At 47.2% G+C, this 72089-nt stretch overlaps 2 protein-coding genes and 1 pseudogene across 2 annotated transcripts; all 3 read right to left on the bottom strand.

Annotated features, from left to right (window-relative positions):
- Positions 1-13533: 13533 nt before the first annotated feature.
- On the bottom strand, positions 13534-40326 carry LOC120674467 (annotated as a pseudogene).
- An 87-nt stretch (positions 40327-40413) lies between these two features.
- Positions 40414-44565, bottom strand: LOC120676435 (tryptophan aminotransferase-related protein 2-like). Its single transcript, XM_039957698.1, has 5 exons — positions 43450-44565; positions 42701-43001; positions 41428-41705; positions 41016-41320; positions 40414-40898 (listed from the first exon to the last, which is right to left on the bottom strand). The coding sequence occupies exons 1-5, from the start codon at positions 43983-43985 to the stop codon at positions 40714-40716; spliced, it is 1605 nt and encodes a 534-aa protein (XP_039813632.1). The 5' UTR covers positions 43986-44565; the 3' UTR covers positions 40414-40713.
- A 1610-nt stretch (positions 44566-46175) lies between these two features.
- On the bottom strand, positions 46176-71681 carry LOC120674466 (polyprenol reductase 1-like). Its single transcript, XM_039955646.1, has 5 exons — positions 71550-71681; positions 49758-49826; positions 48763-48992; positions 46652-46655; positions 46176-46283 (listed from the first exon to the last, which is right to left on the bottom strand). The coding sequence occupies exons 1-5, from the start codon at positions 71679-71681 to the stop codon at positions 46176-46178; spliced, it is 543 nt and encodes a 180-aa protein (XP_039811580.1).
- Between the last annotated feature and the right edge of the window lie 408 nt (positions 71682-72089).

Genomic DNA, 72089 nt, shown 5'->3' with positions numbered 1-72089 from the left:
CCTAAGCCGCAGCACAATCATAAAGAGGCCGACGATGTAGACCGGCACACCGTGTGGCGATCGATGGCGCGCGCGCACAGCACAGGGTGCCTGGGTAACGTGGTTTAAGAACTAATTAATCCGGCCTCTTGTCCACGGGTTCTGTCTCATAATTAAAGCGCCGTGGTATAATTAGCAATCATTAGCGACGAGCTGATATCTATCAGTGCAAGTTATTATCGGCATGCACTGTCACGCCCGTTGTTTATAACAACCTAGCTAGCTAGCTAGGGGATTAAGTAGATTCTTGATTAGGGTTAGCCAACAGATGTTCTCTGCTTATATGATTAGTTTTGGAGTCGCACTACAGTAGCTCAATATCACTTTTCATACTCCATCCGTTTCAAAATGTAAAAAAAATTAGTTTGAGTCAGTACATACGGTAAGTAGAATTTTTGTAGTGTTTTTACCGAAAGCACGTATTTCATTAAGAGGAAGAGAATTTTTGTAGTGTAACATTACAACACTAAGCTAGTACTTTTTAAAATATGTATCAAACTATAACACTTTTTATAAAGAGATTTACATTTATTGGTTAAACATTATGAGGTTTGGATATAAAAAATCTGTGGATGACTTATAAAATAAAAGGAAAGAGTACATGATAACTGGCTCCACTTTTTTTTTTTAAAAAAAATGCATGAGAATATTTTATACTGCACATTCTTTTCAAACCTTCACCACTAAAACATATTTACTATTTATATCGTTCGTGTGAAATGACGTTTTTAGATTTTTAATGACTTCTCCACAATACCATGATGGCGACAATTTTAATATTCAGATCATGCATATTAGTGTTAAAACAACATGATAGATAGACTGTCCAACCAATATAAACAACATTCGAGTTTTCCACGTCGTATGTACAATATCAAACTTAAAAGGGTATTTCTTGAATATGCAGCCTTTCAGCAATCAGAATTATTTTTTAAAAAAATCATGTCAACTGATCTAGGCAAGAATCGGCCCTTCATACAGTTAGCTGATGAAGATGTATAGTAGGAAGTTTTATGCTCATGGGTAATTAACAACTCGCAAAATTATTACTGTCGATCTGATGCTTTTCAGGCCGACGAGGCCACGGGGAGGCGGCGCCGGTCAGGGAGGAGGCCGCCGCAGGGAAGGGCGGTGCGGGTCAAGGACGGGACCGCCGGGGGGAGGGGCGGCGCTGGTCGGGGAGGGGGGTCGTGGAGGGAGAAGCAAGATGCGTGGGAGGGCGGCGGTCGGCGCGCGAGAGCAGACGCAGAGAGGATGGCGGGCGGCGCGCGGGGATCGACATGTGGGCCCGGGGGCAAAATGGTCTTTTGAATCTTCACTCAGCTAAAAATGATTATTATACTCAGCGTGGTGTGTTGTAGATAAAATTGCAAACTCAGGATGTGCTGGGAACAAAATCAGCTTTCATGGTGTGCTATGCACAAAATCACTCTTTCAGAGTGTGCTGTACACAAATTTCCCTAAAATAATTCAAAGTACATGTGGCCCTCAATGATGGCTACTGTTTACAGCATGATAACTTTGGGTTAGATTTTTTTTATCTTTGTCATTTATAGGTACGTAGCTGAAGCTTATACATAATTAGTATCATCATGATCTACATACCATGCATCTCAACACAGTGTAATTACTAGTTGACCCAAAGTTTTCAAAACTAAAAAAGATGCAAAAGGCATGCACAGTCCAGTCTGGCCAACAATTTTTTTTGAAAGTACCCAGGAGCACTGGGGAGTCAGGTAAGATTTCGGGCGCCCATATTGACTGGACTCAACGTAGACGAGACTGCCCGAGTAGTCTCGCAACGCGCCATACTACAGCACTCACTAATGCACACACACCCCACGCATGCTACAGTACCCGGGTGGAAATCGTGAGCCGAGCGACCTGGAGTGCCCACCGCCCGAGCTAACGCTCGGTTCCCTGGCCAACAATCATGCAGATCACTGAAACCAACCAAGTGACAGTACAGTGTTCACACCCCAGGCAGCTCTTTATTTCAAAACAGAAAACATAGAAAAAGGTGCCATCTTTCAGATGAAAAGAAACAAATATACCAAACAAGTGACAGTACAGTGTTCACACCCCAGGCAGCTCTTTATTTCAAACAGAAAACATAGAAAAAGGTGCCATCTTTCAGATGAAAAGAAACAAAAAATAAAGGAATTATTATATATGGTGTATAATCGATGGTTAACAATTAAAACCTTCCTATTTGAAATATGTACAGCTTATACAAGAACAGTAATAACGACCACTGTAACAATAGTGTTTCTGACCCCAGAACTACATAGCTATGGGTCAATTTAGCTTTCCTAAAGGAAAAGCCAAGTCAATTCGAGTAGTCAACAGAGCAAACATGTAAAAGCTCCTCAAGAAAGAGTGCGAGCTCACGGTCTCCAAGAAGGCAAGAACAGACAAGTATAGGTTCACACAATAAACCCTTGTTGGGTTACCTTCAAAATTCCAAAACTTTACAAGATTTCTTATCACATCGAATCTTTGAACACATCGAATCTTTGAACACATGCATGAAGTATTAAATATAGCTAAACAAAATAACTAATTATACAATTTGTCTGTAATTTACGAGACGAATCTTTTGAGTCTAGTTAATCCATAATCAGATAATAATTATCAAATATAAACGAAAGTACTACAGTACTTTACAGCTTACCTTTTACGCAGCTAACCTCTCCTTTACAGTCGTAGTAACAGAAGAACCCTAAGATCACGAGGCAGGACCCACGATTAGCTAGCTATAGCTAGGCCGCCATTAGTTTTATTGAATGAACATGTACAATGATGCCGCATGACATATACATATGCATGGAATGCAAAAGGGCTCAGCTATGGTACTGTGTAACCAAACAAGCAAGATTTGCCATCATCTCATCTCAGGAAGCCATGCATAAAGGCTGTCATGTGGTGTTATTATATGATGCGTGTGCTTTGCTACGAGTAAAAAATTGTTCTAGAACTCTAGCAGTTTGGTTCTGGTGCCATTGCAGGCAGCTCGGACTGGGTTAAGCCTTCAGCTTGCCCCAGCCAGCCTGCCCAAGCTCAGCCTCGGCCATACCTGCACTACTATACCTCCACTACTATGCCTAAGGAAGGAATCGGATCGAATACGCGTGGAATCAGATCCGGACAGCACTTTTTACCACATTTTAATTCGGATACGGATTCGGATTCGAATGTCGTCGGATACGATGCAAAACGGATGTCTCGAATTCGGATACGGATTCAGATATTTACTTGATTTGGAACATAGTTATATTCATTTGTTTTATTCATTATAAACATATTTCGAAGGTATCACTAAGTCATTATACAATAAGGATTAAAGTATGTAACCGTTGTAGTTAAAGAAAAAGACATCTCATCAAAACATATTTATCCATAAATATTTAAATAGTTAATAATATAAAGATACAAAATGCAAATGAATAAATATTTTAATGGAAATATCAATAGTTATAAAGAATAAATGGAATAAAGTATATTTATAATTTTATCAATAAGTGGATAAACCAAAGTAAATTAAAATCAATATGATTATCCATATCAAAATATAGTTAATTAAATTGAAATTAATTAAACTTAATCTTTATATATCATTAGTAATATTAAACCTAGTAGCACATGTCATTTATTCATGATCACTCTTAAATAGTTCCACTAAATACATTATTATTAATACTAAAACTAATATATCACTAATTATTAGTTATATATATAATTTTTAATAGTTTTCTATGTGCTCATTCTTATTCGAATACGGATGTTGCGGATATTGTCGAATATGGATGTGGAATCAGATAGAGAAAAATGAGGAAAAACGAATTCGGATATATCCACTTTGGTGCCATATTATAATCGGATACGGATATCCATATTAGATACGGATGCAAAAAAATTCGGATAACCATTTCCACATTCCCACCCTTAACTATGCCCGGCCTACATCGTGGGTTGGCCACTGCTGCACCTGGCTTGCCCCGGACCCTTGGTCCTGCCGGCACGCCAGTCTTGCATCAAAATCAGGGGGCATCACTTGACGGCAGTGGCGAATCTAGAATTTTAGGTTAGAGTGGTCCAACTTGACATAAAATTTTTATTGCGGTAAATATATCATACTATACTATTATAAAACTAATCAAAGACACTTGATAATATAGTAATAAGGTATCTTGCAATTTCAAACATTAGTAAAATCAATTATTAAATCTCAAATTTGCATATATGTTATTTGTCAGATGAATAACTTTCATATGTATACCTTTTTTTAGGGGTCTTTTATATGTACTAGCAAGGTGGCCCGCGCGGCACGCGCGTGCGATAGGTTGATATGACAACAATTAAAATTTTAATATGATTAGTTGCAGTGATATTTTCATATGAATCTGTTAAAAAAACATCACTTGTAATAGGTTGATATGACAACAATTAAAATTTTAATATGATTAGTTGCAGTGATATTTTCATATGAATCTGTTAAAAAAACATCACTTGTAACAATAAAGTATTTTTGTTTATTCAAACATATAGACGGACAAAAGTAACAACTCATATGAAAATAGAAAATCCGTCTATTAGGATTCCGTGATTGTATTAGGATTCCGTCTATATGTTTGAATATTAGGATTCCGTGATTGTAATATTAGGAAATACATTTAGGATTCGTGATTGTATTTTGTTTACATTAAACTAATTGCTAGTATTTTTTGAAAAAAGCTAATCGTGAGCAATCTATCATTATCAAAATCGTAATATTATTTTTAGGGAGATATTTGTCGAGGACTGTGTATATATTGAAGTCCTTATCTTTTTTTTTTAATGATGAGTCCTGATCGATGGAAGCAGCGTGGATGCCTTCTCCGGGACTCGAAAGAACTCTATATGGAATTGATCGGATAAGACATCTACAAAGTCTAGAGGGCCGGATGCCCTGTGTCGTAGTTAACATGGGCTGTTAGATTAAAAAAATTACATGTGAAGGTACCACGGGTATAGCTGATGGGTACAACCACATATGGTGAGAAAAAAATAATTTTTGGAGATCCTGGCTGGCACTAACGTACCATCCCCCAACGGTCAGCAGTCCAGGGAGAACGGTCGGAAGCCATCGTAGTGCTGGTTGGAGATCCTGGCTGGCACTAACTTGGCACGGGCAAGTTAGTGCTGGCTGGTGGTTCTAGCCGGCACTAAACATCGACACTTAGTGCCGGCTAAATCCACCAGCCGGCACTAACTTGCCCCTATATACCATCCCCCTCTTCTTCCTCAGCCCGACCAATTCATTTTGGCTGAGCTCCTCCTCTCTCCCATGGCGTGTTAGAGGGGATGTGCTGCCCATTTTCCCTAAAATTTGTGAGGATTTCACCCATCCAAGTGCACCAAAGGGTTTCTTTCACTCTTCTTTCACGGTGTTTATTCTTTGTTTTATGCTTTCTAGATAAAGAAAATAGTGATTTTAAGATTGAAGAAAAATGAGTATAATTTTTCGATTTGTTCATTAATTTGAGCAAAGTAGAATTGATTTGTTACTTTTTAGAGAAGATTTACTAGATAGTTTGACTTGTGTATATGTTACACATATAGAGTATTTTTTTTGATTTATTTGACGGGGACATGTGTATATGTTATTATGCAAAATTTTAAGGATTTTAAGAATGAAGAAAAATGAGCATGATTTATCAATTTATTCATTAATTTGACCAAGGAATTGAGTTGTTGCTTTTTAGAGAAGGTTTACTATATAGTTTGACTATCACACATTTAGACTAATTTTTCCGAATTATTTCATGGTGATATGTGTATATGTTATTGTGCCAATTTATTTTGCTATTTAGTTTAGGTTTACTAGATATGTGGCCTATGACACATTTACAATTTTTTTTGAATTACTTCATAGTAACTTGTTTTTAGGGATAATGAGCATGATTTTTTAATTTGTACATATATAAGTTCCACAAGAAATAAGTTTCGCCGATAGTTTGCATATTCTAGTTTCTTTGAATAATTTGTGTTGGATGTTGAGACATTTATTTGTGTACGTTCTTTTAGCGATAATTATGCCAATTATACGGTAATTAATTACAGATGGACCGGCAATGGATGCACGGAAGCCGGAGCACCTCGGCGTGGATTCAGGGTTTAGATTCTTTTCTCAAGGCGGCAATGGCAAATAGGTCGCCAAAGGGTTTAATGTGTTGTCCATGCAGTGTTTGCGAAAATAAAAAGAAATTCCGGAAAAGAGATACTCTATGGAATCACCTGGCCTTGAATGGTTTCATGAGTAACTATAGCCTTTGGACCAAGCACGGCGAAGTTGGAGTTATGATGGAAGATAATGAAGAAGATGACGTTGGTGATAACAATCTTCCAGATTGGGCATGGGTTCATGAAGCAGGTGGCTTTCAAGATGAACCAATGGACGAGGGTGAAGCAAATGTTGCACAAGAGGAGCCACCTGACGAGCTAGGTCAGGCGTTGCTTGATACACAGAAAGACAGTGAGACTGTGAAGGAGGCATTAAAGTTCGAGAAGATGTTGGAGGATCACAAAAGGCTGTTGTTCCCTAGTTGCAAACCGGAGCAGAAGAAGTTGGGTACCACGCTGGAGATGCTGAAATGGAAGGCAACTAGTGGTGTCACTGATAAGGGATTTGGTGAGCTATTAAAGATTGTAAAGAACATACTTCCTAAGGGTAATGAACTACCGTCAACAACATACGAAGCTAAAAAGATGGTTTGCCCTCTTGGATTGGACGTGCAGAAGATTCACGCATGTCCTAACGACTGCATCCTGTATCGCGGCGAATATGAGAACTTGGAAGCTTGTCCTGTTTGCAGCTTATTGCGGTATAAGATCAGGCGAGATGATCCAGGTGATGTTGATGGGCAGCCGGTAAAGAAGAGAGTTCCCACAAAATTGGTATGGTACTTCCCTATAATACCACGTCTGAAGCGTTTTAAAAAAAACAAGGATAATGCTAAGTTGATGCGGTGGCACAAAGAAGACCGTAAGGAGGATCACATGATCAAACACCCAGCAGATGGGTCCCAGTGGAGAAACCTTAACCGAGAGTATCCTCAATTTGACAATGACCCAATGAATATAAGATTTGCTCTAAGAGCGGATGGAATGAATCCGTACGGTGAGTTTGGCAGCGCTCATAGTACATGGCCCGTGACCCTATGTATGTTCAACCTTCCTCCTTGGTTGTGCCTGAAGCGTAAGTTCATCATGATGCCGGTGCTTATAGAAGGGCCAAAAGAACCTGGCAACGACATTGATGTGTTCCTGCAACCCTTGATGGATGATCTTTTACTACTCTGGAAAGAAGAAGGTGTACGTGTGTGGGATGAGTATAAACAGGAGTCCTTCAACCTCCGAGCTTTGCTTTTTGTATGCATCAATGATTGGCCTGCACTTGCAAAACTTTCGGAACAATCAAACATGGGATACATGGCCTGCACCCACTATTATGATGAGACTGATAGCATTTATTTAAAACATTGTAAGAAGTGCGTATACATGGGGCCATCGCCGATTCCTTCCTACCGATCACCCCCTAAGAACCGAAGGGAAGCATTTCAAAGGAGACCCCGAAACTCGTCCTAAGCCTCTGTTCCGTAATGGAAAGCGTGTGTTCTCGATGATCAAGGATGTGAAGGTAGTATTTGGAAAGGGTCCCGATAGCCAACCTATTCCCAAGGATGACCAGAGACATGTTCCAATGTGGAAGAAGAAGTCTATATTGTGGAACCTACCTTATTGGCAAGTCTTACAGGTTCGCAACACAATTGATGTGATGCATCTGTCGAAGAATCTTTGCGTGAACCTACTAGGCTTTCTGAGAGTGTATGGTAAGTCAAAAGACACATTGGAAGCAAGGCGCGACATGTAGCAGCTAGCTGGACGACAAGGTTTGCAACCCGAGAAGAGAGACAAAGGATGCCACTATTTAAAACCTGCCAGCTATAATCTGAGCAAAGAGGAGAAGGAAAGTATGTTCGATTGCTTGAACAGTATCAAGGTCCCGTCCGGGTACTCCTCAAATATACATGGCATAATAAATGTGAAAGAGAAGAAAATCCAAAACTTGAAGTCTCATGACTGCCACGTCCTAATGACACAATTACTTCCAGTTATACTTGCGGCACTAACCTTGCTGCCAGGCGCCGGGCGGGGTCGGGCACGTTAGTGCCGGCTGGTATTTCGGACCGGCCCTAACCTGCGCACATTAGTGCCGGTCAAAGTAGCCGGCACTAACGTTTGTCATGTTAGTGCCAGTCATTTAGTGCCGGCCACAGGGACCGGCACTAAGCCGTCTTGTGACCGGCACTGATGTGGCTTTCTCCAACAGTGGCTGCATCCCCTCGCAATCTTTCAGTGGCCGTGTTTGGTTTGCTGTCAAATCAAAATTACACAACAAGACCAATGTCCGCATGGAGTACTAAATGAAGTCTATTTGCAAAACATTTTCAGGGATGGGTGTAACTTTTCACGATGAATTTAATGACGGTAATTAATTGATGATTTGCTACAGTGGTACTACAGTAATCATTCTCTAATCACGCGGTCAAAGGGTTTATTAGATTCGTCTCGCGATTTACACATGGGGTTGTGGATGTGGTTTTGTAATTAGACTTTATTTAAAAAAATTTCGCGAAATTTTTTTCAGACAAAACCAAACACTGCCTAGTAGTTGTCTGTAGCTTGCCAGTTACCACAGACCGTAGCCCATGCCATAGCCCATAGGCATGTTTGGGTGGCTCAGCTTTTCCACGAGTCAGTTCCTTTGAAAAGAATTAGGGCACAGAAAAAAAAATACTCATTATTTTTTTAAAAAAAGGTATCCATACTTCGTTTAACGGTTAAAGACTCAAAATTGTATATATGAACCTTAAGGTCTGAAGCTTAAGTTGGAACAAATACCCCTTCGGTCTACATGTACCTTTTTTCAGATAGAGAGAGACAGAGAGAGGTGATGCATTCATGGAAAAAAGTACCAGCTGGCGTGTGTGCACAAATGAAAGATGATGCATAGCTACCTACGGCTGCGTGGGAAATATAAGGAGCTGAGGCTGATGGGTCCGTGTGGTACAGATTCAAGGTTGCACTTGCACTGTGGCAGGGAACAGTCCCTTTGAATTCTGGTCACAAGGGGCGTGCAGTGTGGGGGTGGGGTGGAGTGGTTGTGCACGGGCGTGCATGGAACCGTACCTTTCGCTAGAGAATCCTGTCTGTCTGGTCAGGCCATGCATGGGGCTACCTGGCTCTTGTTCAGGGCCATGCACGCATGCTTTCAAACCATCCTCGATCACAAGACATGTTGCAGGTGGTTTTGTTCTGTTAGTGTGGTGCATTATGCAGATAATAGTTACCAAATATAGCATCGTCACTGACCTTCGCCTGCAGAGCTGCACGTTGATTGTCGAAGCATAGTGGGGATGGTTGATTGGGGCAGGCTGCTGATCCTCCCATGACATGATCATCTGATGCCATCTTGACAAACAGCTTTGGCTGCATCCCGCTTGTGTGGAGCCGGGGCTATTTACGTCAGTGGAGTTTAAGTGACCTACAAGAATTCAGAAGTCAGTTTAAGCTAGGGTCCAGTAAAACATCAATAGCAAAGTTTGAGGGCCCACTGTGTAAATTGTGCACTGAAAAGAAAAGGAATAATGTAGTTTTTCTGCTTATGTGGAGCCCAACGCATCTTCATGTGCATAAGCAAAAGTGGTTCATGTGATCGTGTAAGATATGTCTTTATCCTTAATTATATTGACCACACATTACCATCATATAAAGGATGACAATCAATCCCAACTGTCATCCATATATTTCATTTTAGCAAACCAAGATGGTATATGTCATGTCGGTGTAGATGAACTATCAAGGAAAATTAGCTTCTGTAGCTCATTGATCACCATTAGCACAGTGCATACTACTACTACTACAGAAACATGCTTTTGTCCCGGTTCCAAACCCCCCTTTCATCCCGGTTTTGGAACCGGGACAATGAAGCCGGGACAAAAGACCCGAACCCTTTAGTCCCGGGTGAAATAACCGGAACTAAAGGCCATGCGTAACGTAAAAAAATATTCTGTGCAACTCAGAACTCGAACCCGAGATGTCTTTCCTCGCGTGTAGTTCTTCACCACCCCACCTACACACCACATGTGACTTTAAAATGAATGCATTCCTGTTAAACTAACATGTGAAGAACCATTTTATCCCGATTGGAGCCACCAACCGGGACAAAAGACCTCTTTTGTCCGGGTTGGAGCCACCAATCGAACAAAAGAGGGTCCTTTTGTCCCGGTTGGTGTTACCACCCGGGACTAAATGTCCAGAGCCTTTTGTCTTGGTTGGAGCTACCAACAGGGACAAAAGGGGGTCCTTTTATTTCGGTTGGTGCCTCCAACCGGGACAAAAGGCCCCTGTCCCCTGCTAGCCCGGCTAGCCGTTGGACTCGGGACAAAAGCCATCTATTGTCTCGGGTCCAAAGGCAGCCGAGACAAATGGTCTGAAACAAAGTGATGTTGTATGTTGTAGTAGTGCACCCGCCAAACATTGACGGCCACACAAGGATAAATTATTGACCTTTCAGTGATCTGGCAAGCGGGTTCGTAGCCATGTGATTGGTTGCACTTTGGGGCCAGGAGCTATGATTGCCCCGTGTAATACATAGGGGATAAAATAAAGTGAAAGTGAAAGGACATGTCTTTGAGAATTAGAATGTTTGGTGGAATCAGTTAAGCAGTACGTACATCCATATAGATATCATACTCGAAAAGCGTAACCAGGCAAGGTTTCTGGACGCATCCAATTGGTTCTCTCATGGAAACATCCCAGAGAAAGATAGTTGCAGGTAGCCGCGCGGCTGCAGTTGCCAGCATATCTTATCGCAATATATTAAGGGAGATTGATCACGATAGGAGAATCAAGAAGAAAGCATATAAGGTTTAGCACTGCTAATTTGCTAAGAGCAAGTATTATGGCCAATTTTAAGCCGGCGGAATCTCTGCTGGAGGAGAGAAAAGGAGAGAGAATGTGGAGCGAGCGTGTGGCCAGACGCCGGCTTGAAGCTGGCGGAATGCACACCATTCGCTGCATGTGCTGCTGCGCTCTTTCCGATTGGCTGCATGCACTGCTGCCCAGCTATGTGACGCTGCGGCCGAGCTCGGGTGGAATCTATTTTGCCTGACAGCCGGCTGAATCATTGCTCTTGCTCTAAGGTCTCTTGGGTGACTTGGAAGGGCACACTGCTAGATATTAATTCCTTTATCTTTCCATCTATATTAAATAAGTCCGTACATGGGTTGTGGGCTAAGATGGAAGCTACTTATGTCCAAAAGTGACATCCGGCCACCCCTACTCCTTAGATTTGACATTGTCTATTCGATTTACTTTTACTTTCCAGGTCTAGTTTAAAATTTTCTGATTATCATTTTAGTTATGTCACGAAGTAATGCAGAACAGAGTGCTACCTTTCTTCATACAGTCTTTTTAGTTGTGTATAGGCAGAACAGGGCTAGCTTCCCCCATGCAATTTTTAAACGAGACACCACAAGGAAAAGCTAATAGATACTCTCTTCGTCCCAAAAAAATATAAATCTCGTTTTTCGAGAAGTCAAACAATTCAACTTTGACCAAATTTATACAAAATAATACTAATATATACATTACAATATAAGTATCTTTAAATTAATCACGTAATACATTTCTATACTACATCAATTCGGAGACATAAATGTTAGTAATTCTTTGTATAAATTTGGTCAAAATTTAAAGTGTTTGACTTCTCGAGAAGCGAGATTTATATTTTTTTTGGGACGGAGGGAGTATATATTTAAAGTCTACTGGACATTCTGCATTTAGTTTCTTTTCTATTTCTGGAAATACTGATAAGTTCTTAGGTAAAGGACCCACCCAGAAAAAAGTCAACGAAAGAAACTTGAAAAGGAAACAGTATGCGGGAATTGAAGCATCAAATACGATGCTTATGGACTTATTTCTGAAAGAATGAGAATCGTTATTAGTGATTGCTTTTCGTGTGGAACATTTCTATAATATTCTGAGCTTTATCATACTGATTACTGATTGTGACTCGAGCAAGAATTGGTAAATAAGAGTACAGATGTTGTGCCAAATTTAACCCACAATGACCTTAAAAACAGGAGTTTTTCATTCGAACTCGAACTACACTAGATTAACTTGATTACTTACGAGCTGGAGTACCAACAACTGGCAATGTACAAATGCAATTTATTACCTTAAAAATAGAAGGTTGAAATGTAATTCTGACCCCAAATGCCAAGACTTCCTGTATCATAATAAATGAACACAATTAGCAAAACATAGTTCTGAATGATCTAGAAACAGGAACTCTAAGCAAGACAAATGGAATATTGCAATTAGAGTATTAGATTCACCATTACTGTGATCTGGATAAACTTGCTCAGGAGCCTTTACATTCCAGCAGTAGTCTGAGACAACTCTTTTTCCCCCTCAAAATTTTGCTCGCAAATTGTTACAACAACAAAACAACAACAACATAGTCTTTTTTCCAAGTAAGTTGGGGTAAGCTAGAGATGAAACCCAAAAGAAATAAAGGTCATGGTTCAGGCACATTAATAACTAGTCTCCAAGCGATCCTATCCAAAGCTATCTCTTTAGATATATTCCAATCTTTAAGGTCTCTCTTAACCGACTCATTACAAGTCAGTTTAGGTCTATCTCTACCCCTCTTTACATTATCGATCCGCTCAAGAACCCAACTACGCACCGGCGCCTCAGGAGGCCTCCGTTGGACATGTACAAACCATCTCAGCCGATGTTGGATAAGTTTCTCCTCAATTTGTGCCACCCCGACCCTATCCCGAATAGTTTCGTTTCGGACTCTATCCCTCTTTGTGTGCCCACAAAACCACCGCAACATCCGCATCTCTGCTACACTCAGTTGCTGGACATGTCGTCTTTTTGTAGGCCAACATTCAGCACCATATAACATCGCCGGGCGAATTGCTGTTCTATAGAACTTGACTTTTAGCTTTTGTGGCACCCTTTTGTCACAAAGGATGTCAGAAGCTTGACGCCATTTCAACCAGCCAGCTGAAATTCTATGCTTAACAACTTCATCAATGTCGCCATCCTTTTGTAGCACCGATCCTAAATACCTAAAAATATCCTTCTGAGCCACCACTTGCCCATCTAGACCAACGTCTCCCCCCTCATGTCTAGTCGCACTGAAATCACACATCATATACTCGGTCTTGATCCTACTAAATTTAAACCCTTTCGACTCTAACGTGCATCTCCACAGTTCTAACTTCCTATTAACCCCTACCCTACTCTCGTCAACTAGCACCACATCATCAGCAAAGAGCATGCACCAAAAAAATCTCACCTTGTATTAAACTGCTCGCAAATTGTTAGGCGCTAAAAAATTAAACTGCTCTCAAATTTCTCAGTGGCAGTATGTCATAGTACTCACAAATTAATGCAATATTATTTCAAAAGTCACTATGAACATTAGAAATTCTTTAGTGCACAAGATGAGTTAGTTCAACTAAATTATGTACAGGAAAATAAGTTGCTGAATCATCGGTAGGGGCATCAAATGTCGAAACATGAATTTGGGACAGATACTGTACACAAGCACACATATTTCCAATAATAAAATGAAAACACATCTCCCTACAATCAGAGTAACTCAAGGTTTGCAAGCTTCAGCTGCTTATCAACAGTCAAGTAGTCCTCAACTGCAATGCATGTAGAACGCAGAATATTGGCCAGAAAGTAGCCATCTCAGCTTCACTTCTATGAATATGAGCATGCCCAGTGAGGTCGTTTCCATAAGCCAATTGTTCTGCCCAAGTGTAGATGTGAGTGGTCAACAACCATAGCTTGTCTGCAACAATGTCCCTGAAATCATCCCAAATGCTGCTGGAGAGAAAGGAAGGAAGGGTGACAGGCAAGTCACTAAGTACATTTCTTGAATTAACGATGAGAAGCGGCATATAGATGCAGCAGCTATCACATAGCAGGCCAACAAAGCGCAGCACCTGAAATATTAGAACGAGAAAACCTAAGCATGTTTGTGTCAAGGAAGCAACATATGAGAGTAAACATCCATCCACAGCTCCAACAGAACATCATGAATAGTTACCGTCGAGGGATGAGCTGTAACACAACCAATCTCTAATGCATCCAGAAGCCACTGCCTTTTGATACCATTTTCGTCAGAGTTAATAGCTGCAGCGATCTCAACAAGGACACTCCACCAGACACCTGAAATAGCATATTCATTACTTTTTCAAAATAATATACAAAATGTCACAGGGTGTGTAAGAAATGATTATATAATTGAATAGAAGATTGAGGAGCACTAAATAACAGTAAATGGATGCAGTTACCATCTGCTTTTGCACACAATATCATCATCTTTATATTACCCAAATCATGTACTGAACCACAACCAGTTGCACACAATCTTGCTCTGATGATAATTTTTTTTGCCACATCAATACGTTCTTCTTCAGTAACTAAAGCAGCATTCCGAACCTGAAATGAGAGGTGAAAGCAGCACCATGAAACAACTTCAAGAGCCATAAAAGCTACTAAAACAAGCAACTTGCAGAGAAACATTCATCAAGACAAATTTGTTCTGTCGCGAACCTGCAGCATATCACCCAGCCAACTTTTCTGGGCATTGGTAAGACACATGATAGCAGCAGACCACTCATTCATGTACTCAGGTTGACCATCGTTTTGGAGAGTCAAAAGAGGCAACAAGCATTCAATGCATTTTTTAGTAAATGAGAAACCACCAGATTCTTCAGAAACAACCTCCACCAGGCACTTGCAAATGCCTTCCCAGAACGACATTCTTATCATGCTTTTCTGTTCACATGAGTAATTCAAGTATGAAGAGGTGGAGGAATACAGGTATTCAGTTAAATCCTCATACAGTTTATCTAATCTTGAATCTGAGAAGAGCTTCATTAGTTGTGACAAATGTTGGAGCAATATAGATTGCACATTCATTTCTAATCTCCGGAATCTGAGTATGTCAGTCAGATCATCCAAAAACTGCAAAAGGGGACTTAAGTGAGTAGCATGAGCTAGAGTAAAATGTACGCATGCTTCCCTTAGTAACTTTAGATCTTGCTGATTGGTTGGCTTATAAGGAATCTGCGCTTCAACTTTCATGCACCGCGGTACAATAACCCCCCAGTCTGTAGTTGGTAATCGAGGAGCTTTAGAAAGACATTTTAAAACTGTTCCAACTGTACTTACTGGCACCATATCAAAAGGCTGTAGATGGTAAAGTAACATAAATCAGGAAAAAAATAATGATACTCTAACTCAACAAAATGAAAAGTAAAATGATATGACCATAACACAAAATGTAAAGAGTTCGCTAAATTGATGCGCAATAAATCATCATAATTTTCATATAACTACAAACTAAAAACATTGTCTGCATATTAATTTACTCAGGTTCACATGGTTATCAGCACATTAGATCTTTGCATTAAATCGACTGGAATAACATATAGACAAATGAGCATGCATTAGAAGATTATATTGCATCGGTAAAATACAATCCACTTCGCCCCCTGCAGCATCAGTGGCATGCAACCACAATCGAGTATCAGGAAGGGAATTCGAAGATTGTTCAGGTGCTTTAAATCACACATCCTAATGTACTTCAATATTTCAAGTTTTGAATTTACGCCTATGTAACAAAATTATGATAGACATTCAAATTCACCTCGTGTTCTCAAATATACATTTTACCATTTTAGCATATAAAAAAAATGCACATCTCCCCTTATGTATGTTGAATGACTGGAATCTTTGTTTTCAAAGGTTCCCATAAACGGAGATGTACAATGTATTTGACATAAATAAGCTACACTGTGCACTTCTGTAATAGATTTACCACACAAAACTATCGTTAACAAATGAGATCATGGTATTCATTATTTAAAATGAGGATTTAGATAAAACCTTTTCAAGCTTAAGATCATTCAACCAGCGACTTAAGTTCCAAACTAAACTCTGTTCAGAAAAACTTGAAGCTTGACTGGGATCATCAGAACTTCTATTTGAACCATTTTCATTGTAAAGAATCAGATTCTTTAACAACCACCTGCTTCTAAGAAATGAAATGGCCACGCAGCAGAATCTTGTATGTGCTTATCCTCAGGCTGTTTCCAGCGGCTCCCCCAAAGGGATGCGCATGTGCAAAAAGGGCAACGAGTCGGTACTGTAGCGCTTCCAGCAGGTACCGCATGCGGATGCGGGAAAAGGGAGAGGTCACCCACGAGACCGCATTCCTATACATTCTCTCTCCTCTTCGCATCAGTAAACCCAACGGCCACTCCCCACCTGCCCCCACCCGTGAACTTCATCCTCCCCCGTTGGTGCGCTTTCCGCGCCCGGATGCCCTTTCTGCTGGAACGGACTCCGTATTCCCGCGACGTGGTGGTGGGCCCGGATGCGTATCGGTGCTGGTTTCCGCATCCTCAGCGGGAGAGCTGCTGGAAACAGCCTCAGCATCCTTAGCAAGAAGATATATTTCCTGGACCATAGATGTTGAAAGAGCCTCACCAACAGGGCTTGCCAATAAAGGACCTCTCACCAAAGACGACTCCTGTACACATAACAAATTAGAATTTTTTTTACACAAACATAAAAAATTGATTACTAACAATTATAAAACATAAATGTTAGAATGCATGGAGGAGAGAGACCTCATGCTTGATTTGCGAAGTCATAAGTTTTGAGGACATCCCAGTAAGATCCCCTGCACCTGCACCGCAAGCGTTGACTACACCAAACATGCCTCCGAAATGAACAAGGGGAGGAAATGGATGTGTGTATATATGCCTGAGAGTGTCTAGAAGCTTTTTAACAGCACTGGATTCCATAGCGTGCACTCCATCTAGTATAAAAGACAGGAGAGATCCAGCACCGATACAGACTGCCATCAATAAATTCTGAAAGATAATTCCTGATTTATTGAGGTTTAGGAGCTCAGAAGCTAAAGAAGTGTAGCGATTGAACAGTGCATCCAAGTCCTCATTCAACAAGTCCACTCTTTGGCAAAAAGCCAAGACAGAAGGAAGAGCAAGACATGAGCCGATACAAAGGGATACTGAATTCATTTCATCAAATAATTCACAGCTTGAATTGACATTTGGTATCCATGACATCAATATGTCCTTGATTTCAGTAACAGTGCCATAAGCTCCAAGTCTATACAGAGCGACAACAGAGTTTCCCAGACCAAGAACAAGTCCAGCAACAGCCCAAGGATCATCGTTGCATCTATCACTATTTTCTTCCATCCCTTCCATGGAGTCTGTTCCATATATATTAAGTTTTTTGAGAGAATAACCTGAGGACGGACATAGCTGAATCAATGAAGAAACCAAAGCATGAAGAATATCTTCAATTGATGCACGCTCATTGAGTTCTGTAGTAGCATCTACTTCTGAACCACTAGCATTATGTGCTCTCGTTAAAAGACCTTGGCAAGCATAGCCTAATGCCAGTCCACAAGATCCTTTTGCAAGACAGCTTTCAGTTTTTGAGATAACCTAAATGTGGAAAAGTATAAGACATGAGAAAGTAAGACAGCTTTCAGTTTTTGAGACAATCAAAATGTGGAAAAGCACAATACATAATGAGAATGCATAACACACTTCGAAACTTGAAAGTATCCTCGAATATCATGCCCAACAAGCACAAAATGGGAAAGGAGAAAACTATTTCATATTCGGATTGGCTACACTATGTAAGCATTCAACAAATATGCAGAAATTGTATTTGAAAATAAGTTGCGAGCCATAGCAAGTTGAAGAACATCTCGAAAGACATGGACTGGTTCTACCCCAGCAACCAGCATCATGAACATGTATTATTAGCCAAGATTTTGACCGGATACGAAATCACTGGTGCTCGATCTAGTGGTATTTTTATGGGGATTCTTTTTATCGCTGTAGGATCCCAATTCAAGATTACTGCAGTTCCTTTTCGGGCGGCTGTAGGACGGACGGCCCCCTATAGGTAGTAGGGTAGGATTGGTAGGGCCTCACGACTAAACAATAGTACAGAAACGAGACCTCGTTTCTTCTGATCTGGCAAGAGTTGTCTTCCAAAAATAGAAATCAGAAATATCGTAAAATGGTGATCGAGATCACCCATTGGGTTGATGTATTTCATCAGTTTGCGGAAACTATGCTTAAGTGCTAGTCTCATGGCAATGGGTACCTTGTCAAAAGGTATTCTAAATTCTATATGAAGGCAACAATACGTCGGGGGACGTTACTTCGGTGCACTTCTCATGAAATAATTCCCTTTCCAAGGAAAGGAAAACAAGAACTCAAATACTCGTAATAGCGATCCCGATCCACCAACTTTTTTCTATTCTTTTATTCGAAACGTGCTAAAGCACAAGCCATTTTTATGCATGGGGCACAAGAGTGGACAATCTATGTTATCGAAGGAAGTAAATAACAACACTTCAGCGTTTAGGTCTACCCACCCTCATTCAGTAAACCAATAGTTTTGCAGCATTGGAATTTGAGTTGGCCAGGTCAGGTCCTCTAAAAAGAAAAGAAGAAACTACTTAGAATAGATAAATGCCATTGGTTTTCTCGTACTATACGATCTTTTTTGTTTTGTTTTTGGCCATGATTGTGCTGCTCCTGTGAAGGCTGACATAGACGGGTTCGATTATGTTACCCACTACTCTTTCTCAGAATCCTACCGAAGTAACGTCCCCCGACGTACTGTTGCCTTCAGATAGAATTTAGAATACCTTTTGACAAGGTATCCATTGCCATGAGACTAGTACTTAAGCCTAGTTTCCGCAAACTGATGAAATACATCAACCCAATAGGTGATCTCGATCACCATTTTACGATATTTCTGATTTCTATTTTTGGAAGACAACTCTTGCCAGATCAGAAGAAACGAGGTCTCGTTTCTGTACTATTGTGTAGTCTTGAGGCCCTACCGTCCCCCTAAGGACCCTAAGGAAAAGTAAGGAGTACTAATCGAGTACTTATGATAGTCCTGTAAGTATCTTATAAATAGCTGATTCTAGTATCCGACCTAAGGGAGGAATTCCACTTAATAGCAACCATCCCTCATCAGAGGGATGCCACCCTCACATAACATAGAATCTCTAGTAGAATACTAGAGTTCTATGATTCTTCTGAGTAGAGTTCTATGATCCATTCATTTAATACTATAATACTAGGATGCATAGAACTAACCCTCCCTCCCTCGAACTGAGCTATCCGGTCCCTATCGTATGAACGAGGGCTGCCCATCCTCTGCTTCACCTCCCGGACAGGTATGAAAGTCAGAAAAGCCAAGAGTGGAACGGAGTGAAATACCTCATCCTACCCGGAATGGGGTGTTACTGGGATGAGGCATGAAGAAACATATAAATAAGCTCCTAATGATCCAGTGAAATGCAGTTACGATATGGTGTCATGCAAACAAATGCTGTTAAACTATACAGAAAAGGTGCTGGCAAGTGCAGTATGGCACTAGTGAACTTAATGCAACAAATTGCTGATACATTGCTATCTAAAAGGAAGAAATGTTGTAAGGACTAATGTCTAAACATATTGAACTATGAGCAGAGTGAGATTTCACACCTCAAGAAGCCCATTAATAACCTGAAACCGTCTCTTTTTATCCGTGGGGTGAAAACAATTGAATACTAGTCCAAGAGATAGAGCTGCTGACCACTGCTGGTGCTCATGCTCGTATTGAAACAGCCATTTTAAAAGAAAATCTGATGCAGAAGATATTACCAAATGGGCAGTTGGTGGAACAATCTGGCAATATGACAAGATGACACCAATTAAGATGAAATTAGCAAATCATCCATAAACAATAGGAACAACCATAGGAGTGCATTTGCTTAAGGGTTAGAGGTGAGACAAGAAAACAATACTGACAAGTATAGGACAGGAATGATAAAACAGATGGCAAAAAGATCAAATACATCACACCATATAGTTTGTAATCACATATATTTGAGAATAAAGACCTCTTACCGAACATAGTGATCCAATGACAAGAGCAATGTTAACAGCAACTCGAGGAGTAGATACTGGAATGTGATCGCACAAAATCTGCACCACAATTAGGAGAACACAAAGAAATGTAAACATTAGCATTAAGGAAGCAAATGATGGGACGAATATAAAAAAGAAGGGTGATAATAAAGAAGATGCAAATCTTAGTAAAATACAGGTACTACATAGAGAAGATGCATAATCAAGTACAAAAATTATCATGTACGATAAAATATTTGTCCCGCGTCACAATCAACACCAACAAAAAAATACTTGTTGCCTACAAATTATCAGTTCTTTAGTAACTATGAGGCACATTTTGTGCCTCGAAAGCTTGCTCCTATAAAGATGCTGATACGTAATAAACTTGGTGACTTTTGTTTAGATAAAATCACTATTGACTGAAATCGAACAAACAAATGCAAAATAATTGAGGGATATCGGATATTCACAGGATTCGGGGTCGATGCCTCGTCCCTCGACCCGGGAACGTCGTTCCGATTCAAGGGTCGGGGTCGAAGTGGGTCAGCGTCCCATTCAAGGTTGGATCGTGTCCCGGTTTGAAAGGGGTCGCAGTCCCATTGCTAGCAGATTTAATTGGGATAAGGAGGTTAAGGACAGTGGATTGGTATGGTTTTTGTTAGACAATGAGCTGAGTACGTGTAGCATGGTCTAAATATACTCTTTTATATGTTTCTTATATGCTTGTGCATATTAGTTTCTTCATTAGTAGCATATATAGTTTTTGTCTTTATCGACCCGAAGATATCGACCCCGATGAATCAGGGTCGCGTCCCACATAATAATTTATCGTTCCATAGATGTATACCCTCTTCGTATCATAATTTTATAAAGTGACGACCCTCGACCCCGTTCCTCGACCCGGTCGACCCAGGAACTTTGTGACTATGGGATATCCTAAAGAAATAAATATTTACCTTAAATATATCACTAGCAGCTTTTAAAGCTTTGTTCAACTTTGATGACTCTTTAATATCAAGCAAAGAAACAACTGCTTGCATCCAATTGGAAACAAATGACTTCCATGAATGCAATGCAATAAGAGCAACCTCTATGTTTCTTGATATGTACAAAGATTCAGCAATTTCTGTGAATGCTTGCTTAAAAGCAGCATGGACTCTTTGCAAACCCTGCAAAAGAGATCAGCAAACATAAATAACATAACATGAGAAGGATTCAAGTTTGAGTGGTGAGAGGTGAATAAGAAACCCAACATTACAGATTACTAACCTTAGATTTCCCTTCATTAAGTATATCCTTTGGCGTAAAATTAAGAGTTAGAAGAGCAGCACCAGGCAACTGATGATGAGTTGACTTTCCTAAAATTTGAATGCAATATTCAAACAGAAAACTTAAAGGTGAAACTGACACCAGATTGTAATAAACACTGAGTAGAACAAACTACGCATTTCTCATAAAAAAAGCAGGATATAACAAGCTACATATTTGCTTAGAATTAGAAATGTATGAATTGGGCAGGATATCAGGCATTCAGCATTTTGGATTATGCAATAACAAAAAGAAGTAATTTGAGTTAACTACATCATTAGCATACCTTTAAACACGGCCTGAGGGAAAACATCCAGTAGCTTTTCAAATTTATGCACTGCAACTCTTTTATCAGTGCTCACTCTACGATGGTTTCTGTGTGAGCAGGGAAAACGGTAGTTATGAGTGTCCATAAGCATCTGAATAGGAAAGACAACAAAAGTACTAACATATGTTCAAATTTGACGATCTCATCTTGAAGGTTCTCCATGGCATTGAGAACTGCCAGATTATCTTCATTAGTGAAGAATTCGTAGTTCTGTTTCCAGAAATCAGGAATAGCATCTTGAATAAGTGAGACCTGTAAAGAACTCATTGTTTAAAAAAATCTTACAGACCTTCAAAATAGGATTTTTAACCAAAAAGTGGCATACAAGCACACAAGGAACAAAAAATCGTAGCACAACCTTGTAGTAAGACAAGGAGAGAAAAGCAGTTTCTCTTGCTTTAACCCAGAGAGATTCGGAATCATTTTTCTTAGATGTTCCAATGCTCCACAATATTCCTATCAGGTTATTACATATTCCAGAATATGCCTCAGCATCCATCGCTCCACATCTCAGCAGAACACACAAACTGCAAAATACAAGAAACATAGTGAGTAGGAAGCACATGTCAGCACAGTAGCACACACATACATTGGTGATACCAATCTACCAGACCAGACACATCTTAGCATTCAGTCAAATATTTGTCAGCATTCTTACCTGTGAGCAACAGCAGGCTCAACAGAATAATCAAGCAGCTCCTTTGATATAACCTTCCAGGCCGTATAGAAATCTGAGATACAATGAGCTAACTTCAGATGTGAGGTGCAGAAATATGACTTCTTGTACAAAATACCTCCCTTACTAGTTTTCAGAACACATGGCTTGTTGTAACAACATTTTAATTTATACTGGCAATAACTTATTGACTGTAGGAACATTTGCCAGAAACTTACTGATTGTTGGAACATTTTCCAGAAATTAAGTCATGAACTGAAGCTAATGGAAAGTCAGAAAGTTAGACTTACCGACCACATCAGCTTCACAGAGATACGAGAGGCCCTCCAGACCAAGAGCTTGAACCACAGAATCATGACTCTCAATACACAACTACCAAGGTATTTGTTCTCCATATTAGAAAGCAGACCAGGTAAACAAATAGATGAATAGTTGTTAGAAAAAACAATCTAGAAAATACTCACTGAGACAGATAATATTAAATCAACGCCTCGATCTGGGTTGTGTTTGCAAACATCACGTATCGATGAGGCAACACTCATGGAAACCTCTCTGTCAGAGATGAAATTTGAAATATTTTCAGGATCCATAATTGCCTAAAGTAGAAGCCAAAATTAGTCGATTGTATTACATCAATCTAGAAAAAATCACAAATTGTCAATTAATCTTTTGCATATGCCAATAACATGTAGGTCTGTGGCCCAGATCTCACTGGCACATTCGGGGATTGCAAAAATTTTCAACAGAAGGTAAGGAATACATAAATGTTTCAAAATCAAGGAACACAAAGACGTACATTTATCAATTCGCTAGTCACCAATAGTTCAGAGCAAACATTTTAATAGTTTAAAGTCATGATTTGTAACATCACCTTAGGTTTTGTAATACCATATACAACGTATGAAAGCTCACCATCACAAAGTACGATTTCAATATCAAGTTGAAATAGCATTCTTACTTGTAAGTTTGGAAATGCCCAATCAGTGACAATCCATATTTTGCAGAGTAATCGAACAGCTATGGCATATAAAACCCTGCAGAAAAATCATGTAATATAAGAACAGCACAAGAAAGTAATGCCATATTTTTAAGGAAAGGGTCTGCAGTTATTAAAAGTGATAAATATGACTAAATGTGATGATCAGAACTCAATCCATTAACGCAACATCCATAAGCTAAAGTGCTAAACATTATTCAACCAAATACAGAAATGCATACACAATAAACTCACAGCAATCAGGAGAGACCTGCAAGCTAGATGTTCACAATAAACCAAAATTTCAAAATGGGGGCTTATTTATGTTACATATTAAAGTAATTGCTAAGATCAGAAATGATATGCTTCATTGTTTTGACCACCAGTAAGATCACAATACTAATGAGATTGAGCGTATGATGTGTGATTCTCTGATAATTTGGACAAGGTTCCAGAATATGGAAACATCCTAAAGCCAGAGCAAGCACAGAAGCAACACGAGAGCTCATTGTCGTCTAGATAGTTTGAAAACTGAAAATCCTCAGGTTCTGATATTTAAGTGGTGCACGAATTGTCTATATATGTGATAGAAATAAAGATGTGATCTTTTTTCTCATAAAATATATAGTAGCATAACATGTGCCAATGTATGATTGCCAGTGTTTGTTCTTAAGTTTTCTGAAAATTGTCCATGTCATCTGTTTGGCTACTGATGCCTGGATGCTGAACTCTATTTTTCTCTCCAAACAATAAAAAAAAAGAGTTGCTTTCATTCATGTCCAGAGATAAATTAAAAAAATAAACCAAAGACCAGGCAGTCCGTATGTGTCAGTACAATGCGACAAAGCTCATTAGGACAAGCAAACAAGAATAAAAAAAATAAAATGATGTTAGGGCTCACTCGTGATTAGTGCATTTAACTTACAGATTCGTGTCCCTGTTAAGCATTGGCGATATCCATTGCAGAGCGAGTGGAAGCACAAAACCATGTATTGCAACTGATGGCAATGACTCTATCAAACTGAGCTGCAAATCATATGTGAAAAATACATATATCAAATATTCTACTCTTTTTGCAATTTGAAATCCTGTCTGTGTTGCTTTTGCTGCTAATGTAAGAGAATAAAAGTAGTATCCTCAAAAATCAAAACTGATTTGGCACTGAACATTCAGGTACCTATATCAGAATTGCAACTCAATGTACCTCTATGTTGATGCAAAGTACCAAAATTTAAATCACCATCCCATCCTCTATCCATTGCAGTAAGTCTGCACAGATCTCAACACACTTCGGCTTAGGCATCACATGTGCATGTCTGCAAGTAGTTTCATGGTTCCCTACCTCCAACTCCTAAAAATAAGTGAATCTGACCCCTTCTACAAACTGCTATATATTGACATTACAAACGTGGATTCTCAATTCAAAGGCCTCAGTTTGGATACTGAAAACCTATTTTAAAGTAGTGAGGATTTCACATTTGATTAGAAGCCCATCCCGGTGAACTTTAATTCATCATCATGTGCATTCAAATATGGGAAGAAACATGGACTTGCAGTGCTCACCAAGATCTCTGTTGAAAAATTATTGTTGTCACATAGTATCTTGATATAGAAGAGGATAACTACAAACAATGGCATACCCAATCTTGGGTCTGATGCACCAAGCATAGCCAAAGACTCCGCAGCAGAAGTACCAAGTTTTGGATGCATTACCAAAACACATCACACATGCTACAGAGCTTATCAGAGATGATATTGCTACTGCAAGTAATAACATGGAGCAACAGGTTAGAGGATTAAATAAAGATAAATATAGAGGGAGTATGTAAAAGGCACAAATAAACTCATCAACCTGAAGATGTCTTTTTTGAAGACAAACTATTCAATGTAAGCTATTGGAGAGAATATTTTCTGTATTCCTCCAACACTAGAAGGGTGGGTATATATAATACCTACACAAGGGCCTCTAGATGGGCCTCTATACACATGGGCTCAATATACTCCAACACCCCCCCGCAGTCTGAACTACCGGCGCAGCGGTGTTCAAGACTGGACAACAAGAAAGCTAACACCCCCCGCAGTCTGAACAACCGACGCAGCGGTGTTCAAGACTGGACAAGATGAGAGTACAAGAAGAGCACACAAGGGCTAATCCCCCCCGCAGCCACAACTAGCCACCGGCTACGTTGAGGCTGGATCGAAACTCCGAGAAGGTCGACGAGGGCAGCCCCTTGGTGAAGATGTCAGCAAACTGGGAGGTAGTCGGGACATGGAGTACCCGAACATCGCCGATGGCGACTCTGTCGCGCACGAAGTGTAGGTCGATCTCCACGTGCTTCGTCCGCTGATGCTGGACGGGGTTGGTGGAGAGATACACGGCGCTGACGTTGTCGCAGTAGACGAGCGTGCTCTTGGCGAGCGGGCTGTGGAGCTCCGCCAAGAGCTTTCGTAGCCAGGACGCCTCCGCCACGCCGTTAGCGACAGCCCGGTACTCCGCCTCGGCACTGGAGCGGGAGACAACCGGTTGCCGCTTGGACGACCAGGAGACCAGGTTCCCGCCCAGGAAGACGGCGTAGCCGGAGGTGGAGCGACGAGTGTCCGGACAGCCAGCCCAGTCAGCGTCGGTGTAGACTACCAGCTCAGCAGAGGACGAGCGGTGAAGTACCAGGCCGAGGTCCACAGTGCCACGGACGTACCGGAGGAGACGCTTCAGCGCAGCAAGGTGTGACTCCCGGGGATCATGCATATGGAGACAGACCTGCTGAACAGCGTAGGTGAGATCCGGCCTGGTGAAGGTGAGGTACTGCAAAGCGCCGGCCAGGCTCCGGTAGGCAGTAGGATCATCCACCGGAGCACCCAGATCAGCAGAAAGCTTCGCCTGAGTGTCGACTGGAGTGGAGCAGGGCTTGCAATCAGTCATCCCAGCCCGCTCCAGAATATCGAGGGCGTACTGCCGGTGGTGAAGTAGAAGACCAGACGGGCGAGGCTCAACAGTGACGCCCAAGAAGTGGTGGAGCTGACCGAGATCCTTCATAGCAAACTCCCGCTGCAGAGAGGAGATGACACTCTGAAGCAACTGCTGACTGGAAGCTGTGAGCACAATGTCGTCGACATATAGCAGCAGATAGGCAGTCTCATCCCCACGGCGGTAGATGAAGAGAGACGTGTCAGACTTGGCCTCGGTGAATCCCAGTGTCATCAAGAACGTGGCGAACCGAGAGTACCAAGCCCGAGGAGCCTGCTTCAGTCCATAGAGAGACTTGTTGAGCCGGCAGACCATATCCGGACGACTCGAGTCCACAAATCCCGCTGGCTGAGAGCAGTAGACAGTCTCTAACAAGGAGCCGTGAAGAAATGCATTCTTCACGTCCAGCTGGTGCACAGGCCAAGTGCGCGATAGCGCAAGTGAGAGGACCGTGCGCACCGTAGCGGGCTTCACGACGGGGCTGAAGGTCTCATCATAGTCCACACCAGGCCGCTGAGTGAACCCCCGGAGAACCCAGCGAGCCTTGTAGCGCTCCAGTGTGCCGTCAGCCCGACGCTTATGCGTCCAGATCCACTTGCCAGTCACCACATTGCAACCAGACGGACGCGGCACGAGGTCCCACGTCTGGTTGGCAAGAAGAGCCGCGTACTCCTCTTCCATCGCGCGACGCCAGTGAGGATCCGCCAAGGCGTCGCGGACAGAGGAGGGTACCGGAGAGACCCGCGGCTCTCCCTCGGTGGCGGAGAGAGTCGCGGCCTGGGACGCCATCCGCCGAGTCACCATGGGATGGATATGCCGAGGATCCCGATGGAGGACTGGCGGGTGGTACACCTCCGGCTCGGCTCGAGAGGAAGCCGGAGCCGGCGGCTGCGGCGACGGCTCCGGTGTCGGCGTCGCAGAAGCCTCCGGAGCAGTAGGTGGCGCCGGTGCCGACGCCGAACGGCGCCGGTACACCTGCACCGGCTCCGCGTACCGCTGTGGCGCCGGGTTCGGCGCCGAGCGACGCCGGTACACCTGCACCGGCTGAGCGTACCGCTCAGGTGCAGTGGAAGGCACCGGGGCCGCGCGTGGCGCAGCGGGAGACACCGGGTCCGTGCGCGGCACGACCGGAGGTCCGGGTGCCGCGCGTGGCGCGACCGCGGGCACCGGGGCCCCGCGCGGCGCAGCAGGGATCACCGGAAGTGGTGCCGATGCGCCGGGAAAACCTGCAGGAAAAGGACAGACAGGTAACGGTGGCTGAACCACCGGGTCAGTCGGAAACAGAGACGCGAGCTCGGGATCAGAAGAAGGTGTGGAGGAGGTGGAGTAGGGGAAATCCGACTCGTCGAAGACGACGTGTCGGGAGATCAGAACGCGGCGAGAGGTGAGGTCAAAGCATCGGTACCCCTTGTGGTCAGGGGAGTACCCGAGGAACACACAACGAGTCGAGCGGGGCGCCAGCTTGTGAGAAGCGGTGGCGGAGGTGTTAGGGTAACACGCACACCCGAAGACCCGAAGGTGGTCGTAGCGAGGAGGGGTACCGAAAAGAGCGTGGTGTGGAGTGGGAGCAGGAGAAGCAGTGGACGGAAGGCTGTTGAGCAGGTAGGTGGCGGTGTGGAGGCTCTCAGCCCAGAAGCGCGGGGGGAGAGAAGCCTGGATCAGAAGGGTGCGCACGACGTCGTTCGTCGTGCGAATCATCCGCTCAGCCTTGCCGTTCTGAGGAGAGGTATACGGACAAGACATACGCAGCTGAACACCCCGAGACAGGAAGAAAGACCGGGAGGTGGAGTTATCGAACTCCCGCCCGTTGTCACACTGGACGGCCTTAACGGTGAGGCCGAACTGAGTGGACACCCAGGCAAAGAAGTGGAGGAGGGTGGGGAAGGTCTCAGACTTAGCGCGCAAAGGGAAAGTCCAAGAGTAATGAGAAAAATCATCAACAATGACCAGATAATATCTATAGCCAGACATGCTGAGTACAGGAGATGTCCACAGGTCACAGTGAATGAGATCAAAAGCATGCGCAGCATGCGAAGAAGAAAAAGAAAACGGAAGTCTAACATGACGACCTAACTGGCACGCATGACAGAGGTGCTCAGCAGGAGCCCTAGTACATGGAACATCGGTACTACGGCGGAGCTGAGCCAAAACGTCACGGCCGGGGTGAACAAGCCGGCGGTGCCAGGTGGTGGAAGAAGGCGTCACGGCAAAAGCAGAAGACGTAGAAGTCGAAGGCGAGGCAGCGGAAGCAGGAAGCCGAAGAGTGTAAAGGGGCCCCGGGCTGTCACATCGGAGAAGTGGACGCCGGGAAGCCGAATCCTTCACAGTAAGACCAGAGGAGTCAAATTCGATAGAACAAGAGTTGTCAGCAGTAAACTGGCGAATAGAAAGAAGGTTGTGAACCATTTGAGGAGCAACAAGAACATGAGGAAGACGAGGAGCAGAACCCACGGCGGTGACAGGAAGGCAAGATCCATCACCAACCATGACAGAAGAAGGACAAGAGGGGTGTGGAGGTCGGACAGAAGATAGGATACCAGCATCGGGAGTGGTGTGGAACGAGGCGCCCGAGTCGGCGATCCACTCGGTGCTGGTCGGCGGCGCCAGTCCCATGGTGCTGAAGGACTGCGCCAGAGCGGCCTGGTCCCACCCCCCAGGCCAGGTCGGCTGCTGGCTGGGCTGAGCGGGCGGGGTCCAGGAAGGCGCGAAGAGTGGAGCAGCGCCAGTGAACATGGCCGCCGGCTGGAGCTGAGGACGAGGCCCCCCTCCCGGACCCTGGAACGGCCACATCGAGATGCGCCCTGACCATGGGTTGCTGAAGGATGGCCAGGGCGTACCTCCGGCGGTAGGGGCGGGAGCCGGAGCCGGTGTCGGCGCGCCCCGACGGCCCCCACCGGTACCGGTGTTCCTAGAAGCAGGGCCACCAGTGCCACCACCACCACCCCGTCGCCGGCGACGTCCACGCCCCCCCTCCTCCGGTCTGCCCGGCGGGAGCAGCAGCAAGGAGGGAGGTGGCTGGAGCAGCGGAGGAGGCCGGTGGAGTAGCAACGAGCGCGGCGGGGGTGGGCGAGGACAATCCGGGCGCGAGACCCCTGGTGATCTCCTCGAGGGCGAGGTCGTCCCGGACCTGCAGGAAGGTGGGGAAGGGCCTCTGGCGAGCGATCCAGCCCTTCAGGTGGTCGTAGGTGCTGCTCAGCCCCCGCAGGACATTGAGCACCAAGACCCGATCGGACACTGGATCCCCGAGGTCGTGAAGAGCATCAGCCATGCTCTTCATCCGCCGGCAGTACTCACCGACGGAGAGGTCCCCCTGCACGAAGGTGCGGAAGGTGGCGTCGAGCTGGAGGGCGCGGTACTCGGCATTGCCGAGGAACTGCCCCTCGAGCGCCACCCAGGCCTGCCGCGCGGTGCCGCCGTGTGTCCTGACGAGGTCCTGAAGATCCAGGGAGATGGTCCCGAAGATCCAGGACAGGGCGACGCTGTCGAGGCGCAGCCACGTCACGTCACGCGCCTCGATCGGCGAGTCGACGAGGACGTGGTCGTCGAGGGCGTAGCGGCGGAGGGTGAGGAGGACCTGGTCCCGCCAGCGGCCGTAGGAGGAGGACGCGGGGTCGAGGAGGACGGAGACCAGAGCCCTGATGTTCTGGACGCCGGCCGCCTGGAGGTGGAGCTGGGCGACCATGGGGTCAGTCGGGTCGTACCGAGCTCCAGATCCAGCGTGCGGGGCCTGGTGGGAGGAGGAGGTGCCGTGCTCGAGGTCGACAGGCTGGCCGGAGGAGACGCGGAGGAAGCGCTCCGCCTCGGCGACCCGGAGGGCGAGGGCATCGGCCGTGGCGCGCTCGCGCTCCCAGGCGAGGGCAGCCACGCGGACCCGCTCCTGCGCCGCTGAAGCTTCCGACTTGGCGGCGAGGAGTGCCGCAGCAAGAGCGGCGTCGGCCTGCTGTCCACGGAAGGCGGCGGCGGAGAGCGGCGCATCCATGGGAGGCATCCCGAGCTCGAGCCACGTGGGACCGGCGGTGGCCGCGGCTGCTGCGGGCTGCTTGCCGGCAGCAATCGCAGCTCGGTAGGCGGTGACGGCGGGAGCAGCGGCGACGGCGTCGTCCGGAGAGGCGTCAGAAGGCCCACCCGCGCCCGCGCCCGCGCCAGGAACGTCCTGGGCGGCGGCGGCGGCGGTCTGGGCGGCAGCGGTAGCTGCAGGCCCTGCCTGGGCGCTGTCCACGGCCCCCTGTGCAGCGGCGGCGGTCCACCCCGCGGCTGCGGCGGCGCCAAGACCCGCCGGGGCGGCCAGGGCGGCGGCCCCAGGGCGGATCTGAGCGGGAGGTCCCGCGCCGGCGGCCGCAGTGCCGCCCGCGGCTGCGCCTGCGCCGGGAGTACCCGCGCCGGTGGCAGCAGCCATCGCGACGGCGGCGTAGGGCGGCCGCGGGCCAGCCCGAGCCCCGTGCGCAGCAGGGGAGGACAGGGGCCAGGCGGCGGCGGCGGCGCCCAGCGCGCCCGGCGCAGGGCCCCCTGCGCCCGGAGCAGAGGAGGAGGGAGGGAGAGGAGGGAAGGAGGAGAGAGGAAGGGAGGGGGCCGGCGGCGCCGGCGGCCGGCCGGCCATGGCCGGCGGCGGCGGCTCCTGCGGGCTGGACGGGAAAAAAAAACAGAGGAGGCTAAACCTAACCCTAGGCTGATACCATATTGGAGAGAATATTTTCTGTATTCCTCCAACCCTAGAAGGGTGGGTATATATAATACCTACACAAGGGCCTCTAGATGGGCCTCTATACACATGGGCTCAATATACTCCAACATAAGCTTTTCTCTGCGAAGGACTGTCAGATAGTCATTTAGCTGATCAGTCCAATACCTTGCTTCCAAACAATTCCGACCAGATTCAGGTGAAACCTTGGTAGCTGTGTGCTTCATAAAAATGAAGCCTGCTGAAGATGGCTGCGGGAGGGATCATGGGAAGAAGAAATTGGACAAACTTATATGACTACATAGTACACAAGAAATATAAGGCAGGATTTCTGGAGATGGAAGTGGGGTGGATATGGAGCAAGCAACGGCAAAAACTACATGGCTTTTTGAAGGAGAACAGCACGAGAAACTCCTACCATATGAACAAGTTTCTTTCTTTTCTAGATATGGACACATGCCCAGAATATATTTGAACAGAGACTCAAAATTGAACCAATAGAGAGGAATAAATCAATAGTTACACAGAAAAAATATATGACCCTTTACCAGTAATGCTGCAATATGTACATATGTACAAGAATATGCTTCCGAATATGAACACTTGTACTATACACTGATAGTTGAGTCACACAAAAGAGAGTTTATACACCAAACGGTGGTTGTTATGGGTGGTGATACTGTATATAGTAACATTACCGTGTACTGTAGCAGAAGTGGTGATGGAATTCATAGCATTCATTTGGTTGTGGTTGTGGTTGTGATGGAAGTCATAATATTCATTTGGTCCATTCGCAAGTTGACGGCTTACAGAATTCCTGAGACAATTAAAAAGACAACTGACTGTAGAGTTTATCTGTTAAATTGTCTCAGAGTTACATGGCAACGCATGAAGCAACCTATAAAATGGCGCTACTGCACATTCTCGTATGCATCGCCCCCTTGTGCTACTGTATATTTGATTATTTGGCAATTAGAGCACAAAATTGACTCAATTATATCCATTGATCATTACTAGGTGGCTGGCTGGTCAAGTACCCACTACCATAACCTAGACCTTTTATACTCAAATTATGAAAGTATTGGGGTTAGGGAGATAACAAATACTCCAGTATCTATGAAACCTAAAATAATATACAACATTACATTCAAATTTTGAAAGTACCATAGATTGGGTGATGCCAGACATAGTTATGAAATCAAAACAACACAATACGATGCTTCATACTCAAATTGTGAAGTTTAAAGTCACAAGTGATTTCTTTAACGAATTGAGAAAATAAGGTGGAACTGTAACAAGACAGAGCAGGGAAAAACTAAGGATCAGAAGATCACCTGAGACCATATATGACGCAGAAGTTTAGGAAGAATAAGTGCAGGTTTGCTTATGTGGTAGTCCGTTGAAATATCTTGTTGGTCTGATGAATGAGTGGCAGGCGTGTCTAAAACGAGCGAGCTGAACCTTGACAGAATATGATATACCACTGCTTTCACAGACTTAGAAGGAGAAATTGCAAGGTTGATTACTGCCATAACACAGAGAAGCTCCTCGCTGAGGCAGTGTTTTTGTTCTTGCAGTTCAAGTACTGCAGCCATGAACATATATGAAACTTTTTCATGTTAACACACATTGTATCTTATGCCAATGGTAACAAAACGAATATTAGATTGACTCTAAGCTCCACCACAAAAAGGTTTGAGCTAAATAACTATAGCATCACTTTCTCTGTTTCAAACATGCACAGTATTTCCAAATGTAAATGGACATGGTACGTTTGCCATCAAACATCTGAAAATTTACCACTAACAAGTTAAATAATTATCTTACTATTTTATCTCTAGAGTGATTTTTGTTTCGCTTATCATATTTGTGTCCAGTGAATTTGATTTGAGTTGGACCCACATGGAACACATAAACGAAAACATGAGATGAAAAAATATTTGAACAATACTGTTTGGGTTTTTACTCGAAATATAGACAGATAGCCCCCTAAAATGGTGATTCTCTTTTGAGGTCATATGAAAATTGTACCAGCGTATTTGATACAAGTACTTGCTGCAAAACCTCTCCATGAGGACTATAACATTCAAAAAAGAATGCAAAGCAATTTGAAATTCTCGTCAAAATTAGAGCAGAGGAAGATGATAACCACATTCCAATTCCATGCTTCCAAATTCACTCTTGGCTCTAAAGAATGTTAACACGAAATAAAACACAGTAGCATAAGGAGGCTGCGAAGCAATAAGAACCAAACTTCTAGTGCCTCCAACACCAGCATAGAAAAATTAGAACGGGGGGGGGGGGGGGGGGGGGGGGGGTTTGTAAACATTTGGGAATTTACCGTTTTCATGTTTCCATTCAATCAAAAAGGGCAGAAGTTTTAAGCCAAATAGCTGTTCGTGTTCAAACTCCAGCCCACTGAGAGAGTGAGAAAGACAACTAAGAACACCAGAAATCTCAGCTAGATAGCATAATCCAAGGTCCTTTTGCACCGAGAATAAATGTTTTGATAACCCAAGAAGTGTAGATGTAGTTCCCAGAATTTTTTTATGAAATAAACATTGTGACAGGAGTGCTTCCATCAACATTGCACTACTGGCCTGAGCATCCTATGTTGGCTGTTAAAAGAAGAAAGCCATCAGTATATATTATGTAGAAGAGAATAGTGGCTTGTATTCCTCCAACCCTAGAAGGTTGGGTATATATAATACCTGTACATGGGCCTCTATACACATGGACTCAATATACTCCAACACCCCCCCCCCCCCCGCCGCAGTCTGAACTACCGGCGCAGCGGTGTTCAAGACTGGACAACAAGAAAGCTAACACCCCCCGCAGTCTGAACTACCGACGCAGCGGTGTTCAAGACTGAACAAGAAGATAGTACAAATAGAGTACAAAAGGCAAATACCCCCCGCAGCCACAACTAGCCACCGGCTACGTTGATGCTGGATCGAAACTCCGAGAAGGTCGAGGAGGGCAGCCCCTTGGTGAAGATGTCAGCAAACTGGGAGGTAGTCGGGACATGGAGTACCCGAACATCGCCGATTGCGACTCTGTCGCGCACGAAGTGTAGGTCGATCTCCACGTGCTTCATCCGCTGATGCTGGACGGGGTTGGTGGAGAGATACACGGCGCTAACGTTGTCGCAGTAGACGAGCGTGCTCTTGGCGAGCGGGCTGTGGAGCTCCGCCAAGAGCTGTCGTAGCCAGGACGCCTCCGCTACGCCGTTAGCGACAGCCCGGTACTCCGCCTCGGCACTGGAGTAGGAGACAACCGGCTGCCGCTTGGACGACCAGGAGACGAGGTTGGCGCCCAGGAAGACGGCGTAGCCGGAAGTGGAGCGACGAGTGTCTGGGCAGCCAGCCCAGTCAGCGTCGGTGTAGACCACCAGCTCAGCAGAGGACGAGCGGTGAAGCACCAGGCCGAGGTCTACAGTGCCACCGACGTAGCGGAGGAGACGCTTCAGCGCAGTAAGGTGTGACTCCCGGGGATCATGCATATGGAGACAGACCTGCTGAACAGCGTAGGTGAGGTCCGGCCTGGTGAAGGTGAGGTACTGCAAAGCGCCAACCAGACTCCGGTAGGCAGTAGGATCAGCCACCGGATCCCCCAGATCAGCGGACAGCTTCGCCTGAGTGTCGACAGGAGTGGAGCAGGGCTTGCAATCAGTCATCCCAGCCCGCTCCAGTATATCGAGGGCGTACTGCCGCTGGTGAAGGAGAAGACCAGACGGGCGAGGCTCAACAGTGACGCCCAAGAAGTGGTGGAGCTGACCGAGATCCTTCATAGCGAACTCCTGCTGCAGAGAGGAGATGACACTCTGAAGCAACCGCTGACTGGAGGCTGTGAGCACAATGTCGTCGACGTATAGCAGCAGATAGGAAGTCTCATCCCCACGGCGGTAGACGAAGAGAGACGTGTCAGACTTGGCCTCGGTGAACCCCAATGTCAGCAAGAACGTGGCGAACCGAGAGTACCAAGCCCGAGGAGCCTGCTTCAGCCCATAGAGAGACTTGTTGAGCCGGCAGACCATATCCGGACGACTCGAATCCACAAATCCCGCTGGCTGAGAGCAGTAGACAGTCTCTGACAAAGTGCCGTGAAGAAACGCATTCTTCACGTCCAGTTGGTGCACAGGCCAAGAGCGCGTTAGCGCAAGCGAGAGGACCGTGCGCACAGTAGCGGGCTTCCCGACTGGACTGAAGGTCTCATCATAGTCCACACCAGGCCGCTGAGTGAACCCCCGGAGAACACAGCGAGCCTTGTAGCGCTCCAGCGTGCCATCAGCCCGACGCTTATGCGTCCAGATCCACTTACTAGTCACCACATTGCAACCAGATGGACGCGGCACGAGGTCCCACGTCTGGTTGGCAAGAAGAGCCGCGTACTCCTCTTCCATCGCGCGACGCCAGTGAGGATCCGCCAAGGCGTCGCGGACAGAGGAGGGTACCGGAGAGACCCGCGGCTCTCCCTCGGTGGCGGAGAGAGTCGCGTCCTGAGACGCCATCCGCCGAGTCACCATGGGATGGATATGCCGAGGATCCCAATGGAGGAGTGGCGGGTGGTATACCTCCGGCTCGGCTCGAGAGGGAGCCGGAGGAGGCGGCGGCGGCAACGGCTCCGGCGTCGGCGTCGCAGGAGCCTCCGGAGCAGGAGGCGGCGCCAGTGTCGGCGCCGAACGACGCCGGTACACCTGCACCGGCTCAGCGTACCGCTGCGGCGTCGGGGTCGTCGCCGAGCGACACCGGTACACCTGCACCGGCTGAGCGTATCGCGCAGGTGCAAGTGAAGGCACCGGGGCCGCGCGTGGCGCAGCGGGAGACACAGGATCCGCGCGCGGCACGATCGGAGGTCCGGGGACCGCGCGTGGCGCGACCACGGGCACCGGGGCCGCGCTCGGCGCAGCAGGGATCACCGGAAACAGTGCCGGTGTGCCGGGAAAACCTGCAGGAAAAGGATAGATAGGTAACGGTGGCTGAACCACCGGGTCAGTCGGAAACAGAGACTCCAGCTCGGGGTCAAGAGAAGGTGTAGAGGAGATAGAGTAGGGGAAATCCGACTCGTCAAAGACGACGTGTCGGGAGATCAGAACGCGGCGAGAGGTGAGGACAAAGCATCGGTACCCCTTGTGGTCAGGGGAGTAACCAAGGAACACACAACGCGTCAAGCAGGGCGCCAGCTTGTGAGGAGCAGTGGCGGAGGTGTTAGGGTAACACGCACACCCGAAGACCCGAAGGAGGTCGTAGCGAGGAGGGGTACCGAAAAGAGCGTGGTGCGGAGTGGGAGCAGGAGAAGCAGTGGACGGAAGACGGTTGAGCAAGTAGGTGGCGGTGTGGAGACTCTCCGCCCAGAAGCGCGGGGGCAGAGAGGCCAGGATCAGAAGGGTCCGCACGACGTCGTTCGTCGTGCGAATTATCCACTCAGCCTTGCCATTCTGAGGAGAGGTATACGGACAAGACATACGCAGCTGAACACCCCGAGAGAGGAAGAAAGAACGGGAGGTGGAGTTATCGAACTCCCGCCCGTTGTCACACTGGACGGCCTTAACGGTGAGACCAAACTGAGTGGACACCCAGGCAAAGAAGTGGAGAAGGGTGGGGAAGGTCTCAGACTTGGCGCGCAAAGGAAACGTCCAAGAGTAGTGCGAGAAGTCGTCGACCACCACCAGATAGTACTTATAACCAGAAAGGCTAAGTACAAGAGAGGTCCACAGGTCACAGTGAACAAGGTCAAATTCATGCTTCGCATGCGAAGAAGAAGAAAAAGAGAGCCGAACATGACGACCGAGCTGGCACGCATGGCAGAGGGGCTCAGCAGGAGCCATAGTACCAGGGACATCGGTACTACGATTGAGCTGAGCCACAACGTCGCGGCCAGGGTGACCAAGACGGCAGTGCCAGGTGGTGAAAGACGGCGTCGCGGCAAAAGCGGCAGACCCAGACGGCCAGGGCGAAGAAGAAGGCGAGAGTGGTGCAGCGGAAGGAAGGCGAAGGGTGTAAAGGGGCCCGTGCTGTCACACCGGAGTAGCGGACGCCGGGAGGCCGAATCCTTTACAGTGAGGCCGGAAGAATCAAACTCGATGGAACAAGAACTGTCAGCTATAAACTGACGAATGGAAAGAAGGTTATGAACCATCTGAGGAGCAACTAGGACATTGGGAAGACGAAAAGAGCCAGGAGCAGAACCACGGCGGTGACAGGAAGGCAAGACCCATCACCAACCATGATGGAAGGAGGACAATAGGAGTGTGGGGGTCGGACAGAAGAGAGGATACTGGCATGTGGGGTGGTGTGGAAGGAGGCACCCGAGTCGGCGATCCACTCGGTGCTGACCGGCGGCGTCAGCCCCATGGCGCTGAAGAATTGCGCCAGGACGGCCTGGTCCCACCCCCCAGGCCAGGTCTGCTGCTGGCTGGGCTGAGCAGGCGGGGTCCAGAACGGCGCGACCGCGGGCGGCATACCGGACGCAGGCCACGCCATGGTCAGCGCGGCCGTCGCGGGCGCAGGCAGGGACGGCATAGCAGGAAAGGCGAATCCGGCGGCCGGGGCGGCGGCAGCGCCCTGGGGCAGCCACGCGCCGGGGGCGGCAGCCGGCGCGGCGCGCGCGGAGGCGAGGGAGGCAGCGGCCCGCACGGGGTCCCTTGGCGCTACGACCTGCGCAGCGTGCGCGGCGGCGAGGGAGGCGGCGGCCCGCGTGGCCTGCGCAGCGGGGACGACGGCCTGCGCAGCGTGCACGGCGGGCGCTACGGCGGCCTGCGCTTCGCGCGCGTCGGGCGCGACGGCCTACGCGGCGTGCGCCCGCGCGGCATGCGCGAGCTTGGCCTCGAGGTCCCGCAGCATCTCCTGAGCGCGCTCATACGCAGTAGCAGGGGCGGCGCCGGGGGCCGCGAGAGGTGCCAGAGAAATACAGCGGCCGGGAAGATTGGGCGTGCCCGCGCCTGGAGCAGAGGGGCCGGCCGCGCAAGTCTAGAGCAGAGGAGGCGCACCAGCGGCCAGGCAGGGGCGGGATCCGTCGGCCAGGGACGGGCGGGATCCGGTGGCGGCCAGCGTGGCGTCTGCGGTGGGGTGCAGCTGCGCTGCGGCGACGTGAAGCCACGCGCGCGGCGCCCCTGGAGCAGAGGCAGCGGGAACAGAGGTAAGGGGAGGGAAAGAGGAGAGGGATGGGTGGTGGCGCCGGCGGCCGGCGGCCGGCTAGCCATGACGGCGGCGGCGGCGGCTGCCATGGGAGGAGAAGAAACCTAAGCAAATGATACCATGTAGGAGAGAATAGTGGCTTGTATTCCTCTAACCCTAGAAGGGTGGGTATATATAATACCTATACATGGGCCTCTATACACATGGGCTCAATATACTCCAACATATTATCTGCATTATCCATGCACAACAACCATATAGGCATTTGAATTAAGATAATTGCAAGAAAGCAAGCAACGATTAGCTGCACCTTATCTGAGTAATAAAACATAAAAGTAGTCCACATTACAAGTCAACCTCATCACCGAGTATTTAAACATAGAAGTTCGTGGTGTTTTCGCCAGAGACACTCAGAAGTACAAGAAAAACTGTTGCAGACAGTTAACCGTCACAGGTTTCATGAACGGAAAACTATATGCTCGGTACTCCTACAGGCTACAGCAAGGAATTTGAGCATTAAAAAAAATACAGAACAGTCAAAAGTGAAAAGTAATGCTGTACTTGCACCATGCAGGAGTATGATGCCACAACAGTATTGAATTTTCATCATGTGGTAAACATTCCACTAATGTCCATCTCAGTCCATTTAAATAGCTCTAGGTACCAGCAGTAACATGTCTATTGTGAGCATAAACAGACTTTTCGATGTTTACAAGAAGCAGAACCTAGTATAGATGTCAAGTGAAGATCTAGTTAGATGATTTGCAGATACTGGTCACTCCAACATTTCATTGTACAAATTAAGCAAAAGCCAGAGAGTAGTACCATTTGGGCATGAACCAACTTCCTCAACAAAACCACATAAGCGCCAACCAAGCACTCCGCAGAACTAAGCCACAGCCGCATTTCCTGAAGAAAACCACACATTTAGATTTAGTAATGAATCAAACACAGCTAGTTCTATTGAGAATGCATAACAAAACATAACACACTTCCATATATGACATAAGCTTCTCAAGCCTCCACAGATTTTCCTACATTTTTTTTTGCTGGATACAACAAATCTGGACTAGACAATAATATAGAACTATTCACAACGGTCTCAACGAAATGCATGCCACAACTGTCATCAGGACTGCTCAAACACAGCACAGTACAAATGGCAAAGCTGGCAAGCTCCGGTTTGCATGATCACTCACAGCACTGCCAGCTATTTAGCATCACTGGGACGGAGAACTGATATCATCCTTACGAGTGTGAGACCGCTACACGTACCTGATCATCCCCGCGCCCGAAATGCAGCATGCTCTCTTCGAGCAACTTCAGCACCGGGATTGCGACACCAGCCTTCCCCGCTGCCGCGGCCGCTGCCGCCAGTGCGCCGACCAAATCCCTCGCAAATGCGGCGTCCCCCTTCCTCACCACGGAGAACATCACGAACGGCCTAAGGAACGCTACAATCCCGTCCAGCCCCTCCGCGACCATCCTGGCCGCCTGGCGCGCCAGCTCCGCGCGCACGCCGTCCGCGCCCGACGCGAGCGCCTGGACAAATGGGTGGTCGTGGGGCGGGAAGCGGGAGCCGGAGCGGAGGGCGCAGGCCGCGAGCGCGGAGACGGCCTTGACGAGGCAGGAGGCGAGTCGGGGCGAGGGGGAGGCCGCGAGGGGCGCGAGGAGGAGCGGGAGGGCGTGGCCCGGGGGCAGGAGGTCGGGGCGGGAGGCGGCGAGGCGGGCGACGGAGGCCGCGGCGTGCGCGGCGACGGCGGGGTGGGGCGAGGCGAGCAGGGCGGAGGCGGCGTCGTGGGCGGCCTCGGGGAGGGGCGCGGGGAGGGAGAGGAGGTGGCGGAAGAAGGCCGCAACCGCGTGGCGCTGCAGCGTGGGGTCCCGTACCCGGGTGCGGTCGGCGAGGCGGGAGAGCGCCGCCGCGCTGGAGGCGGCGGCGGAGGCCACGGTGGTGCGGCGGCCGGAGACGGGAGGGGCCACTGGGGGGAGAACTGGAGGAAGTAACTTGGGCCTGGGGGTTGGTTTTTGTAGCGTTGCGGGCCGGTTTGGGAGCCCATGTCTTGGGGGCCCTCGAGCCCAATTTCAGTACATGGGCCAGGCCAATTCCATCCGGCCCATGTGTGTGTGAGGTTTAGAAGCGAGCAGTCTTCCCCCTGGGCTTCTATGTTCTACCCATTTGAATCGGAATAATAGCATTTTCTGTCCTTTATCCAGTCCACAAGTGTATTTCCAGATCGATTATTTTCTCATGTCAGCTTAGTCTCACATACTAGCAATTAGCAAGAAAAAAAATGAAACCTTTATAAGAATTTTTTAGACGATGCGACATGCATCCATCCCCAACAACGCAGCACACAGCAGAAGGAAAAAGCAAAACAAAACGTTGCTCCTGCCTCTTCTGCTTCTTCCCACTCTACTGATACTGCTGCTCTACTCATGCTCCCACGGGGCATGCGTTGCCGGCGCCGGCAGGGTGGCATCGATCCATGGTCCGTCGTCTTCACCTCACTTGAGGGAGGTGAGGCGCTTCACGAAGATGTCGTAGGCGTCGTCCCTGTCCAGCATGCTGACCCGGACGTACCTCGGGTCCGCTCCAAACTGGCTCCCGCTCCGGGTCAGGATCTTGTGCCCCCGGAGGAAGCTCGCGCAGTCCTCCACGTCCTCCCTGTCGCAGCGCAGCCACGCGAACGCTGCACGCCATGGAAGAAGAGCACGCGTGGTGAGACCGGCGAACCGAACGGTGGTCAGAGTTTGCATGTCTCCATGCCCTGGCAGTTTGGCATGGAAGCAGCAGCACACATACATACCAGGGTTAGTGGATGCCATGTCCTCGGTGAAGTTGCAGTAGCCGGAGGTCTCGTCGGGCAGGCTGAAGATGCCCGACGCGGCGGCGGCCTCGCGCAGCATGCTCCAGCGCTCCGCCATCTTGCGCCGCCCGTAGTCGAACAGGCGGCGGTGCTCTTCCCCCGCCCCCGAGAGCTCGTAGGCGTCGGAGACCGCCCTGAGGACCTTGGCGGCGCGCAGCTGCGAGTCCTTGGACACGCCGATGGTGTTGAGCTCGATGAACTTGGTCATCTTCTTCGCGACGTCGCGGTCCTTCACCAACGCCCACCTGCGCGGACACGTTTCATCAGAACGTCGTCAGCCATCATCATCAGCACGGCGAGGCAACATCCATGGCTGGTGCCTGCACGACGCCGTATGGTATTACGACCGTACCCGATCCTCGTGCCGGCGTGCCCCGTGCTCTTGGACACGGTGAAGAGCATGATGTCGTGGTCGGCCCGCCTGGTGATGGCGGTGTACTGGGGCCAGTAGTAGGCCAGGTCGTGCACGGCGACGCCGGACTCGGAGGAGAGAACAGCTTCGCGGATGGCGCCGTCGGGGTTGTTCGGGGAGCACACCAGCTCGATGTAGGTGTCGCCCGTGAACGAGCCGGCGTCGCCGGCCCAGCGGAAGAGCCCCGACTGGAGGAAGTCGGTGACGGCAGGGTAGGACTGCATGCGCAGAGATCAGATCAAGTCAGCGCATTGACTCGCCATTACATAACAGTCCTATTCTATTTATCATCAATAATGGAGTTCTGGAGCAGTTCCGACTCGAGACTTGAGAGCATGGGATCGAGTAGTTTTATTTATATTCTCTCATCAATTATTAGTACAGTTGAGGAAATTCAGAGTATGGGAATACAATACTAGTAGCAGACTAAACTATGAAATCGGCGCCGACGCCCGTCACTGAACACATGATTTAGCACTAGATATGGATCAGCAGACACATGAGGCTCAACTAACAAACCCACAGAAACAGGCCCCGTCTTCTCCCTCCCAGGTTAGCATAGCAGAGACGAAGCACGCCACATGAACATGGCCAGAAACCGCACTTCGCCGGCGCGCCATGTGAGGGAAATATTCCTGCCGGCCGGCACATGGTGGCTCATTTTTTGAACGGCAAAGCCTCCCGCGCCTAACACGCCACGCTAACCAGAGCCGCTAAGCTGCTAATGACCTGCTTGCTGCTAATGATGGAGCATTGTTTACAGAGACATGTCGGCTACCCGCAGATCGCTGTGATGCCGCCGGCACGGCCCTACAGCAAGACACACACTGATCTGTGCTTGGTCACCAACCATCACATGAGCAGAGGCCGGCGGGCAGCGCTGGGGACAAGGGGGAGGGAACAAAGGCGAGTGGCCGGTGGCGCCATCGATGTCCCCCTCGCCGGCTTCAATTCTGCTCTATCTCCTCATCATTAAGAGGGGGAATGATAAGATTACGACGGGTCTTGCCATCCTTGTCACACAACAATTCATCGGCACGCTGCATTATTAATCTCCTTTGATTTCGTTTTTCTTCTTAATATAATTTAGCCTACCCCAACCTCGAGCAATCCACAGCGACGGAGACGACAGCGACGGCCTCGATCGCCGCCCGCCTCCGTGCTCCGAGTACCCACTGTTCTTTGTTTCTTCTTTTTTGGTGAGGGGGCTTACCGAGTAGTATGGCGCCGTGGACACCACGCTCATGGGCGCGGCGGCGGGCGGCGACAGCGCGTAGAGCGCCGCCATGAAGAGCTGCGTGGAGCCGGTGCCGACAAGGACGTGGTAGCCGTCCACGGCGGCGTTGCCGACGAGGCGGTGGAGCCGGCGCACCTCGTGGTCGAGGCCGGGCTCCAGGAACCAGCACACGTTGCCGACGTCGGAGAAGTAGCTCATGGTCTGCCACCCCGGGATGACGATCTCCGCCGCCGCCCCCGTCCCGCGCCAGAACTCCTCGAACATGGTCGGGTCACCGCTGCACCCGACAACGCGAATGTCAAAGCCATTCTTGTCCAGCATCAAAAAAAAAACTCCCATTGTCGCAATCATGTGGCTCGGCTCCCAGTTAATTCGCATCATCAACGATAAACCAAAAAAAAAAGAAGAAGAAAGAATTCAAGCGAGCAAAGAAGATGCATGAACGGCGAGCAAATCTGCCACCTTGGGATAGGTAGATTTGATCCGCGCATCGGAGTTCATTCTCCCTCGGCGCCGTCGACATTGCACAGGGACATGCCCCGTGGGGAAGAACACCTCCTCGATCCCCCCGCGGCGGCAAATTGCAAATAGAGTAGGCGTGGAGGGTGGCGCGAGTAAATTAACATTTTCCGTTTCGCTAAACAAAAAGAGGAAGCCGCTCGGCCTAGCGAAGCAGAGCAACGGGCGGCAGCGGGAGAGGAAGAGGGGCAGATTTGAAAACTCACTGGTCGAGGTTGATCACTGACTCCGGCGTCACCGCCGGCTTGCCCGTCGACGGAGCCCCGGCGGCCCAGGCCTTCTCCTGCGTCGCCCTTCTCCTGCCGCCGCCGCTGCCTGCAGCTTCTGGATGCGTCAGGCAGGCCTGGGGCTCCTGGGGGTGGTGGTGGCGGCGCGGAGGAGCTGTGCTGTTGACGTAGGGGTGGAGGAAGAGCCCGACGTGTATGGCGACGGAGACGAAGAGGGCGGCCTGCCAGAGCGGCGCGCGCTTCCTGGGCTTGCCGCCGCCGGCGCCTGGGGCGGCAAATAGCTTCTTAATCTTACCGCTCCCGAGCGGCGGCTTGGCGGGAGTGGGACGGAGCGCGGCGAGGCCAGGGCCGCCTCCGCCGCTGGCCGCCTCCTCCTCCCGACGGCCGCCCGCCGCGGGGGACCTGGGCGCGCTGCCGTTCGAGGCGAGGAGGCGCGGGGACCGCGGCACCATCCCGCCGGCCGGCCCCTGGAAATTTCCGTCCACCGCCGTGCCAAGGCGCCGTAATGCCGCCATGTCTGGAGCTCCGGACAGCGCGCGTGCTACCGAGGCTCCGCCGAGCTCCGCGAGTGGTGGACCGCGACGGCGCTGGCGGCTAGCTAGCTCGGGGAGGGAACAAACGGATGAGGGAGAAAAAAAAAAAGGCAAAGCTTTTTTCCCAAGAAAAAAGTGGAAGCGCTAGCTTCTTGGATAGAAGCGGGGGAGGCTGGTCGCCGATTGGAAAGCTCCGGCGGTGGAAGGCCGACCGCTGCAAGCGGATCGAAGGCTCCCCTTGCTACCAGCAGCAAGCCAGCAACTGGCTACAGCAACAGACCACAAGCTACCAGTAGCTCTGATGCTACAAGCAGCACGAGGCTTTGCTGCGAGCCGATGACAGTAACTGTAATAACTGAGCTCAACACTGTTGCTGGTAGCTCAAAAAAGCGGTAACTGGCAAGAACAGGTGAACAGCGGCAAATGGCTACGGAAAGGAGAGAGAGAGAGGGAGAGGCTGTGATGAAGAAAGAGAAAAGGCGTTGGTCCTGCTAGCAAGCAGCGACGGAGAAGCGCTCAAGGCCGCGGAGAGTGGCACAGCGCAGGGACTAGCGGAGGAAGAGGGTGGTGCGGCTTTTATATAGGGTCGCCCCACTACCGATCCCATATATTCTTGAGTACTCTATATTCTTTCTGCCCTTGGCCGCACAGCACATGGCGCTACTACTATTACCAAGTACTGTGCCCTCTCTTGCCACCAAGCACACGGCATGGGTGCCGCTCGGGGCATCCGGGCCGTCGCGTGGCCATCGGACGGTCCCTCTCCACGATGTGTTGTTGGAATGATGATGAGAAGGGTTTGGATTACTCATCGACTCCTCATCGTACGCTCCACCTCATGATTGGTTGGTTGCTCTTTTCGAATATGCGCTGTTCTGTTATCCTTTCGCTGGGTAGGCTGTAGGAGGCTGACTGAGTGGTTAGACACCAAGTTTTGTCAAGCTAAAATCATGGCAAGTCAAATTATAGGCATGCTAAATTATGAATATTGCCAAATTATTGGCAAGAAATTTTGGTACTTTTGATTTAGTGTCGAATAAGACGACCAATTTTTTCAACTCTTGTAAGGTTTTAAAAAGTTATAGTAACCTGATACGTATGGCAACCAATTTTCCCTCCTCTTGTAAAGTTTAAGAAGATTCTACTAAATTGCTATGATTTGGTCATAAATATTTAAATAATACCTCCGTCCCAGAATATAAACATTTCTAGCTATTCACTAGATTCAAAGCATCTTCTATGTACCAGAGCTAATACTTGTCCATATACATTAGAGATACTATGAATTTGGACATCCAAAAACATAGTTAGGAATGTTTATATTGTGGGACGGAGGGAGTAGCCAGTTTTTAGATATAAATTAATTGATACCAAAATTTTATTAGTGTGTCTTGATTCTAGTCCGATGAAAATTGGAAGCCAACCATTCAAACCCTGCGTCTCTACGAATCTATGATGAAGTGCGGAAATTTGACTCTTGAATGAATGCCTTTTGGATAGCACTTCGCCGAGAAAAAGAGATCACCATAACTCTGACACATCTTGTAAACCAAAGTCGATCTGATAGGTGTTTTAAGTTTGTGAACTCTTTGAAAATAATATAACATTTTCAGTTCATCCTAAGTCCGACTTTTCAAGATTGAGAACCAAAAAATAATTTTATTAGATTCTTTACGTAATTCTTTCCATTCAACACGATTTATTTTATAAATAGAATTAGTCAAAGTAGCATATTGGTGTTGATATCCTAAAGTGCTTATATTTGTGGGTGGAGGGAGTATGTTTTTAGTGATAGAAACCACAAGACAATCTTACTATGGAGACTCCTCTGGAGCTTTAACATGAAGCCACCTAGGATCCTAGGTGGACACTCTGAAAAATATAGAAATTTTATAAATTCTCACAAAAATCAGAAACATCCAGCCATCAATCCAACAACTCTAATTATAATAACCATCGGATATGTTATATTTCTTAATAAATTACCCACCTCTGTCATTATGAAAATAGACTTAAGTAACCCCCTAAACATGTGTCTAAATTACCCATCTCTGCCATTATAAAAAAACAATCTAAAGTAACCACCTACTATTTGTGAAAATTATCCACATATGCCATACGTGATATAAATCAAGAAAATGGAGAAAATCAAACAAAAAGGCATGATGAAACTTACAAAAGACCTGTCAGATATCCCATGATGTGCATCCGAGCCGATGGGCTGTAGTGGAACACATGTTCAGTCTCATACAGGCGTCTCTGTAGGGTCGAGATGGTGGACTACAAGGGTGAATAGTCCTTTCTAAAACTTAAAACGTTGCCGGCTAACCGAAACAAGTGCGGAATTAAACTAATCGATCTAGCCAAGACTACACCCCTCTATCTATAACTTGCACCTTATAAAAGTGATCCTAATTGAGCAACTAAGGTGCCGAGCTAGGTAGAGCTCACCTACACAATTCTAATTTGCAAGGTCACACAAACCTATGCACTAGTACTCAAGCAACAAAGAGAGAGCTCCTACTCATACTAGTATGCAAAGCGCACAAAGTCTACGCACAACTAGTAGTTCTTAAAACTAAGGCTACACAAGCCAAACTAGAGAGCTCAAAATTACTTAGCTACACAAACTAAGCAAAGTGACTAACAATGCTACTCAAGCCAATTAGTCACGCAACAGTGCTACTTCTATGCCACACAAGCAAGGAGGGAAACTAGCAAGCTAACTAATTAAAAGAGCAACTACACAAGCACAAGATATATATGAATGTAAATATAAGACTTGCGATTTGGAGAATGCAAACCACCGAGAAGAGTAGACAAAGTTGACACGGTGATTTTTATCCCGATGTTCACTTGGTTTCCACCAAGCTAGTCCCCGTTGAGACAAGCTCCAAGGTTGCCGCCGATCCTCTTGCTACTGGTAACTCTCAAGTCACACTCTCCCACGTGGAGTGCTCACACCGAGCTCTAGCACATGACCCAGCCGGACCACTTGTTGCTCTTCGCGTCTCGCTCAACTAGAGTTGCTCTTCGCGGCTCCCGCGGGGTGAGCACAATACCCCTCACAATCACTTCTTCGGAGCACCGTACAATCTTCTTACGGGCTTCACAACGGAGACACATCATCAAGCCGTCTAGAAGGTGACAACCTCCAAGAGTAACAAGCACCACCGGCTTGCAACTCGATCACCTAGTGCCAATCCCTTGCAATCTCTTAAAGCAGCGCACTAGAATCGCCCTCTCACTTAGCGGATATGATTTGCTTTAAACACAAGTGAGTTGGAGGGCTATCAAGCACTCTCACACAAGGACACCAAAGTCCCCAAGGTGCTCAACCTCTCAAATGGCCGGACACAACATCTATTTATAGAGGGAAGCCCCAAACTAGCCGTTAAACTCAAATATCGTGAAAACAAAGGTTTCGCGGACAGTCCACCCCACAAGACCCGGACGGTCCGCCATTTCAAATCCAACGGTTATATTCTCAATAAATGCTTCTCGGAGTTGACCGTTACAGCCCGGGCGGACGGTCCGCCTCACAAATGGCGGACGGTCCGCAGTTCATTTGGACATCCCATACAGAGCCAAAATCAGTTCTGTTCGAGCTCAAACGAGACAACGGCGGACCGTCCGCCCCCCAAGAGCGGATCGTCCGCAGGTACATTTCTAACAGAAACCAACCTCGGTAAAACGGTCATAACTCTTAGCTCCGATGTCCAAATTAGGTGATCTTAGACTCTATGGAAAGCTTATTCAGAGGACTACACAACCCAACTGAATATTTGATCCAAAACACAATGGATCAAAGCAGTATTTCACTCTAAGATCCAACTAGTTTCCGGAAAACGCAGAAAAACATTTCTTGCTTCCCCAAGTTGATCAACATCAACTCAAACACTTTCTCCTTTGCAAATGTGCCAACAATACCAAGTGAACAACACCATGTGTATGTGTGTTAGCATTTTCACAATCATTTTTAAAGGATTTTCATTTGATCTCACCATGCCACTCGATCCTAGAAACATCGCAATGTTAGATCGCTCAAGTGGCACTAGATGACCGATATACAAACAAGTTTACCCCTCTTGATAGTACCGCCATCTATCCTAAATCCGGTCATGTACTTCTCTACACAACCTTTGACCGGTGAAATGAAATGCCCTACAAGTCATACATTTGCCTTGCGCATTCTATTTCATCTTCCCAAATATTGATGCCACACAAGCACCAATCTCCATCAAGCCTTTTGATCATCATCATGAGTCAACACTTGGTTTGATCTTCCTTGAATGATATGATCCACTCCATATCATCACATGACCTCTTTGGTCCATCGATCTTGACCTTGCTCGTTCTTCACCGTCGCCTCGGTCCATCGGTGCCAAGTCTTGCTCAAATTTCACCGCCTCGCGGTCCCTCGCTTCAAAGCCTTGACTTGCCCTTCACCATTACAACCGGTCCATCAAGCCAAGCCTTGTCTTGATCTTCTCCACTTTGGTCACATGACTCCATGTCATGTCTCATATGCAATGAGTTCCTTCATCACACTATATGAGCATAGCTTCAACACTTAGTCATTTCTCCTCCATGGCACATGTTGCTCATACTAGTGTCTTTGTGTGGACTAATCACCTGTGTATCTCAATATAAACACTTATTAGTCCACCTAAGTTGTCACTCAATTACCAAAACCAAACAAGGGCCTTTCAGTCTCAGAACCTGAATCTCCATCAATATAAGTACAAAAACAGTCCGCTAGACACGATACTTATGTTCCCTGGGGCGTGATGACCAGAAACTTGACAAAGAGAATGAATCGGAACTTCCAACAAGATGGCTAGCAATTGTGGAGTAACTCGATGGCTCCGGCACCAATGGTGTCATTTTCATGTATGCATAAAACCATATTGCAAGTAGCAAGGTTGTCGTCACAACCACACCCACCACGTAAAAGTGCAAGAAGAATTTTTGCGGAACGGTGAACCTCTACACTTTCGGAGAAGAATTACATGTTTCAGTTTCTGAGTAGCATAATTTTGATCTTCAAAATAAACTGCTCAAGAAAATTGATGTCAAAACTTTTTGTCATAGAACTCATTCGTCAAGTGGTTTGAATATAGTCGAACTATCGTAACTATACCTCAAAATTGACAAAAAGTCGCATTGCTAGGTAACAGATGCTAATAACCATGCTTTCAAAGCTCCAGTCTTAAGTGCTATCGCTAATTAACAGATCACATATTGAAGAATACAGAAACTTCTCAAAACCAAACCACATTGGGTCAGAATTTTACCAGTTTTACAGTACTATCATATATCAGTGACGTTCTGGCAGTAGGAGTTCAGTAATTTTACAAGTCAATACCAACAAATATAATCAAAGATTCAAAGCAATCTACATCAGCTCGAAGTTGTACCAGATTTGGTCGGCTATCCTGCAACAAAGCTGCTCTGTGGAAGTAGGGGTATGGTAATTTACAGGTCAAAGGCACCACCACTCTAACCAAACGTGCATGAGCTCCCGTGATTTCTGACTACTCCAAAAATTCCCATTCCCATGATACCCCGTAACAAAGTTATTCGAAGCAAATTCAGAAGAACCTTATTTGTCGACAAAGCAAAATAGCTTCTAGAGTTCAAATTAATCCACGACTAACCATCCATGCTTCTGCCTATGTTTCTAAACCACTCTACAACGATGAGGGAATCAAAGTGAACACAAGGCGAAACGTGAACCGTCAGCAATCTTACCACCTTGGAGGACGAGGACGAGGAGGATGCCCTGGCGGTCTTGCCGCGGGAGGAGAAGGCGCAGAGCAGCTGGAGCTAATTGGAGGCTCCTCTGGAGCTTCCACATGAAGCTACCTAGAATCCTAGGTGGACACTCTGAAAAAATCGAGGAATCCTATAAATTCTCACAAAAATCAGAAACATTCAGCTATCAATCCAACAACTCTAATTATAATAACCATCAAATCTGTTATCTTTTCTAATAAATTACCCACATCTGCCATTATGAAAATAGACTAAAGTAACCCCCTAAATATATATCTAAATTATCCACCTTTGCCATTATAAAAAACAATCTAAAGTAAACCCCTAATATTTGTGAAAATTATCCACATATGTCATTATAAAAATAATACAAATACCTCCCTAAATTTACATATAAATTATCCAATTATATCATTATTATTACAAGTTTAATTACTTATAAATCTGAATCTAAATTATATAATTATAGTAATATATTAAAGTGCATCAATATAAAATTCTAAATTACTATTTATATTATTATTAATATACTATTACTATTATTATTATTTATAAAAATATTACCCATGATATATGTCACCATATATTCATGTATGATGGAAGAGATAAGAATATCAATTCACAAAAAAATAGTTCAACTAAACATGTATTGAATGCATATGGAGGTGTGATGCAAAATAAAATCTATTATAACTAGATAATGATAAATATATGTATTAGAATATTTAATAGATGAAAAGGGCGTGAGATAGATAATTATAATTATTGACCTCATTCTTATGTTAATTTTAATTAGCCCGTGTGGGAGAATGGGTTGATAGACTAGTTACTCTAAAAGCTAGCTGACGGAAACAGGTTGGTCAACCGTGCCAACCCCTATAAAAGATACAGAATCTTGAGATCCAGTCTAACCTAACTTTTTGCATAATTAATCCAAGAATTTTTTTTCCAATTCGCAAGCATTATTCAATGTGCTTTGCAAAACCTCCTACTAACCTATGAAGTATAGAGTTAATAACATTTAAAACCCCATTTCTGTATGTTTAATCCTCAACCACTTAATTGTTTTAGCTCCCTTCCTGTTGCAATAGGTTCGTATCAACCTAAGTAATGTGAGTAGCAGTGACGTCTATCATGGTACATGTTTTTAGATTTAATTTTAATATTGATTTAATTAATATATAATTTAATGCACTTTCGAATTAAATGCTAATTAAAATTTTTAAATCACTTGCAAATGACAAACGAACCAACTGTCGCTAGTTTGCTTCATGCCGATCAAATTTCCCTCAACTATTTCTTTGATTCACCTTCTAATAAAAAAATATTGTCTTATTGCCTTTTTAGCTGAGAACCCCTTTCTATTATTCCTGTACCAGGCTTAAAAAAAACAGAAACCGGCCATTTGCCAACCACCTTTTTCTGGTATAAAGTTGCAGAATTGTCCTCCTAGCTGTAAAAGATAATTATTCAGAAAGTTAAAGGTCAGAAAGATACAATTGGATGAAGGAAACCGAGTAGGGCACCATTCCAACCGAATACTGAAATAAGGCAGAGGAAATTTGCTAAGGCACAAAAAAAGGTGCCTCTGCTTTGCTCCGCAAGAGCACCCATCACTCATTTGCGATTCTTTCCTGTTTTCTACTTGAAAACCGTGTAAGGTAAAGAGCAAATGCGCAGGCAACCCATTCATCAAGTTGATTCTTTCAATGTTTTGTATATCAAGGTGTGCTAGTGGTTTGCTTTTCTTATTTTAAATTCTTCGCCTTTGTGGTGGCTTTTGCTTAGTTTATGGTAAGAGATTACCAACTGCGTGCCATCATTTCTATATGATGATATGTGGGGACAGGATGGCGAATCAGTTCAGAGAAAAAGGACCATTCAATCATGTAAAGCATCAATTAGACAATGATCGCCCCATGATCAGAAAAACATATCATGAAACACACGGGAGAGATGCTAGCCGCGTTTGTAACATTGAAGTTTCGTAGAACTCCATGCAAGTGTTATATTATCACTGATATCAGTGGAGCCATGACGGCCACCAGACCTGCTGCTGGCGAGAGCCTACTCATTTCCCATCCCCTTACGCATGTGTTCCGCGCTGTACCATGGTGGTTGCCTGGTTGAGCATTTTCCGGCCGCCATAGGTAAAATTTGACCCTAGCTACGCCGTTGACTGATATTTTCTTTAAGAAACATACATATGCACAATCCTATAGAAATACATGTGCATACCTCCTTTTGCACGCCGTATCCTCACAGTTTTATAATTTTGGATGTGTCCGGCTACATACATAATATATATATTGGTCCCGGATAGCACAGAGGTCCCATCTACTCGTGTATAATATTCACGAGTGCAAATGCCCATGAGAAAGAAAAAATGTGTGCAATAAAATAGTGGAGCTGAATCGTCAATCCCCTAGTATCATTAGCGGTACGAGTGACCATACCGCCAATAGAATAGGAGTACATGAGAACTACTCTGCGGATCTTCCCAGGCAGCACTTAGAAGATTGTTGAAACATCCTCACATCACGATCACGTGTACGACAACCGAGAAAGTATGAGATGTTAGAGAAACAAACAACGTGAAAATGACTATACCTTACAATTAACATGGTATAAGTACGATGACCAATCCTATTTTCTGCAAAAACAATCAACAATTCCTAGCGCTGCGAAATTTCGGAGAAGGACGTACGTGATGTTGCCTTATGATCTTGTTTGGGACCGTAGCCAGCGTAAGCGCGCTGCGTATAAGCAAAACGCGGCTCGAAACCCGCTTCTCATGATTATACGGCCGCACGTAGAAACTATGGCTTATTCTGCGATGCGTGGTTCTCGAACGCGCGTTGAACGCCGGCCGTTTGGCGAGTGTATTCTGCGTTTTTGGCTTAAACATGTTGCATAAGCGGAAACAAACACATCCTATATCGGGTAACAAAACACGTGCCACGTCACCCGCTGGCTGACCTCTCCGGTCAACGCGAGCGCGGCGATCGAACGGCGACGGGGCCCGCGGCCGATCGACCGCCGCACTACTAGCGATGTCTTGCGGTGCTCGTGCACACGCACGCAGCACGCTTCCTCCTCCATGGCTCTGAAGCTGACGTGACCTTCCTCTCCGATGCACGCGTGCGCTGACTGGAATACTGGATCGGAGCAGGAACAAGAACAGGGGGCACGGCGAACACAGCTGCGTGCGCTGCACCGGCACCTAACGCCTCTGTTGTTATCAGATGGATGGGCCGGACCGCGAGGCGTACAGCGTACTCCAGCCGGGGTCGTCGTCGTCTCGATCAATTTGCTCTCATCGTTAATTAAGTTTTTTTCTTTTAGACGAAGCAAAGCTCTTTATTAGCTTCGAGATGAAATGTTTGTCGACCGTGTCGTTGTCTTTTTTTTTATGGGGGCATGTGTATGGTGTGGGAGAGCATTTGGGTTTACAAAAGATCACACGCCCCAAGCCACACTGGTGGAACTGGTTGGTAATTAAGATTTCTTTTAAGATGGAACCTACTCATCCGAGTTCGATCTCTTAATTACCGCATTATACTGAATTTATTTTATAGTTTAAGCGGTTAAAGGAAAATGATATGCCTGTCATCAGCGAGATATCTTTGCATTGGTAGTTTTATTAATCTTCATATATGCATACTTATAAGGATGAGTGTATATACGTATGATCATCAGTACTGTGTTTAATCCTTTTATAAGAGTGATGACTCAACCACGCTGATGCAGGCATGCAGGCACATGATCGAGGTAAGATATTTTCGGAGTACCGCCGAGCCCCGACCGAACACCGGAGCCACTCCGACTGACTAAGACGGGACAGCAGTTTAACAACCCATTGTCTAAAAAAACCAACCTGACACAATCCCTCCATTCCCGACCGACCGAGCCGGACCCGCCAGCCAACCGACGGAAACGAAGGACCCCCCCCCCCCCCCCCCCCCCCCCGGCCAGCTAAAAGCACGCGTGCACGAGATGACGAGCCCATTGCACTCCTTTGTTAGCAAGGTGGCAGAGCAGCATGCGAGGCGTGCGGATCGAGTACAAAAGGGCAAAGGGCAGCAGAAGACAGGCAGAGGAGTGGCCACGTGTTGGTGCGCAACTAAGGAGCAAAGCACCCTGGAGTTCCCCGAACGACTTTAGGTAAGTTTCATGAAAGCTGACATGACAGTATATTTATTATCTTATTATTTAGCCAATAAACGAAGTCTCCACGTTCGTTCTCAAAATCTATAAATTCTCACTCTAATCAGAAAAAAATAAAAAAAATAAAAAATACCCACCACTGCTATTATTATAAAATTAGTCTAAAATATCTCTGTCTAATTAAAAATCATCCACCAATACTATTATGAAAAACTAAATATAAAATATCATTTAGCTATGTATCAGTTACAAACATATCTATCTATCTATCTATCTATACTATAAAAAACCAAAAAAATTGAAATTAGCATATACCTAAATAAATCATCATTTACCTCTCACAGCCAGGGTTTTCCTTACCGGTAAGGAAAAAAAACCGGAGGTCAGCGAGAAACGTGTTTATCGGATTTCTCGGAAAATTATCGGATTTGCCATTTTGATTTCGGATGAAATTTAGAAAAAAATTCTCAATTTATGCAGGAAGTAACCTAGATTATTTCCAAACAATCTAATAGTATAAACAAGATACAACAATGCATATAAATATGACTTTCTTGCCACAACTAATAGTCTGTTTAATATGGTCACCGCTATCGCCATGGCTTCCTATGAAGTCGTGGAGGGACCGAGAGAGATGGGGAATGAAATATGAATAAGATTTAGTGTTAGAAGGCAGCGAGGTGGTTTGATATTTGGCTGCACCAATTTGGTTTGGGCGGATATTCAAAAGGGCCGAAAATTTCGGGCGATAAGTAAAAAAACCGGACCCCGCCGAGAAACAGGATTTTCGGTTTTCTCGGAAAATTCTCGCCGAGAAATTTTTCCTTGCTCACAGCAACCCCCACTTGCCTTACCATGGGGGCCACCTGCAGCACGGCAGACCGGCGAAAAGTCGAAAACTGCTCGTTCCAAAATGGTTCCGCCAAAACGAAATTTTTTTTTGTCACCGCGCGGCTCCCTACCCGCCCGCTGCACCCTCGACGATTTGAAGTTTAGCGTTCATCACGGAAGAGCGTTCACCACGGCGTTCATCACGGAATCCCGCACGATCCTTCCATCCCAGGTCCTCGTTCATCACGGAAGCCTGCACGATCCTTCCATCCCACGTCCTACACCCCTCCGCAAGCTAATTAGACGGTGCCCGGGTCTCCCCTCCGCAAGCTAATTAATTAGACGGTGCCCTGGTCTTCGTGGCCGCAAATGCTGCTGGACGGCGGCGGCGGACTGCGGGACGACGAGGGTTCCGGACGCAGGCGCCGGACTGCGGTTCGATGCGGCCCGACGCCGGACCCGCCCTCCTGTGGCGCTACGGCTAGCGGCCGCTCGTCGCGCTCGGGCTGCACGCCGGTGCCCGCACTGCGGCCACGCGGGAGCTGCCGCCTTCCGAGCCGTGGAGCTGAAACCCTAAGGCTACCTCCAACGGTGCCCTGTAAACCGCCTCCCACCCCACGTAGGGGGAGCTTTGGGGGAAATCCGATCCAACGGTTCCCACCAAAGCTCCCCGTATATACAGGGGGAGTTGAAATTCCCCTATATATAAGGTGAGTTTCAACTCCCTCTATATCTCTAATCACACCATTTCTTCGTGATATTAATCATGTTTAAGCCCCGTAACACGATGATAATGCGTATTATGACAGTACAAATATTATATGATTTTTTTAAATTTAAAAACATTAAATAAATAGTTAGTTAATGAGTGATAGTATATAGGGGGAATAGATATGGGGGAATGGTTGGAGAGAAGGAGTTATAGAGGGGGAATCTTTTGGAGGGGGATAGTAAAATATAGTAAATAGTACGTTTGGGGGGAGTTGGATGGGGGGAATGGTTGGAGAAAGCCTAACGGCCGTGTTTGGTTAGGATTCCATAGAATTTTTTTTCACCTTTGACCACTAATTTAGAGTACTAAATAAAGTCTAATTACAAAACTACCTCCACAACTCCCCGTGTAAATCGCGAGACGAATCTAATGAGGCCTTTGACCGCATGATTAGAGGATGATATTGTAGCATCACTGTAGCAAATCATCAATTAATTACCATCCTTAGATTCATCGCGAAAAGTTACATCCGTCACTGAAAAGGTTTTGCAAATAGACTTCATTTAGTACTTCATGCATATGAGATTCTTTTTTCGGAAAACGTGCGCGGAAATAACCAAACACGGCCACGTCAAACCTCGCCTTAGGCCGTGTTTAGATGTTTTGCAAAAAAATTTGAAGTACTAAATGAAGTCTATTTATAAAATTTTTGCATAGATGGGTTGTAAATCGCGAGACGAATCTAATGATGCTAATTAATTCATGGTTAATCAATAATTAGCGGATGGTTACTGTAGCATCACTGTTTCAAATCATGAATTAAGTATCCTCATTAGATTCGTCTCGCGATTTACAGCCCATCCATACAAAAAGTTTTATAAATAGAATTCATTTAGTACTGCATACATGTGTCGAAATATTTAATATGATGTTTTTTTTAGGTTTACGTGATTTATGGAATGAGAACTAAACATGGCCTGAGCAGTAAAATGGAATCCGGCAACCTCCTCTGTCTATTCCCCTATAGCTCGGACCATATCATAACCTACATCACCGGCGTTGTTGGCACAGAGTGCCGCCAGCCATTATTGCTGGACAAGCCCGAGCTGGTGCTTATTAGTCCCAAGCATGTTCTTATTTTTTTAATAATTTTGTTCCAAAATCTCTGTATAGGTGTTGGATCGAGTTCAGTTATGCAGTAAAAATTCCCAGAAAATCTTAGGTGTAAAAATGACAGGATTCAAGTGGCAGTTCGAGCTGATGCTTATTAGTCCCAAGCGTGTTCTTATTTTTTAACAATTTAATTCCAAAATCTCTGTATAGGTGTTGGATAGAGTTCAGTTATGCAATAAAAATTCCCTGAAAATCACAGGTGTAAAAATGACGGGATTCAAGTAGTGGCAGTTCAATTATGTGGTCCATGAGGAACTGTCTAATCCATATGCATCTTTCCAGAAAACAATGATGCGTCTTTCCTGCTATATATTTGTTTCATCTTTTCAATCGTGTGTCTTTCATCCTCAATTTCATCTCTTCGTATGGATTTTTAGATTAGTATGGACCATCGAGAACCCTACGTGATATCACCAATCAAGACGGCGGCCGTAGCGAACGCGGTTCTTGCTGTGTTGGAAACAAAACATCAAAAGGCCAGAGATTGGTATGCAAAGTTAACTGACGAGCAGAAAACACAAAGGAATGCAAAGAGAAGGGAGGCTTATGCGATGAAAAAAGTGCTAGCCGTGCGCCAGAGATGTGTACGCTCGTTGCGGATGCTGGTAATAATTATGCTAAAAATTAATTTGTATACGCATAATTTCTTTACTCAATTTACAGTTCTTGCTGTGCTGGAAACAAAATTTACAGAGATGCGTACGCTCGTTGCGGATGCTGGTATCCTAAATATTATTATCTTGTTATATAAATTTGGTTAAACTTGAAAAACTTTGACTCTGCAAAATTCTTGGAATGACTTATAATTTAGAACGGAGGGAGTACTAATTAGGGTTGCATTGGTCATTATGGATGATATGGACTACTTAATAACTAGAGACCGGGCGGTGCTACATGATCTTTCCATGCTTACGACTTGCCATATTCTATATGCATACTAATACTAATAGGTAAAGTTTTTAAGGATACTCAGACCCAGTCATCCACTACAGGTCGTTTATACCAATGAACCAATTAATATGGTTTGCTGACTGATAGTGCTATTTTCAGGAATTATGAATGGTATAGGCCTTGCAGATCAGTTTCTTCCAAAGCTTGAATCCTAAAATTTTGATAAAAGATAGGCACCAATCACACGTGCTTCAAATTTTGATATTCAAGCAAATTTGGAAAGTTGATGGGGACGAGAACATGCAGTCGATAGGAGCACGGCGTGATGTCGATAAAAATTACGGAAGTGGCAGATTCAATAAAAAAAACTTGTGACAACTAAAATTTAGTTTGATCATTTTTTCTAACATGTGCGTGCTGCACGTGCACCCTACTAGTACTATTAATAAAAACTAAAGCCAACAACAATCAATCAAAATAAAATGAAAATAAGAATAATTATATGCATAATATTATTAAAGCTCCACAAATCAAATTGTTATTATAGGTAGATCATATTTGAATTGTTTTAACCAACAATAAAATATAATTTACGATAATGAATAGAGTGATATATAGTAAAAAATAGTATAATTTTTAAGTAAGGATACAACGATATGCAAATTTTTGAATTTTCAATACTAGCCGTGCAAATACGCGGGCTATACACCTAGTTTATATTAAAAAGAGAAGTGAGAGTTTCATAAGATGTATGAGCGAGTATCGAATAGTGAGCGAAATCCAACGTAGGTGAGAGAAAAATAAAAAAAGAGAAAAAACAGGCGAGTCGCGAGACGTCCGCTTGAGCCGGCGATGTACATTGTTTAGTAGCAAAATCGTCCGCTCGCCTGCTCGTTTGCTTCCACGTCGTAACTAAGGAGTCAAAAGCTGGTGGGGTCCACCACTACTGCTGCACAGCTCCATCAGAGCTGGAGCGCGAGGCGCCCGCGAGTAGGTGAATTCATTGAACTTATTCTAAGAGGAATTTTATCTTTATAAAACTCATCCAACTCAGTTACTTAGTTTTTGCTTTAAATAATTGTACGATGAAATCATGCATTGATGGGCTTACAACTGGGAGTTAATTCCCTGAATGCCATCAAAATTTAAGACAATCCCCTCAATGCCATCAAAATTTAGGTCATCCCTTCATTGCCATTGAAATTTTACTTCAATCTCAATGTCATTCCGTGAGTCTGCTGTTAGAACGACTGTTAAACAAGGACAAAAAGACGTTAGTGCCCCAATGAGACATGGACGGCGGCGCCACTCCCGTGGTCCTGCACGCGGTCGTTCTCTTGCCACGGTGTCTTTGTCAGCAATCATACACGTGCACAAATTTTCTTGGTGTGGCAAGACCGGCACATGGTAGTACGACCAACAGTGACAGGCCGGCGGGCGGCGACGGCGAGAGAGGAGATCGAAAGCTGCTACACAAGACGCACCGTGCACGTCCATGGCATGGTGGAGGAGCGGCGAGGCCCGGGGACGTCGGCGTGGCAGCCCAACGGCAAGGACGGACGGGACCTGGCCTCCCGGGTGAGCCAGTCGGCCAGCGGCGCGTCGCTGGCCAGCGGGGGGTACGCCGTGCCGCGGAGGCCCTGCGCCCGCAGCGCCCGACCAGAGCACCGCGGCCGCGGCCACGCCCACTCCGTCAGCGCGCATGGCGGCGGCGCACCACGCCCACGCGGCGGCGAGGACGGCGGCCGCGCACAGCAGCAGCGGCGCCTGCGCCTCCCATGACCCAGCTGCTGGCACACTCGTCACCATGGCTCGGCTACTACTTGCTGATCAATCGACAAGCTAGGCTCGTGGTCGTGGCGGCTCTGCACTGGGAGGGAGTAAATCTTATAGAGAGGCGGCCACGGGCGCCTGCGAGTGGGCGCCGAGCAGGGGCGCCGCCGGCCCACTCCCCTCCCCCACCCCAGGTCCTAGGGCGCCTCCCGCGCGGGCGCCGAGCAGAGGCGCCGCCGGCCCCCTCTCCCTCCCCCACCCCAGGGCCCAAGGCGCCTCCGCGTGGGCGCTGAGCAGGGGCGCCGCTAGGGCCCCCACGCGCCAAGCAGGGGCGTCGTTGCGTGGGCGCCGAGCAGGGGCGCCGCCGCGTGGGCACCTGCTCCGTTAGGCAGTTCGTGGGCTTGAGGATCTGCCGGGAGTTTGGGAGCCGTGCGGGTGGCGGCAGGGGCGCTGGTCCGCCCTCGCGCGCCCTCCTGGCGGCGCATCGCTGGCGCGCGTGGGGGAAGGTGTGGGCGGCGCGCGCCGGGGGTGGGGAGGGAGCTGAGGGTTGGGAGTTGGGATAGGGTTACAAACGAACAAAAAAAATTGGACAAATCGGACTTCAACATTTGGTACAGTATTTTCACGGTTTCCGCTTGGAAACTAATGGAAATGGCACTGAGGGTATTAAAGTAAAATTTCAATGGCAATGAAAAGATGGCTTAAATTTTAATGGCATTGAGGGGATTGCCTTAAATTTTGATGGCATTCAGAGAATTAACTCTACAACTAGAGCGCATGGGCAAGATGGGTTGTGGGTTCGAGCCCTTTGTTATCTGACTAACCGCTGATGTGAACTCGAACCCTTTGACCTGCTGGTTGACTTTGTGCAAACGAGATCCTGTACAGGTGCTATGTGTAAAAAAAAAACTCCTTTTTCCTTCCTTCATTCGTCGTTCCCATCCGGCCATCTCACACATGTTTGGTGTGGTGAGCCACACCGTGACTCCGCCCCCCCCCCCCCCCCCCCCCCCCCCCCCCGCGTTAATCGGCCTACAAGCCCATGCCGGCCATTTTCCAAAATTTCGGCGACGGACATCCATGGAACTGCTTACATTATTGTCCACTTGAATATTCACACATTTTTTTGCGACGACAAGTGTAGGAGTACAAAGCGTGCGACCAATGGTTGACACAGGGAGCAAAGGCCGGACGTACCACGGTACCAGCAGCAACCAACGGCGGTGCAGCCGTGCAAGCGCCTTGTTTGATTTAGGGAATGCTAGGTAGGAAATAGTAACACTTTGACTACTAATTACGGTGTTAAATAAAATCAGTTTATAAAACCAACTTTAAAACCCCGCGCTAGGAATTCTGAAGATTCTAATGAGATCTTTGACCGCGTGATTTGTGGATGGTTACTATAGCATCATTATAGCTAATTATCAATTAATTACCGTCATTAAATTCATCGCGAAAAATTACATTCATCTCTAAATTTTTTTTACAAATATACTTTATTTGATCCTTCTTCGTGTGGAGAGTAGAAGAGCCGCGCTAGGATCAATGGGAACCAAACGGGGCCAAGATCCACATCCGCAGCGCGCCCAAGATCACAGGGACACACCGGCCGAGCGCAGTAGTCGCCCGTCGCCGTCACAGTCAAGCGATCGCGTTGCGTCACGGCGACGAGTCGACGAAGAGCTTGCCTGCTGGAGTGCTGGCGGATGCCCTGCCGGCAGACAGCGTAGTGGGCCGACCGGTGAACCGACCTGGTGCCGTCCAGTCCGCCCGTCTCTCCGGGCAGCGTGCGCTTTGGTTGTGTCAGCGGTTGAGAGGCCACCCGCCCATCCGTCACGTTCGTGTCCACGACGTGCCGTGCCAGCGCATTTATAGTAGTTTCTACACAAATGCTCCCTCCGTCCGACGATTGCTGTCTCCTCGCGGGCTCACGGCGCCGTGTGCGAACTACGAAGCCATCAGCGACGTTCCCGCGCCGTCGGCCGTCGGAGACGGAGACGGAGAGCATGAGCCGGATGCTGGACCGAACTCCGACCCAACTTCAACTTGCCTACTTGCGCTTGAGTTATGGCGCGGTCGTACAGAAAGGCTACTCCGAGAGTCCCAGCCTCAGATCGTGGGCCGCCGACATATAAAGTTGTTTCAAAGTCACTCCATCACACTCTAGCTTATTCGTGAAGTCTAAGGATGGTAGGCTAGCAATAGTACTAGTCTACGTTGATGACTTAATCATTATCAGGGACTATTTTGCGGAGATACAAAGGACAAAAGAAAATCTCTCAGTCTGATTTCAAATGAAGGAGCTCTGAGTTTTGAAGCACTTTATTGGACTTGAGATGGAGCGCACAAAGGAAAGGCTATTTCTGAGCCAATAGAAATATAACAAGGACCTTCTCCAAAGATAAGGAATGCTTGACTGCAAAACTATTTCTACTCCTATGGATCCCAATATGCGGCTACAAGAAGATAAAGGGAAAGATCGGGAGGATATGACTATGTGTCGACAACTGGTCGGGAGTCTCATCTATCTTACATTAACTTGGCCCGATATTTCATATGTGGTTGGAGTGGTTATTCGATACATGAGCAATCCTAAGAAGTCTCACCTTGATGCAGTCAGGCGTATCCTCAGATATGTTAAAGGAACCATCAATTTCGGTATTCTATACAAGAAGACAAATAATTGCCAGGTGATGGGATACTGTGATGCCGATTATGATGGAGATTGTGGGACACGACGATCAACTACGGAATACTTCTTCAGTCTTGGGACTGGAGCTATATCATGGTGTAGTAAGAAACAACCAACTGTGGCATTATCTAGTATTGAAGCAGAGTATCGACTGAAGCAGAGTATCGATCAGCAGCAATGACAGCACAAGAAAGCACCTGGCTCAAGCAGTTGATGGAGGATCTTCACCAGCCAACAGAATGTCAAGTAAATATTTTCTGTGACAATCTATCTTCCATTCGTTTGGCAGAAAATCCTGTCTTTCATGCAAGAACCAAACACATAGAAGTTCACTATCACTACATAAGAGAAAAGGTCATTGAGGGTGATATCATTATGGTGCCTACCAAGATAGAGGAGCAGACTGCCGACATACTCACAAAAAGTCTCAACAAAGCAAAATTTGAAAAATTTCGAGAATCACTCGGCATTGTCTGCTCTACTTTGGATAGAAGTTTGCCTTGAGGGGGAGTGTTGAAAGAAGTAAGTCAAATTTCTACACTCTTCTCCACAATTCAAGGATAAGATATTCTCCGTGGAGTTCTTTAGAATATCTAAATAAAATAAATCAAAGATACTTCTACGACTAGATATTTTCATGAAGTGTAGAATTTAGATCAAGGGCTATGATTTTGCCACATGTCAATTGTCGTGGTGTGCAAACCCACAGCCGGGTAGCGGAATGTACCCGCCTAAGCCCTAAGAGAATATGAACTCGAGGGGTAGCTAGACTTAGTTCGATCTCGATCTAGAACACGATGAACACCAGGGTTTAGAGTGGTTCGGGCCGCCGAAGCGTAATACCCTACGTCCACTGTGTGTTGTATTGCTTGTGCTCCCAAGAGTTTGAGAGCAAGTGTGTGTGTTGGATCCCCCCTTTTTTATAGCGGGCGTGCTCTCCCTTTTATATGTCCAAGGAAATCACGTACACTGAGCGGGGCCCCGACATGTGGACCCGGCGATGTATTATAAACTACATTTTGGCCTTCAATGCCTCAGATCCGGAGATCTTGTCGTCGGCTTTCGTGCGTAGCTTCTGACCAGGGATGGTCTTGAGCTGTCCTGTTAGAGTAGAGTCTAGCCTCTGCAGCCACGCGTCGAGGTCATGATGAAGTGCCGAACTACTGACTCAGTCCACTGTAGCAGCGTGCACTGTTGCTCCAGTCAGTAGCTAGTCATCATGACTCGTCGCCCATGCGCGCGGTGCTGAATCTTTAATGCTTGCCTTGGTAACTGACGAGCCGCCTCGGTAACTGGCGATCCACAGTGTGGAATGACAAAAGCTGCCCCGTGCCCAGAGGCAGCAGAGCCCGCCTCAACCACTCGCACTTAATGCGGGTGGGTGAGGAAGCTTCCAGTGAAAGGCTTGCGCCCACGCCCGCGTCTGCGTGACACATGGCGGCTCTGGACCCCTCCCGAGCAGCTAGCTGAGTCGAGAGCTCACGGGGGTCTGGATAGGCACGTGGAGGTCCCGGACCCACCTGCGGGGGTCCGAGTCCGCGGTCACAGGTGCTGAGCATTTCCACCTCTGGGACACGTGCTGACACCGGACTCGTCCAGGAGCGGGAAGCGGGTCCGGGAACGTTGGTCCGGTGAGATAGAGTCGGACCCCAGGGGTCCGGCTGCTCAGCTCCTTAGGGCGTAGTTATGTATAACTACGCGAGTCTTGGCATAGTAGGAGTGGGTGCCCCAGTTGCAGGGTACCGACAGAGGCCCCCGGGCCCACCTCGGGAGAGGCAACGAACCCGCAGGTGGGGCCACTACTGTGAGCAACTTGGCTGCTTCTGGCGCCCAGCGGTGCGTGCCGCAAGGGTCTTGTCCTGTGTCGTCCATCCTTTGGGTCACCTGCTGCATCATCACGTTTGGACCTGCACATGACTCAAGATAGATGCTTAGTAGCGTGCCCACGGGTCCCAAATCCTGTTGGCTGTAATCCTTTGAGATAGACAGTTAGGTTCAGTGAACGGAGCTCAAGGGGCCGGCCTTTAGGTTAAGAGAAAGTCCGGGCCTCCAGGTTCTCAGTCCTAGGTACTACGGCACTCATTCACAGGAGGTGGTGCGTGTAGTCTTAGGGTACGGAACCAGGCTAAACGGCTACACGGCTCCGGACCTCCCCGGAGAATGAGTGCGCTTCCCTGAACCTGCAGGTTCCCAGGGGTCCGTACCCCTCTCTTCCATGAGGGGTCTCGAGCTAAGTCACTAACTAGCCAACTCAATTCGGACCACAATCACCGCACAAGAGTAAGAAGCCACATGGGGGTTAGCGCAACCAGAATGCGTAGATTGAAATTGGAATGTAACATCCTTAGAGGCGAACTGAGAATAAACTTTTTCTTTATAACTAGATGTACATGAGATCTGCGATGTAAGCCAGAACACGGGTTTATGAGGCCGGAGCTGTCCGGACCTCCAGGCCCCCAGTCTTAGGTACTACGGTACTCGCCCTAAGGAGGTAGAGCATGCGGGCTTAGGGTACGGAACCAGGCTAAGCGGCTACACGGCTCCGGAACTCCCCGGAGAGTGAGTACGCTTCCCTGAACCTGGTTCGCAGAGGTCCGGACCCCTCCACGGGGGAGGCTCACCGGACTGGACCACACGGAAGTACTACCTAGTTACAAAGGAAAAGATTTTATTCCCTGCTGAGCCTCTAAGGGTAGGACTTACAGAGATGTAGAGTCGGGGGTGCAACCGGAGTCGGCTTTCCGCCGGAGAGAGCCACCAGAGTTGGCTTAGTGCGACTGGAGTGGGCTTTCCGCCGGAGAGAGCCACCAGAGTCGGCTTAGTGTGACCGGAGTGGGCTTTCCGCCGTAGCGGGCTTGGTGCGACCGGAGTCGGCTTTCCGCCGGAGCGGGCTTTGTGCGACCGGAGTCGGTTTTCCGCCGGAGCGGGCTTGGTGCGACCGGAGTCGGCTTTCCGCCGGAGCGTGCTTCCTCACACGTACACTAGTTATTTTATAATTAGTTATTTTGTTTAGTTATATTTAATACTTTATGCATGCGTTAAAAAATTCGATGGGTTAGAGAATCTTGTAAAATTTTAAAATTTTGAATGCAAGAGCATAATATCCGATCCGTTCATCATCAAAAGGAAACAGCTCGAGCCGAGAAGGCAGCACTGCACACACGTACAGTGTGACTTGACATGGCTTGGGTATCTTTAACGCGGCCCTGTTTAGTTTCCAAAAATTTTTGCACAGCATCTGTCGTCTCGAATCTTCAGACATATGCATGGAATATTAGATGCAGTAAAAAAATAACTAAATATACAGTCTAACTGATTATCACAAGCTGAATCTTTTAAAGCTTATTAGTCCATAATTAGATATTTGTCAAGTAACAACTAAACAGTATCAAAATCCAAACTTTTTCACCAACTAAACACATTGTAAGAGCATGGCGATCGGATAACGCGCGCAGTACTGATACTGATTCCAACCATAGATAGTAACAGCAGTATACCACTAGTATCATACTGCATGCATACACCGAAAAAATAACTGAGCTACAGCTACATATATACAGGCAATGGTGCGTAGTACTAGCAGATAAACCAGAGAGAAAATTCCACATGACCTTACGGTCGCGGTGCTTATCGTGAGCGTATGCGATGCGATGCCATGCGATGCGATGCGAGAGTGGCTCCACTCCACTGGTCGTCTGCTCCCTCAATTGCTGGTGGAGCGGTGGTGTGGTCGTGTTAATTAAGTCGTGTGGACGTACGTGTGGTGGTTGCATGCCTGGCCCTTGAGTCCTACTGATCTCTGTATGTACGAAGCATTGCAGCTGCATGTTTCATTCACAGGTCGTCCTTGACCTTGAGGCAGGCAAGTGATGTCAGCTTTATTTGCCTCCCTTTAGTTCCCAAACAAAAAAAATTTGGGTGTTACATCAACTTGATTAGATGTTGAGAGAACTTTTCAGACACTAATTAAAAAACTAATTTCAGAACTCACTTGGAAACCGCGAGACGGATTTTTTGAGGCCTTTGACCCCATGCACTAATTATGCTCAAAAGATTCGTCTCGTCGTGTACATCCAAACTGTGTAATTAGTTTTGTTATTTAATTACATTTAGTGCTCCATGCATGTGTCCAAAGAGAAAGTCACAAATTTCGAGGTAAAAATTTTTGGAACTAAACGCGCCCTCTGCCGCCGGTGCCTAGCGGTGCATCGCCAGGTGAGCGCGCTGTACGGGCATTGACCAACGACGCTCCAGAGCAGACTGCTACCATCTTCAGAGCCATGCAGTGCAAATACAGAGGCCTTGTTTTTGTTTATGTTTAGTTCCCAAAAATTTTCCTACCGTATCCATCACATCAAATATTTATACACATATATGGTATGGTGTATTAAATGCAGTTATAAAGAATAACTAATTACATAGTTCAATTATAAATGACGAGATAAATCTTTTAAACATAATTAGTCCATAATTAAATATTAGTTGCTAAATAACAACGAAAATACTACAGTACTCGAATTCAAAAAAATTCGCGAACTAAACACAGCCACAATGCAGATGCAGGGCTCGCCACTATTCCTGTTTCAGCGGCTGCATGGGAGAGAATCATGCATGATGTGTCCAAGCACCGTGTCTGTCCCAATGCAAGTCAACTAGTAAGCTGCTAATCATACTGCTCGCTATGAATCTTCCAGTGTTTTGCAACTTTTACAGCATCTATCGTCCAAATAACGAGCAAATAAGTCAGAACGAATGGCGCGCCATTCCAACATCTCCTCGATCCAATTGAACGACCATGCGAGTGAGATCCACCACCCAGCCATCGTCACGGACGCTAAGCTAATCAACAATGCCCTCGCCTTGCCCCACTCAGTAAGGAAAATGGCCTCATTAAACCATTGTTTTGTGATTTTGGTAATTGAGTAACAATACAATCAATGAGACTAATGAGTTTGTCAAGTAAACAATTATAAATCTCAGGGATGAAGTAAAAAGGTCAAGCAAAACAAAATACAAAGAAAGAACTCAAAAAAATGTTAAATTGGACGAGTTCTGCAAAACCCAGTTGCACCGGATGATCCGAAGCAAGGGCACCCGAGCATCCGGTTGCCATCGGATAAACCGACGCTAGGGCGTCGGAGCAACTCTGCCCGGATGTCAGGTCACGTGGGGAAAAACCAAGTGGAACCGGATGATCCGACGCTACCAAAGTTAGGGCATCGGTATATTGTCCGGAGTATACATCAGAGAGCTTGTAGAGCGCACTGGAGCCAAGTCTACTGCACCGGATAAACCGAAGAGGCACAGGAGCAAGCGTCGGAGTAATGACGTCATCAGCAGCTGAAGATCCCTTCAGCACCGGAAGATTCAACGCCCCACCGGATGAACCTACGTCAGATCACCGGTTCATCCGGTGCCTCCTGCGTCATGTGTCAGAAGCCCCAACGGCTACCTCAGGACACAGTGTGACCGGATGATCCAGTACCTACCCGTCGGTTTATCCGACGCTACGTAGAAAAGCTGAGTAACGGCTCCCAACGGCTCTATTCACTTGGTGGCCTATATATGTCATCTCCTGGCCATTTGAAGTTTGCTGGAGTTCAAGAAAGTCACAAACACACCCAAGAATATCTCCAAACCATCCAAGAGCTTAGCACTCATATCCTTAGCCATTAGCACACTTTGAGAGTGTTGTGTAGAGGATTAGCTCTTAGTGAGTGAGATTGCAAGACCAAGTATTTATGCTGAGGTTCTTTAGTGAACCAAAAGAAGAATTCGGTGCGCCGACACCTTGGAGCTTTGAAGGCTCGCCGGCACATCATCGACCCTCCGACTTGGTGTGGAGCGGCGACGACAACATTGTGCGGGGGACGTGGAAACCCCCATCCTTTGTGGAGAAGCTCCTTAGTGGAATCCGGGGCCAAGGTGACTGTGATTGTGTTCACGGAAGAGACTTGGTGGCCGAGTAGCAATACTCTTAGTGAGTGCTACAACAACGTGGATGTAGATATGCCTCCGTGGCTAACCGAACCACGGGATAAACATCCGCGTCAAGAGTTTGCTTTCTCCTATCACTCTCTTTAAACTTCCGCATTTCATACTAGTAATTTGTGTGTATTTACTTTCATAGAAGTAGTTTATTAATAGGAAAGGCTATATGTTGCTAAACTCTTTTTTGACAGGGGTTTCACTCTAGAACAATTATAGTTGCACATCTAAATAGCATGTTTCAGTTTAATATTGTGCAAACTGGCTGTTGTGAATCTGAAGGTGCATGCATGCATAGGGACAAGTAAGGGTTTGATTGGTTCCCTTTCCAACGCGACCTGGCTCGTTCTACCGATGCAGGCTCTGGCCGCCCCGGTAATTCACTCTGCATACAGGGAGCTTTTGTTTGGTTTCTGCTCCCGCACAGTCAGGTTGGACCGAGCAAGTGATTGGTTGCCAGACTACCAACAACACTCATGGGCCATGTTTGGTTGGAGGGTAGAAAAGTTTTGATGAGAGAGAAACGATGCTTTGACTACTAATTAGGGGTATTAAATAAAGTCTAATTACAAAATTACCTCCACAACTGTGGTACTGTAGCAGTTGCTCTAACTAATGAGGTCTTTGACCGCATGATTGGAGGATGATTGAGCGCGGTTACTGTAGCATCGCTGTAGCCAATCATGATGAAACTTGGCTCATTAGATTCGTCTCGAAAAGTTACAGCCATTCCTAAAAAGGTTTTGCAAATAAACTTCGTTTAGTACTTCATACATGCATTCGTCTTTTTGTGCAAAAATTTTCATGGAATCATCCAAACATGGCCAGCCAGGCCACACGGAAACGACCGATTTCTTTGTTTCCCGCGAGCCTGGCCCGGGGGCGGGTTTTGCATCTAGCCAACCAGGCCCCAACACTACCAGGCATCCAATCACGGGGGTCTTGCATCCCGGGAGCCTGGTTGGCTCGTATGCGGCCAACCAATCAGGCCCTAAGTCGCTTCCACCAAAGCTGAAACAAACTACCAGCCAGCACATGATATGATATTTCTGCCAAGGTTTGCGTCCTTCCCTCAACAAATTAACGAAATAATATATAGACGATGGAAATCTGCATAACAAACTACTTGCCTGCCTACCTTGGAGTCGATCGCCCAGCAGGCAGATTGGCTGATTTTACAACAAGAAGCAATAAATAGGTGGTGGTGGCGGCGGCGGTGGCGGCAATCAATCAGCCGTTAACCAGCGGCCTTTTGTGCCCTGTGGAGAACTAGGAGGGTGGATTAGGAATCTCAGGAGACACGTGCATGTCAGCCCGCGCTCGCTAGTCGCTAATTGGAGACACTCATGGAATGATCAGTCCAGTTCAGATTCTTGGCACACGCATGTGCATGCATTAGCTGATCCTGATACACGACGCTTGCATGCATGCAAAATCTTTAGTAAGGGAATGACGACATGTGGTGCGGCAATTGCAAAGCCAAGAATGGACTAGGGGCTAATCTTCTCTTCTTTCATGGCACATGCTGGCCACTACGCACGTTACTGTTGCAACTCGTCAGGTTAGGTCTGTACGTATGACGAGTCGATTTTTAATTTTGCCTGCTAGGCTGCTGGCAAATTTCATGTGAACCATATATAAATAACACGGGCGTACTTCCTTCTCGATCTGCATGTCTAGCAATCTTTTTTTTTGAAAAGATAGCAGGAGCACTGCTCTGTCATATAAGAAGGAGAAGAATCGTAACCGTACATGTCGTGGTTTGTGGAGACCCACGCCGGGTGGCGTAGTGCACCCGTCTAATCCCAGAGGGTGAGTACTCGGGGTTAGCTAGGATTAGCTCAATCTCAGTGGAAGAACGCGAAGAACACAACATGTTTAGAGTGGTTCGGGCCGCCGGAGCGTAATACCCTACGTCCACTGTGTGTTGTATTGCATGTGTTGTGAGAGTCTTGACGTGTGTTCCGCTTAGTCTATGTGTTCTAGCGGGCGTGCTCTCCCTTTTATATGTCTAAGGGGAGCACGTACACTGAGCGGGGCTCCGACATGTGGATCCGGCGATGTATTATAAACTACACTTTGGCCTTCAATGCCTCAGATCTGGAGATCTTGTCGTCGGCTTTCGTGCGTAGCTTCTGACCAGGGATGGTCTTGAGCTGTCCTGTCATAGTAGAGTCTAGCCTCTGCAGCCGCGCGTCGAGGTCATGATGAAGCGCCGAACTACTGACTCAGTCCACTGTAGCAGCGTGCACTGTTGCTCCAGTCAGTAGCTGGTCATCATGACTCGTCGCCCATACGCGCGGCGCTGAGTCTTTAATGCTTGCCTTGGTAACTGACGAGCCGCCTCGGTAACTGGCGATCCACAGTGTGGACTGACAAAAGCTGCCCCGTGCCCAGAGGCAGCAGAGCCCGCCTCAACCACTCGCACATTATGCGGGTGGGTGAGGGAGCTTCCAGCGGAAGGCTTGCGCCCGTGCCCGCGTGTGCGTGACACGTGGCGGCTCCGGACCCCTCTCGAGCTGCTAGCTGAGCCGAGAGCTCACATGGGTCCGGATAGGCACGTGGAGGTCCCGGACCCATCTGAGGGAGTCCGGATGGCACGTGGAGGTCCCAGACCCACCTGCGGGGTTCGGGTCCGCGGCCACAGGTGCTGAGCATTTCCACCTCTAGGACACGTGGTGACACCGGACCCGTCCCCGAGCGGGAAGCGGGTCCGGGGCCGTTGGTCCGGTGAGATGGAGTCGGACCCCAGGAGTCCGGCTGCTCAGCTCCTTAGGGCATACTTACGGATAACTACGCGAGTCTTGGCACATTAGGAGTGGGTACCCCAGTTGTAGGGTACCGACAGTACATCACGCGTCGAAGCGAACACCAACACCATACAAACAAACGCACACAACATAACGCTACACCACCACCACCTAGGAGAGGAGCTGAAGTTGAGCCAACAAAGAGCGCCGTCATCACCAATGCTGTGCCACGCCAAAAGTCGCAGCCCGCTGCAAACCCGTACGGCTACTAGAACTCCTCCACCACGGGGCCAACACAACAAGCCGCACACACAGGGCCGTTGATTCCTCTGATCCAACCTTGCTTCAGCAGAACACTCCCATCGCAACACCATTGAAAAACACGGATCCTGGCCACTCTACATGGGCTTCGCCTCTCCCACCGCCTCACACTCCTCCGAGCAACCACCTTAAAGTGTACGGGGACCTCGCCTCCCGCCGCACTGGACACTGCTCTGCCAAGCACCCGAACATCCGAAACCACTTTGAGAGCATCACCTACGCCATGTCGTCACCGAGGCCACCACTGCTCCAAGCGTGCCAGCCCGAGGCATGCAGCACCCATGGGCCCTCTGCACCTCGCCCCAGCACAATGACCCTGCGCACCTCCTCAGCCATTGCACACGGGCCATCCAGACCACCACCAACACTGCCACAAGTCGTGACGGGTCTCTATAACCGGCGCCTCTAGGAAGGACGCGGTGCCAATGGCGCCGCCGTCGCCTGTCCATAACAATGGACTGAGTTTTCACCCCGAGAACCCATGCTTCAGGACACGGTGCTCTGTAGTGATGCCCCAACGGGAAGAAAGACGCCGCAAGGGCGCCGCCACCACTACCACCGACAAGAGCGCCGGTGAAGGCTTTCGCCTGGATCAACGCCATGCCTGTCGCACACTCAAGGACAAGCAGCAGCAACAAGCTCCCCATCACCTCCGCAACGCCTCTACGGATGACTCGGCACGCCCCGAAGTGCCACCACGGCACCACGAGAGGACACTAGTGCTGGGAGCACCCCCAGCGTAAGCCATCCGGCCCCACCACCGAAGCAGCGCCGAATCCGCAAAGAAGTCAAGGAGGAGAGACAGGGAACACAAGCCATCTCACCTCCATTCGCACTACCCGTACGCAGATGTCCGCCGGCTCCACCTCCAGACCACCATGGCCCAGAGCGGGCAGCCATGCTGCCCCCCCCCCCCGCAGAGCCACCCGCGGCCTCAAGCCGCCACGCCCTGCACCTCGCAGGCCGCAACCGCCGCCGTCCCTGCCCTGGGCAGCCTGTGCACCACCGGC

This window comes from Panicum virgatum, chromosome 5N, assembly GCF_016808335.1.
Source record: "Panicum virgatum strain AP13 chromosome 5N, P.virgatum_v5, whole genome shotgun sequence".
Taxonomy (NCBI): domain Eukaryota; kingdom Viridiplantae; phylum Streptophyta; class Magnoliopsida; order Poales; family Poaceae; genus Panicum; species Panicum virgatum.
The sequence above is the reverse complement of the archived record's forward strand: the minus strand, read 5'-3'. Positions and strand labels throughout refer to the sequence as shown.

Coding starts and splice junctions, on each gene's coding strand:
- LOC120676435 (XM_039957698.1), bottom strand. CDS start 43,985: ATGGCGGCATTACGGCGCCTTGGCACGGCGGTGGACGGAAATTTCCAG. Junction 43,002..43,449: donor TCAGTGATCAACCTCGACCA/GTGAGTTTTCAA, acceptor TGTCGGGTGCAG/CGGTGACCCGACCATGTTCG. Junction 41,321..41,427: donor CACGCCGGCACGAGGATCGG/GTACGGTCGTAA, acceptor GTGTCCGCGCAG/GTGGGCGTTGGTGAAGGACC.
- LOC120674466 (XM_039955646.1), bottom strand. CDS start 71,681: ATGGCGTTGATCCAGGCGAAAGCCTTCACCGGCGCTCTTGTCGGTGGT. Junction 49,827..71,549: donor CTGAAGCATGGGTTCTCGGG/GTGAAAACTCAG, acceptor AATTAGCTCCAG/CTGCTCTGCGCCTTCTCCTC. Junction 48,993..49,757: donor CGTCCTCGTCCTCCAAGGTG/GTAAGATTGCTG, acceptor CCGAAAGTGTAG/AGGTTCACCGTTCCGCAAAA.